This window comes from Zingiber officinale, chromosome 4A, assembly GCF_018446385.1.
Source record: "Zingiber officinale cultivar Zhangliang chromosome 4A, Zo_v1.1, whole genome shotgun sequence".
NCBI classification, from domain to species: domain Eukaryota; kingdom Viridiplantae; phylum Streptophyta; class Magnoliopsida; order Zingiberales; family Zingiberaceae; genus Zingiber; species Zingiber officinale.
Window position 1 is genome coordinate 124,837,073 of NC_055992.1, and position 70,609 is coordinate 124,907,681.

The 70,609-nt window shown below is 39.0% G+C and overlaps 1 protein-coding gene, 1 long non-coding RNA gene and 1 pseudogene across 3 annotated transcripts; all 3 read right to left on the reverse strand.

Moving 5' to 3' along the window:
• Positions 1-15,554: 15,554 nt before the first annotated feature.
• On the reverse strand, positions 15,555-17,932 carry LOC121972751 (annotated as a pseudogene).
• Positions 17,933-22,012: 4,080 nt separating this feature from the next.
• LOC121970974 lies at positions 22,013-27,110 on the reverse strand. Its single transcript, XR_006109040.1, has 3 exons — positions 26,817-27,110; positions 22,876-23,015; positions 22,013-22,298 (listed from the first exon to the last, which is right to left on the reverse strand). It is a non-coding gene; the product is annotated as an uncharacterized LOC121970974 (long non-coding RNA).
• A 992-nt stretch (positions 27,111-28,102) lies between these two features.
• LOC121970975 lies at positions 28,103-29,767 on the reverse strand. Of its 2 annotated transcripts, none has more exons than XM_042522009.1 (4): positions 29,628-29,767; positions 29,073-29,280; positions 28,915-28,978; positions 28,103-28,790 (listed from the first exon to the last, which is right to left on the reverse strand). In XM_042522009.1, the coding sequence occupies exons 2-4, from the start codon at positions 29,240-29,242 to the stop codon at positions 28,506-28,508; spliced, it is 519 nt and encodes a 172-aa protein (XP_042377943.1). In that variant the 5' UTR covers positions 29,243-29,280; positions 29,628-29,767; the 3' UTR covers positions 28,103-28,505. The 2 variants fall into 2 exon arrangements, with proteins under 2 accessions (XP_042377943.1, XP_042377942.1); XM_042522008.1 differs by lacking the exon at positions 29,628-29,767 and adding an exon at positions 29,354-29,586.
• Positions 29,768-70,609: the final 40,842 nt, after the last annotated feature.

A 70,609-nucleotide genomic window follows, 5' to 3' on the forward strand; every position in this document is an offset into this window, starting at 1 on the left:
AGAAGCTGTTAATTTTGATTAGTCAGATGTTAATGATGATTAAATATTAACATTATTATTTCCGACGGTAAGTAATGTTTCCATATTGTTTTATATTTATATTATCAGGTTTTTCGACCTTATTATGATGTGTTGTAATGTTATTTTGCAGATATCATTATGGCAGAGCAGCAGCCTGTGGCACCCCGTGGCTACAAGGTCCTTACCATTGTCGGGGACTGGTAAGTATTTTGTACTATTATGAAGCTATTTTATTATAATGAATTTGTGGTAAGTAAATTTAATATATTTGACATTCTATAATATAGTTATCATTTAAACTAAATGTTTAACTTATAATTACAGAAAAGGTATACATGGGTGGACGTGTAAGAAGAACAATTTAAAGCCACATGGAATGCTTACTGTGTCAAACTCTATAGAGATCATATGTATTACATGAGAAAGAATGACACTAGGCCTACGTATGTTTCAGAGGCGATATGGAGTGCATGGACGACCACCTGGGCTGCAGAAAGGTGGCAAGCTAATGCCGAAAAGGCAAAAGCAAATAGAAATATAGAGCCAGGTGGCCTGAGCATCGGAACCGCTCGGCATACGTCAGGATCCAGATCTATTGTTGAGCATACCATGAATCTGGTGAGTATAATTTAAAATTTTGTATTTATTACCAACCTTGTATTGTTGAGCATACTATTTTTTTCACGAATTTTTTGAATGTAGGAACGTGAGCTTGCTCGACAACCTACATGTATGGAGATTTTTCTCAAGACCCACAAGAAGAAGGATGGGTCATTTGTTGATTCTCGATCTCAAACTCTACATGTAAAATTATTAACTTTAATACATTTATTCATTTCTATCTTGATTAGTATTTAGTAAAACATATCAAATTGGATATTATATTGTTTTTATCCAGCAACAAATGACAGAAAGGGTGGCTCAGGCATCTTAACCATCAGCAGAGGGTGGAGAGTCACAGTCTTTATCCACCGACGATCTAAAAGAGATTTATTATGATGTTGTCGGTGGAAGGACAAAAAACTCCACCCTCTACGGCCTTGGCTCTCAGGCCAAAGTAGCATTTGATCGTTTGAGGAATCCAGTAGGTCGTGCTAGTTCCTCTTCTTCTGATGAGATGCAGTCTTTAAGACATGAAAATCAAGAACTACGATCTCAACTGAAATCAATGGATCAGAGGATGGCTGATATGGATCAGTGGAGAGCTGATGAGGAGAAGAAGAGAGCTGAACGTGAAAAGAGTAATGAAGATCTCATGGCCCAAATGCGGGCAATCGTGGCTTCTTTCAACCAGGCATCACAGGGTTCTGAGTCACAGGATATTCAAGATCCATCAGACAGTGATCATTAGCTTTTTTGAGGTTTGTTCAACTACACTTTAGTTTTTTATTTATTATATAGAACTTGAGCCTGTTTTGATATTATAACATGTTTATTTGTAAAGGTTTTATTACTATATGTTTCAGGAGTCACGTTCAGTCCTATTTACAAATTGGCTTTTCACTACATCATTTGCTCATTTTTGTTCAGGTATCATTTTATATAAAATTTGTTATACATATATATGCAAACTGTTTATTTATTCATCATTTTGTATTTGCCTTTCTACCGGATTTTCTTTATGATTTCGGGTTCTTGTATTATTTGGAGTACATTCTAGTTCGGTTTGTATTATGTAAAATTGACTTTAGATATTGATGTGTGCAATATATATTCTGTAGATTTGGTTAGCTATGGATTGTATGAAATATGTTTTTGTTTGTGGATTTTATTAGTGTAGATTATATTGTCATATGATATATATATATATATGTGTGTGTGTGTGTGTGTGCATTATATTTAATGTAGATTATATTGTTGTACCATCGATTGTGATGGTTTGTTTATGTATTTGGAAAATATATATGGGAACAACATGTAAACGAAATGAACCTGTGAATTTTTTTTTGATTTCCCGGCGAAATACCGACGGGATGGGATTCCGTCGGAATTTATCGAACCCATAGATTTTGATAGATTACCGACGGAACCGGTAGTTCTGTCGGTAATTACCGACGGAAAGGGTAGTTCCGTCGGTAAATATCGACGGAACCGGTTGTTCCTTCGATGTATTTCCAATTTTCCGACGGAACATTAAGTTCCGTCGGAGAATTTTCATATATTTGTTACGGGCTATACCGATGGAAAATAAATTCCGTCGGTATATATTACTTACGGAATTACATTTTCAATCGATAATCCTGGGCCGTCGGATATTTTACCGACGAAAATTATTCCGTCGAAAGTCTGTCAATATGGGCATGAACCGACGGAATACCGATGGATATTTCCGTCAGTAAAACTATTTTTTTTTGTAGTGAGTTGTTAAGTTCGTAGTTTGGCTAGCGTATCATAGATTATTAGATTATGTAATTTGGATTTGATCTAAAAATATGCGATCCCAATATGAGTTAATAATAAGTATGGGGAATTTCATTTTTATATGGATATATCGATAATAAGCTTCAGAAGTAATTAATTTAAAGAACAAATATAAAAGCAAGAAACATTGTGGAATATGAAACACAGTAGAAGCCTCCAATATTATCTCTAATCTATACAACAATTCTTGTCCATGACTAGTTCTGTAAGAAGTCTTTGGCATCTGGTATCCCGCATTGTGTGAGAGAGGAAAATTAATGCAGCTAGCAGCATTTGTTGTCCAACACTGAGAGGAAAAAAATGTGCAGTATGGCAAGCAACCAAGGGTAAAACTCATCATCACAATATGGTATCAGTCATTGTTTAAGTCTCTTTCCGTATGGTATCAGTCGTTGTTTAAGTCTCTTTCCATATAGTAAAATTTACTTATTGTTCCTTCCATGAACCAAAATGCGCATTAGTTAGCATGGGCATTGAGACATTAACATAAGCTGCTAGTCTAGTTGGTGCATTGATACCAGAATTAACTCTCCTTTTGTGGATTCAGCAAACTAGCTCCACGTTTGGAGCAATCCTAGCAAGGATTTGTAGGTATCTATCTGCATTTTAGAAAACTGGTGCACCTATGCAGTTGGGGTTGTTTGTTGTGGTATCTGGAAATATTTCCGGAATGCGATTAGAAGTAGAATGTTGAAAGCGGGACCGGAGCTTGTGAATAAATAATCTTAATTTGGTTAATTATCATGGTTCTCATTTGGAAGAGATGTCCCTGGGGCCATGGTGTCGAGATTGTCACCCAGGCATTCACGGTTTGAAGCGTATTTGTAGAAATATTTTCTCCAAATGGGGGCGTAATTAAAGGATGCTGGGTTTTGGGCTGGCCACGTGTGCTTCTCAATTTATTTTTGTGGCTGGTGGAAAACTTCCGTGGGGCTGAACCGATTACCTCCAGGGATAGCGAATGAGGCTAATTGAATTATTATTCATTTGGAAGAGGAGATGGTTTCAATAGATTCTTACGATTTAATTTTGTTCATGTCGTGCAACAGCTTCCCAACAACATGAATGAAAATAATAATTATAAGCAAAACAGCAAATTAAATAGGGTCAGACCACCCATTTCTTGATTACTAAGTCAATACCATATCCATTACTAAGTCAATATCATATCATATCACATCATATCATATCATAATCCCTTACAGTACTCAGCAAAGCCGAGGTAAATGTCTTCCTTATGTACTAGTCAGTATTCCAAAGACTAGTAGTCGACTGTGATTTATCTCCTCCGTGTTGGCCATGGGACGGATTGACGGGGGCGCTGGGAGCGAGTGTATTCGCCTTTTGCCATCATAATCCTTTACAATAGTTATTTAGGGATATAATTTCTCATTACTTCGGAGGTAGCGGTGGAACCCTTGGAATGGGTGGAATTGGAAGTACTGGAATAACGATGGCTTTACAGCATATTTTGAACTTTAGTCTGCAACACAAATTGGGCTTCGGCAGCTTCGACGGTGGAATTGGAATTATGAATTACAGCATATTTTCAATTTTAATCTGCAACACAGATTGAGTTTCGGCAGCTTCGACAACTTCGGCAGCTTCAGACCTTCCTGGGTGGGCGGCGCCTTGAGATCACCGTGGCTAGAATCGGAGGGCGGCGCCTTGAGATCACCGTGGTCGATGCCCTTGAGATCACCGGAGGGCGGCGCCTTGAGATCACCGTGGTTGATTCCCTTGAGATCACCGGAAGGCGGCACCTTGAGATCACCATGGCCAATTCCCTTGAGATCACTGTGGCCGGAATCGGAGGGCGGCGCCACAGCCATAGAGAAGACCATCAGAAGCACGAGAACGAAAGAAGTTTTCATCAGAAGGAAAGTGGTCTTCATAGTTGAAGCGTTGTGGCAAAAGCGAGCGAGATTGGAAATTTATAATGGAGGGGAAACCGTAGACATTAGGCACGGGCTGGAAAAAAATATCGTATCTAGTACTAAGTCAATATCATATCAAAATTAGGGCTGGAAAAAAATATCGAAATATCAAAATACCGAAAAATCATACCGAAAAATACCGTATATATCAAAATTTTCGGTATATTAAAAAATTCGGTACAGTATCATACTGTACCGAATTTGTCTGTAACAATAACGGTAACAATTTAAAATATTTCAGTATACCAAAATACCAAGTAACTATAGATTAAATGATTAATTTAGATTTCCCGAAAGCTTAAACCAAACCCTAAACGGTTAAATTCTTCCACAAACCACGTTCTCTCCTTGCGCAGCCGATGCACACGTCGTGACTCGCAATTCTCACCTTGCGCAGCCGACGCACACGTCGTGACTCGCGATTCTCTCCTTGCGCAACCGGCCCTCACGTCGCGATTCTTCTCCTTGACTCCTTGCGCAGCCGACGCTCACGTCACGCCGTGATTCTCTCCTTGGGCAGCCGACACTCATGCCGCGATTCTTCTGTATTTCGGTACGATTTTTCGGTATTTCGTTATTTGGATATTTTTTTCCAACCCTAACGATGTGCTGTCGATACGAAAACTTGAGTTTTCATATATTTTTTTTTATTTCTATTTACAGTTGGTGTTTATTGTTCTGAGAAATTTATTTTGTTGTATATATTTTTCTTGGTCTTTTAAAGTTTCTTGAAGGATTTATTTTGTATTGATGAATAATGATCACTGCCCTTCATTACAAGAGAATTATTTTTTATATATTATATGTAATATATATAAAACTTCGGTATGACGGTATTTTATCGATTCTATACCGATATTTCGGTATACCAAAATTTCGGTAAACTAAAATTTCGATATACCGAAATGTCGATACGGTATCGACATCATTTCTTAGAATACCAATTTTTTCGATACGTTATATGGTATTCAATTTTGGGTACGGTATACCGTACCGACCCAGGCCTAATCATAATCCCTTACAGTATTTATTTAAGGATACAATCTCTCATTACTTCGGAGGTAGCAGTGGAACCCCTGGAATGGGTGGAATTGGAAGTACTGGAATAACGATGGCTTTACAGCATATTTTAAACTTTAGTCTACAATACAGATTAGGCTTCGGCAGCTTCGACGGTGGAATTGGAATGACAGATTTACAGCATATTTTCAATTTTAATCTGCAACACAGATTGACTTTCGACAGCTTCGGCAACTTCAAACCTTCTTGGGTGGGCGGCGCCTTGAGATCACCGTGGCTGGAATCGGAGGGCGACGCCTTGACACCACCGTGGCCGATTTCCTTGAGATCACCGTGGCCGATTCCCTTGAGATCACCGAAGGCGGCACCTTGAGATCACCGTGGTCGATTCCCTTGAGACCATCATGGCCGGAATCGGAGGGCGGCGCCACAGCCATAGAGATGACTATCAGAAGCACGAGAACGAAAGAAGTTTTCATCAGAAGGAAAGTGGTCTTCATAGTTGAAGCGTTGTGGCAAAAGCGAGCGAGTGAGATTAGAAATTTATAATTGAGGGGAAATCGTAGACATTAGGCACGAGCATTAGTGAGGAGGGACAGGGCGGTTACGTTCGTGAGTGAAAAATTCTAAACTCGGCAGCTGACAAGTGACAGGGTGATTACGTCCGGGATTGAAAAATCCTAAAGTCGGCAGCTGTGCACATTGAGGCGGTTCGAGTGGAGCTAGCAATGATAAATCATACGTAGGGCTGGAAAAAATATCGAAATACCGAAAAATCGTACCGAAAAAATATCATATATATCAAAATTTTCGGTATACCAAAAAATTCGGTACGGTATCATACCATACCGAATTTGTCGTTAACGGTAACGGTAACGATTTAAAATATTTCGGTATACCGAAATACCGAGTAACTATAGATTAAATGATTAATTTAAATTCCCCTAAAGCCTACATCAAACGCTAAATGGCCCCAAACCACGTTCTCTCCTTGGGCAGCCAACGCACACGTCGCGACTCGTGATTCTCTCCTTGCGCAGCCGACGCTCACGTCACGTCGCCATTCTTCTCCTTCCACAGTCGACCACCGCACGTAGTCGCCGGAGAAGATGCACAACAACTTAGAAACTTCTTCTCCAACCCTAATATTTTTTCCCTTCATTGAATCTGAAGAAATCTGATCATCGAGCTCTATTCTGAGAGCTGTGCTTGCTCAAGTAAATCGCTCAAGTAAATTGCTCCACAACTATTTAAACTTCATGTTATTTGATTGTATATGATCCAGTGAATCCGTGCTGCCATACAATGTGCTCTCGACTCGAAAACTTGAGTTTTCATATTTTTTTTATTTCTATTCACAGTTGGTGTTTATTGTTCTGAGGAATTTATTTTGTTGTATATATCTTTCTTGGTCTCTTTGAATTTATTGAATGATTTATTTTGTATTGGTGAATAGTGATCACTGCCCTTCATTACAAGAGAATTATTTTTTATATATTATATGTAATATATATATAATTTCGGCATAACGGTATTTCACCGATATCGTACCGGCATTTCGGTATACCGAAATGCCGGTATGGTATCGGTATCATTTCTTAGAGTACCAATTTTTTTGGTACGGTATACGGTATTCGATTTTGGTTACGGTATATCATACCGACATAGGCCTAATCATGGGTGGTCTGATGTGGAGAATTTAAGTTTGTTAATGTGTGCATCTGAACTCTCAATTGGGCTCAATGTAGGAGTGATTCTTGTTGGGAGTGGGGATGTCGGTGTTAGGACCAAAAGTAGCTAGAGGGGGGGGTGAATAGCTTGTCGCGTGCTCGTTGCTCGGTGTTGCTTGTTTCTTCAAGAATACGCAGCGGAAAATACATAAACAAACACAAACACGCTAACACTAGGAGTTTACTTGGTATCCACCTCCAACGGAGATGACTAATCCAAGGATCCACACCACGCACGCACCCTCCACTATGAAAACACTCCTTTTCGGTAACTACCGAGGGCGGAGAAGCCCTACAAGACTCTCAGTACAAGAAGAAGAAAGGGTAGTAAAGAATAAGCAAAAGCTTACAAGAAATGCAGTAAAAACCCTAGCTTCTTCTTCTTCTCGTTGCAACTCGCCTCTTGACTTGGATGAACCTCCAAGAACCTTCAAGAACTGGCGGTGAGGAGCTTAGAGAGTGCTGGGGAGGAGCTGTGTTGAAACTGGAATGAATCGGTGAAGTTACGCGAAGGAATCACACCTATAAACGACGCCAACGGCCGAATCCCAATCGATTGGATTGCTCCCAATCGATCGGGAGGCTGGATCGATCCACGGATCGATCCGGGCGCTCCAACATGCGGATCGATCCACGGATCGATCCGGCGCTTATCGCGAGGCTGGTCAATCGATCCATCGATCGATTGGGACCTCTGATCGATCCACGGATCGATCCGGAGGGGTTCTCGCGAGGACTCACCGGATCGATCGGCGGATCGATCCAATCTTCTGGATCGATCCACGATCGATCCAGATCTGGATCGATCACGGATCGATCCAAACTCGGATCAATCCACGGATCAATCCAAACCTCTTGGATCAATCCACGGATCAATCCAAACCTTGGTTTTGCCCAAAACCAAGTCCAAAGCCCCCTAAACCAACATCTAGTCAACCATGACTTGTTGGTACATAAGACCTAGCATCCGGTCACCCTTGACCAGCTAGGACTCTCTCACCAAGTGTCTGGTCAATCCCTTTGACCCACTTGGACTTTTCTCTTCTTGCCAAGTATCCGGTCAGTCCCTCTGACCTACTTGGACTTTTCTTTCTCGTGCCAAGTATCCGGTCAATCCCTTTGACCTACTTGGACTCTCACCAGATGTCTGATCAACCTTGACCCATCTGGATTTCTCTTGCCTGGCTTCACTCACCAAGACTTTCCCAATTGCCTAGCTTCACTCACTAGGTCTTTCACCTGGCTTCACTCACCAGGATTTTTCTCCTGCCTAGCTTCACTCACTAGGACTTCCCAATTGCCTAGCTTCACTCACTAGGTCTTTCACCTGGCTTCACTCACCAGGATTTTTCTCCTGCCTAGCTTCACTCACTAGGACTTCCCAATTGCCTAGCTTCACTCACTAGGTCTTTCACCTGGCTTCACTCACCAGGATTTTCCTCCTGCCTAACATCCCAGTTAGGACTTCCCAGTCAAGTATCCGGTCATCCTTGACCTACTTGACTCTTCTTCAATCAACCTTGCATTGTCAAACATCGAAACCCAAACCAAGACTCAAGCTTGGTCAACTAGGTCAACCTTGACCTGAGGGATGTTGCACCAACAGTCGGTTCCCATTCACGGTGGTAGTGAGGGGCTTAGCAGATGGTAAGTGGAACACCGTGTAAAAGGAAGAGTGGAGGGACAGAAATAACTCAAGAAAGGGTAGTTAAGAGAGGAGAGGCTAGTAGTCGACCGTGATTTATCTCCTCCGTGTTGGCCATGGGACGGATTGGCGGGGGCGAGCGTATTCGCCTTTTGCCATCATAATCCTTTACAGTAGTTATTTAGGGATACAATCTCTCATCTCTCATTACTTCGGAGGTAGCGGTGGAACCCTTGGAATGGGTGGAATTAGAAGTACTGGAATAACGATGGCTTTACAGCATATATTGAACTTTAGTCTGCAACACAAATTGGGCTTCGGCAGCTGCGACGGTGGAATTGAAATTACGAATTTACAACATATTTTCAATTTTAATCTGCAACACAGATTGAGTTTCGGCAGCTTCGGCAACTTCAACAGCTTCAGACCTTCCTGGGTGGGCGGCGCCTTGAGATCACCGTGGCTAGAATCGGAGGGCGACGCCTTGAGATCACCGTGGACGATTTCCTTGAGATCACTGGAGGGCGGCGCCTTGAGATCACCGTGGTTGATTCCCTTGAGATCACCGGAAGGCGGTACCTTGAGATCACCATGGCCGATTCCCTTGAGATCACCGTGGCCGGAATCGGAGAGCGGCGCCACAGCCATAGAGACGACCATCAGAAGCACGAGAACGAAAGAAGTTTTCATCAGAAGGAAAGTGGTCTTCATAGTTGAGGCGTTGTGACAAAAGCGAGCGAGATTGGAAATTTATAATGGAGGGGAAATCGCAGACATTAGGCACGGGCTGGAAAAATATATCGTATCCAGTACTAAGTCAATATCATATCATAATTAGGGATGGAAAAAAATATCGAAAAATCAAAATACCGAAAAATCGTACCGAAAAAATACCGTTTATATCAAAATTTTCGGTATATTGAAAATTCGGTACTGTATCATACTGTACCGAATTTGTCGGTAACAATTTAAAATATTTTCAGTATACCAAAATACCGAGTAACTATAGATTAAATGATTAATTTAAATTTCCCGAAAGCCTAAACTAAACCCTAAACGGCTAAATTCTTTCACAAACCATGTTCTCTCCTTACGCAGCCGATGCACACGTCGCGACTCGCGATTCTCGCCTTGCGCAGCTGACGCACACGTCGTGACTCGCGATTCTCTCCTTGCGCAATCGGCTCTCACGTCGCGATTCTTCTCCTTGACTCTTTGCGCAGCTGACGCTCACGTCATGTCGTGATTCTCTCCTTGCGCAGCCGACACTCATGCCGCGATTCTTCGGTATTTCAGTACGATTTTTCAATATTTCGATATTTTTTTCCAGCCCTAACGATGTGCTCTCGATTCGAAAACTTGAGTTTTCATATTTTTTTTTGTATTTCTATTCACAGTTAATGTTTATTGTTCTGAGAATTTATTTTGTTATATATATCTTTCTTGGTCTCTTTAAGTTTCTTGAAGGATTTATTTTATATTGCTGAATAATGATCACTGCCCTTCATTACAAGATAATTATTTTTTATATATTATATGTAATATATATAAACTTCGGCATAACGGTATTTTACCAATTCTATACCGATATTTTGGTATACCAAAATTTCGGTATACCAAAATTTTGATATTCCGAAATGTCGGTACAGTATCGATATCATTTCTTAGAATATCAATTTTTTCGGTATGTTATACGGTATTCAATTTTGGGTACGGTATACCGTACCGACCCAGGTCTAATCATAATCCTTTACAGTATTTATTTAAGGATACAATCTCTCATCTCTCATTACTTCGGAGGTAGCAGTGGAACCCCTGAAATGGGTGGAATTGAAAGTACTGGAATAACGATGACTTTACAGCATATTTTGAACTTTAGTCTGCAACACAGATTGGGCTTCGGCAGCTTCGACGGTGGAATTGGAATGACGGATTTATAGCATATTTTCAATTTTAATCTGCAACACAGATTGACTTTCGGCAGCTTCGGCAACTTCAAACCTTCTTGGGTGGGCGACGCCTAGAGATCACCGTGGCTAAGATCGCCGTGGCTGGAATCGGAGGGCGGCGCCTTGACACCACCGTGGTCAATTTCCTTGAGACCACCGTGGCCGATTCCCTTGAGATCACCGAAGGCGGCACCTTGAGATCACCATGACCGATTCCCTTGAGATCATCATGGCCGGAATCGGAGGGCGGCGCCATAGCCATAGAGACGACCATCAGAAGCACGAGAACGAAAGAAGTTTTTATCAGAAGAAAAGTGGTCTTCATAGTTGAAGCATTGTGGCAAAAGCGAGCGAGTGAGATTGGAAATTTATAATTGAGGGGAAATTGTAGACATTAGGCACGAGCATTAGTGAGGAGGGACAGGGCGGTTACGTTTGTGAGTGAAAAATCCTAAACTCGGCAGCTGACAAGTGACAGGGTGATTACGTCCGGGATCGAAAAATCCTAAGCTCGGCAGTTGTGCACATGGAGGCGGTTCGAGTGGAGCTAGCAATTATAAATCATACGTAGGGCTGGAAAAAAATATCGATATTCCGAAAAATTGTACCGAAAAAATACCATATATATCAAATTTTCGGTATACCGAAAAATTCGGTACAGTATCATGCCATACCGAATTTGTCGTTAACGGTAACGGTAATGATTTAAAATATTTCAGTATACCGAAATACCGAGTAACTATAGATTAAATGATTAATTTAAATTCTCCTAAAGCCTAAACCAAACTCTAAATGGCCCCAAACCACGTTCTCTCCTTGCGCAGCCGACGCACACGTCGCGACTCGCGATTCTCTCCTTGCGCAGCCGACGCTCACGTCGCGATTCTTCTCCTTGGCTCCTTGCGTAGCCGACGCTCACGTCACGTCGTCATTCTTCTCCTTCCACAGTCGACCACCGCACGTAGTCGCCGGAGAAGATGCACAACAACTTAGAAACTTCTTCTCCAGCCCTAATATTTTTTCCCTTCATTGAATCTGAAGAAATCTGATCATCGAGCTCTATTCTGAGAGCTGTGCTTGCTCAAGTAAATTGCTCCACAACTATTTAAACTTCATGTTATTTGATTGTATATGATCCAGTGAATCCGTGCTGCCATACAATGTGCTCTCGACTTGAAAACTTGAGTTTTCATATTTTTTTTATTTCTATTCACAATTGGTGTTTATTGTTCTGGGGAATTTATTTTGTTGTATATATCTTTCTTGGTCTCTTTGAATTTATTGAAGGATTTATTTTGTATTGGTGAATAGTGATCACTGCCCTTCATTACAAGAGAATTATTTTTTATATATTATATGTAATATATATATAATTTCGGCATAACGGTATTTCACCGATATCGTACCGGCATTTCGGTATACCGAAATGTTGGTATGGTATCGGTATCATTTCTTAGAGTACCAATTTTTTTGGTACGGTATACGGTATTCGATTTTGGTTACGGTATATCATACCGACCCAGGCCTAATCATGGGTGGTCTGATGTGGAGAATTTAAGTTTGTTAATGTGTGCATCTGAACTCTCAATTGGGCTCAATGTAGGAGTGATTCTTGTTGCGAGTGGGGATGTTGGTTCCCATTCACGGTGGTAGTGAGGGGCTTAGCAGATGGTAAGTGGAACACCGTGTAAAAGGAAGAGTGGAGGGATAGAAATAACTCAAGAAAGGGTAGTTAAGAGAGGAGAGCATATAGATGACGTTTCGGGGAAGAGGAAGGGCAGAGTGCTGCTGTGGACCGGAAGGGCAGTGTTGGTGTGGACCTAATAGTTGAGTGTGAATGTGATGGCGTGAGCAAGCGAATGATGACTAAGATGGTAAAACGGGATGTCCTTTTGGGTATGATGGTGACAAACATTATTATCTCAATAAAATCATAGTTATCCTAATCAAATTTAATTGGTTATCTCAAAAGAAACAAAATTAAATTTAAATTATATTTAAATTTAATTAATATTATATTAAAATTAAATTAAAATTTAAATAAAAATAAAAAAATTAAATTAAATTAAATTTAAATTTAAAATAAAATAAATTTAAAATTAAATTTAAATTCAATTAAAGTAATTTATTTTAAAATTAAATTAATTTATATAAAATTAAATTAATTTACACATAAATTAAAAATAAATTAAAATAAAATAAAAATTAAATTAAAATTAAATTAAAATTAAAATTAAATTAATCAAATTTAAAATTAAATTATTTTAAAAATCCATTTTAACTTAAAATTTATTTTAAAAGTTAACTTATAAATTATTTAAAAAATTATTATTTAAAAAAAAATTATCTTAACTTAAAAATTATTTTAACTAAAAATTTATTCTTTTATTATTTTAAAAATTAATTAAATTTAAAATTATTTCAAAAATTATTTTAACTAAAAATTTATTTAAAAATTATTTAAACTTCAAAATTATTTTAACTAAAACTTATTACAAATTAAAAATAATTTTACTAATTATTTTAAATTAAAAATTCCTTTAGAAATTATTGATATTTTGAAAACTTTAAAAATCATTTTAAAAATGGTTTAAACTTAAAAATTTATTTTAACTTAAAAATTGTTATTTTGAAAAATTATTTTAAATAAAAAAATTATTTTAACATTAAAATTATTTTTAAAAAAATAGTTTAACTTTGAATTTATTATTTTAATTTAAAAAATTATCTTAAAATTATTTTAACTCAAAAATTATTTTAAAATTATTTTTTTTGAAAAAAAATATTTTAAAATAACTTAAAATTTTATTTTCGAAATTAACTTAAAAATCTATTTAAAAAAATTATTTTTAGAATTAACTTAAAAATTTATTTAAAAAAATTATTTTAAATTTAAATTAAAAATATATTTTAAAAATTATTTTAAAATTAACCTAAAAATTTATTTTTAAAATAGCTTAAAAATTTATTTTAAAATTATAAAAAAATTTATATTAAAAATTATTTTAAAATTATTAAAAAATTTATTTTAAAATTTAATTTAATATTAACTTAAAAATTTATTTTAAAAATTATTTTAAAATTAATATAAAAATTTATATTAAAAATTATTTTAAAATTAACTTATAAATTTATATTTAAAATTATTTTAAAATTAACTTATAAATTTATTTTAAAAAATATTTTAAAATTAACTTAAATATTTATTTTTGAAATAACTTATTAAATTAACTTAAATTTAAAATTAATTTAACTAAAACTTAACATAAATTAAAAATTAAATTAAACTTCAAATTAAATTAAAATTCAAGTACGTTAAAATTAAAAATAAAATTAAACTTAAAATTAAACATTATGTTATACTTAAAATTAAACTAAATTAAAATCAAACAAAAAAAAACTATTTAAATAATTGCTTTAAAAAAACTTTAAAAATCATTTTAAAAATTATTTTAATAAATATTTTAAAAAACTTTTAAAATCATTTTAAAAACTTTTAAAATCATTTTAAAAATTCTTTTAAAAATTTTTAAAATTCTTTTAAAAACTAAAAAATCATTTTAAAATTTTTACAAATATTATTTTAAAAATTATTTCAAAAAAAAAATAAAAATAAATCATTTAAAAAATATCTTTAAAAACTTTATAAATATATTTTTATTTTTAAAAAATATTTTTTTAATATATATATATATATAAATGAACATTTAATCTCAATTTAACTTAATATACTTTAATTTCTACATTAATCAAAATCTTAATCATAATTTATAAAAATTAAAAATTGACTTAAATTGAACTTTAACTTTACTTAACTTTGTTTACAAAGTGTAATTTTGAGTCAATTCAAAAATTAACTTAAAAATCTTTTTTAAAAAATTATTTTAAAATTATCTTAAAAATTTATTTTAAAAATTATTTTAAACTTAACTAAAAAAATTATTTTAAAAGTAACTTAAAAAATTATTTTAAAATTAACTTTAAAAACTTATATTAAAAATTATTTTAAAATTAACTTAAAAATTTATATTAAAAATTATTTTAAAGTTAACTTAAAAAATTATTTTAAAATTAACTTTAAATTTTATTTTAAAATTATTTTAGAATTAACTTTAAAAATTATCTTAAATTTAAAATTAACTTTTTTTAAAAAATTCTTTCAAAAACAAAAAAATAAATCATTTAAAAAATCTTTAAAAACTTTAATGAATAATTTGTCTTAAGTTAAACCTAATTAAAACTTAAAATTAAAAATACTCCTAATTAGTCAATTAACTCATCAGTTAATATAAATCAAATAAATATTAAATTATTGAACTAAGTCATGTAAAGGTCAATGATTAATTATTATTGAATTAGTACCAAATTATTTCATTCAACTTAAATTAAAAGTAAATTTCATATACCTAAATCTAAAATTAATTATTTAATCAAACTTAAGTGAATAATCATAATAAGATATAAATAATTTTGATGAACATTAATGTAACGAACAATAAATTTCTTAGGCACGAAGGTCCCAAGGCACTAAAGGTTGAAATCTTTGTTGCTAACAAAGATAACTAGTAGGTGCTAAATTAAGGGAGAGTATTAAATCAGGGGGAACATCAAAATCAGGAGAAGTATCGAATTCAAGGAAATATCGAATTCCGGGGAGTATCAATTCAAATTCAATTCAACTTATTAACAAAATTATTTTTTCTTCTTTAAACTAAGCCAATTGTTTTGGATATTTAATAAACATATCCAAATCTGGATTTCTAATGAGGAATAAAACGAAATAACTACTTAAATATGCCTAGGCCATTGAAGTTGCCCATTTCTTGATTGCTCAAGGATCGAGGGCTAGAGCCAGACCAAATCTGGAAGGTGCACTTGCTGCCTTCGGATCAAACTCGGCGGAAACCGTTAAGAGAAATATTAGCCTCCAGTGGAGGTGCTGACACAGACAGCACTGCGGATTTTCTGCTGTCGTTAAATCAAGTCTTTATCGTAGTCAATGGATTGAGATTGTGCGAGCTTCCGATGGCAAATCCGTTCTCATATGTGTTGAACTTATGAACCATTTCATCAGTGATTACTTGGCCATAATCATTACTAGTGATAGTTTTTCATTATACAACGTAACAATATCAAAGTCAAAAGCTAAGAAGAAAATAAATTTGAAAAAATATAGGCAACATTTTTAGAATTTTAGAATTCTCTTAGATTCATTAAAATATAGGAAGTTTTCAGGGTCTCTCACTTGTCAGTTCTACTTCTACATGGTGCATTTAAAAGAGATTAGTTGGGAATAGAAATGATCTAGATTCGAAGAAAGTGCCAGCCGTTCACTATCTTGATACTGTAACTATAAAATGCTGGAAATGCAACAAATATTTCTACAAAAAAAATCACATTATATGCAATGATATTATATATTATCAATAATAGTAATTAGGGAGAGTACTTACAATATAAAAGCAACAGAAAAATCATGCTTGTTAAAGCCTATCCCTGCATTGTATTTAGTGAAAGAAGCAGATGCACTATCAAATCAAATCTCAGCTCCAAGACTAAGTTCCCTGTTGCCAATTGCTGCAGCAAACTCTAGAGGAAAAAATTGAAAGTAACTAACTACTGATGAAGGTACTGGACGTGCATCAAGCTGCAACAAGAGGGGACATGATCAGATTCTAACTTCGGGTGCCAAATGAGAGGGTGAGCTTGTGGGATGATCTACTAGAGGCGATTAAGTATGCAAATTTATTGACTGTTACTTGGGGAAAACTACATTAGGTTGAGAGGAAAAAATGGTATGGTCTCGCAAAATTTAAGGGAAAGTATAACTTTTTCAAAACTTGAAAAGTGAATTAAAAATTTAGAAACAGAGTAAATATTTTTCTCTAAGAAAGATATATGCATGGCCTAAGACTATTACTTGGCCATAATCATTACTAGTGATAGATTTTTCATTATACAAGGTAACAATATCAAAGTCAAAAGCTAAGAACAATATAAATTTGAAAAAGTATAGGCAACATTTTTAGAATTTTAGAATTCTCTTAGATTCATTTAAAAAATATATATATAGACAAATTGTGATATATACAGAAATCAGTAAATATGGGGGAGCTGAAACAACAAATTAGAATTGTTAAGAGGGTGACACCAAAGTCAAAGAAACCAAAATATATCAAAGCCATGTTTTTATACGATTTTAGATGTGCCAATGTAAAATCCAACTCCAAATGATTCCCCAACGTATATTTATGGGCATGTGGAAAATTAATTCCAATACCAAATCTCTTAAGAGCATCATTTAATAGGGGTCATAAAAGTTATAGATTAATTTTAGTAGTATTCTACAAAATCCAATACTTCCATCCAATACATGCGTCACTCATTTTGGTATTAGGAATATATACAGAGAATCTTATTATATTTTTGCAATTTATTGCTCTAAGAACTTATCTATTGACTTATATTTTTGCAATTTATTGCTCTAAAAATGATACGCCAAACAACAACTTAAATAAGGCTAGACCACTTATTGCTAGTAAATCTTTTATCCCTTACAGTAGTCATTTAGGATAAAAAGATATGATAAGCGAAACAACATAAATAGGGCTAAACCACCCATTTCTTAATTGATAGTAAATCTTTTATCCCTTACAGTAGTCATTTAGGATAAAAGGATATGATAAGCGAACCAATTTAAATAGGGCTAAACCACCCATTTCTTAATTGCTAGTAAATCTCTGATCCCTTGTAGTTATTTAGGATAAAAGGGATGTAGTCTTCGATCTCTCGTTACTTCGGAGGAGGAGGAGGTGGAATCCTTGGAATTGGTGGAACTGGAGCTATTGGAATCGGATTCGGAATCGGAATCGGAACGACAGATTTGCAGCATATTTTCAGCCCTATTTTGCAACACAAACCGGGCTTCGGCGGGTTCGGCTTCGCAACACCCTGGGCGGGCGGATTGAGATCAGCTTGGCCGGAAACAGAGAGTGGCTTCGGCTTCGGCTTCGCACCACCCTGGGAGGGCAGATTGAGATTAGCTTGGCCGGAATCAGAGGGTAGCTTCGGCTTCGCACCACCCTGGGTGGGCGGATTGAGATCACTAGAGGGCGGCTTCGGCTTCGCACCACCCTGGGTGGGCGGATTGAGATTACCATGGCCGGAATCGGAGGCACCCTGGGCGGAATCAGTCGGCGCCACAGCCATCGAGACTGTCAGAAGCATGAGAAAGAAAGTATTCTTCATCAGAAGAACGAGAAGGGAAGTGGTTTTCATTGAAACGTCGTGGCGAGGGAGAGCGAGCGAGATTGAAATTTATAGAGGAGAAGAAATCACAGCGCACATGGACATTAGGCACAGGCATTCATGAGGAGGGACATGAAGGTTATCGTTCGGCAGCTGAGGGACAGGACGGTTAGGTCTGGGACTGAAAAATCTTAAAGTCAACAGCTGTGATTCGACTGGAACCGGTGATGACAAATTCGTCTGATGTGGAGAATGGAAGTTTGTGAATATGAGAATCTGGACTCTCAATTGGGCACAAGGTAGGAGGCATTCTTGTTACGAATGGGGGTGCCGGTTCCCATTCACGGTGGTAGTGGGGGGCTTAGCAGATGGTAAGTGAAAAACCGTGCAGAAGAAAGAGTGGAGAGACAGAAATAATTAAAGAAAGGGTAGTTGAGGGAGGAGGACATATAGTTGATGTCTCGAGGAAGAGGAAGGACAGAGTGCTGGTGTGGATCTGATAGTTGAGTGTGATGGAGCGAGCGAAATGATGGCAGGGTGTCCTCGTGGGCACACATTATTATTCTCTGGATAAGAAACCAAATAATTCTTTTTGTCAAATATTATTATTATTTTTTAAATAAAATCATAGTTATCCTGATCAAATTTAATTGATTCTATCAAAAGAAATAAAATATTTTTAAAAAATCTAATAAATTATTAAAAATAATAATTTGGACAACTTTAAATAATTGTAAATAAAATAAAAATTTTAATTTTATTATTATTTTTCTAAGGTTAATTTATTTCTTAAACTATTATATTTTTTTATTACATTAAAAACTTATTACAAATTAGAAGCCAAGCACGTGTATATACACGTAGGGTTGCAAAGAAGCCATGTCGAACTAAGATTTAGGATGTTTTAAGTTTATTTGATAAGGTAACTGAGTCGAGTCGAGCTAAGTCAAGTCGAACCTAAAATGAACTAAGTTTTTGAAATGATTGTTCAAGTTTGACTTGGTTTATTTTTGATGAGTTTGAGCTTGGCTTGAGTTTGACTTGAGCTTCTTTCGTTTAGATGTTATCGAGCTTTTAATTCAATCTTGGCTTGAACTTGATTCTTTTAGATAATATGGAGCTCTCAATTAAAACTTGTTAATTTTTTGAAACTTTTACTTGTTTGATTAATCATTAATGAACTTGTAAATTTTAAACTTATTTATTTATTTTTTAAAAAATATTTTATTTAGCATATTAATAAGAGCTTTATTAAGGAACATAGTTCACCAATATTGTTCACGAACATTATTCGCAAATATTATTTATGAACCTTAACGAGTCGAACACATATGCATTCAAATTTGTTTGTTTAGTTTAACAAGCTGTTCAAACTTGTTTATTTAATCAATCTTGTGTATAATTGAACGAATATAAACAAGCTCTTATCAAGCCGAATACTAAATTTGTTCACGAACGTTCAATTCGTTTACAACCCTATATACACGTACAACTTTATAAATTTAAATATTAATTTTTATAAATGTCACTTAAACACACTCCACTCCGCCAAGGTTTGCCTCTGCCACAATATATACACAAATATACACCCTACCAAAATATATCAAATTATTTTCAAGTATTGCGATCGAGCTAAGTAGGTGCGTATATATAATGGATTCAATCAAGAAAACCCTGTGCTCATGATTTCTGAATGAACACCGGTCGTATTCTTCTACGTGCGTAATCGATCGGACGAAAGCATCGCGAGAGCCAAGAGGAAGTGTTGTAGATCGTGATATCTGGATCAACGTTTGTCGTATATATTCTTCTGCGTAAACGAAGCAAAGCACCACAATCTAGAAGCAGTGCATGTTACCTTACGATGCCTACCCTTAGCGACACATCATGAAGCTTGTTGACCGCGTGTTACGAGTGACCCGAGGATAATGTCAGCCCGATCTGACCAACAGACTATAAATAGAGCCTTGGTCTCAGTAGTTCAGTACAACACTTGAAAATGATCTTCTTTCTGTTCTATTTTGTAATCTAGTATTTAAACTGTTGTAAGAGGCTTCTCCGTCAAAAGGAGATTTGATTGTGAGCTTTCAACGTCTTAGACTAGCAATCTTCTAATTGTAAACCAAGTAAAAAGATTTGCCTCTTCTTTCTTTTTTGTTAATTAGTTTATTATTATTCAAGTGTTTCTTAATCCAGTTTGAAAAATCGAGAAAGGTTTGATTTTTATTTTCAGGGCAATTCACCCCCTGCCCCTCCTACCGACCTCAAGGGGACTAACACCCTCGACCCAGAAAGATGAAATCCAGGAGACAAGAAGAAGACCCAGATTGACTCGAAGGCGTTGAACACAATCCAGTGTACACTTATAAAAGAAGAACTCAACCGAGTCAACTCACACAAGAACACAAAGGAGCTATAGGACAAGTTCATCGAACTACACGAAGGAACCAACGATGCTAAGGTAACTAAACGAGACATGCTTCTAAATTCTTTATTTAATATTAAAATGCAGGACGCAGAAATCGTAAGCCAACTACATGTAAGGATCAAGGATATCCTCAATGGTCTGCACATGATCAGACATCAACTGGAGAATCGTGACATTATCAGGTATGCTCTGAACTCATTTCCTCGAACTACACTGTGGGCATCAATTATAAATGCCTATAAGGTTTTAAGGAACCTGTCAAAGTTGAAATTAGATGAGTTGTTTTGTGAATTAGAGCTACATGAACAAACTAACTCCGCAAAGGTCGAGAAAGGAATTGCGTTTTTTACAAGTACCTCGAATGGAGCTAAACCCGAGCCGAAAACTGAGTCCGACTCAGAATCCGATGAAGAAAAGCAGCTAGTGAACATAGTAAGGAAAATATTCACTAGACACAATAGAAACTTCTCCAAGCACGACATGAAGAAGATGTCCAAGTCCACGTCCAACAACTCAAAGGCAAACATCATGTGCTACGGCTACAACAAAAAAAGTCACTTCAAACACGAATGCCCTAATGAACATAAGACAAGGAAGACAATGCAAAAGAAGACACTCAAAGTGACTTGGGACGAGTCTTCCTCGGATGGATCGGAAGGAGACGAACCAAAGCGAGCAAGTTACCTCGCACTGATGGCAACCGGAGGCAAATCATATCAAGAAGACAGGTCTGAATACGAGTCGAGCTATGGATCCGCATCCAATTTAGTAATTTAGGAGGATGCTCCAAATTAGTTAACACTTCCAAAAATAATAGTCTACCCAGTTGGGTAATTAGGACTAGTTAAATTAGGGACAAAAGTTAACTTGACAAACAGTACTGGAAAAGTTTTGGATGATAGTAGATTAGGGAAGTTTTATCTATGCATGTCTAGGAAGATATGACTTCAACCTGTTACATTTGACTTAGTGGAACTAATTGAAGCTACTCCTTACTAATCCTAGTTGGTTAGACCAAAATTTTGTATTAAGTTCAGTCGACAGGACTATTTAGAAAATTTTGAAGGCATGGTTACTCTAATGATCATTACAATAAATTTGACTTTCCGCAGCGCACAATTATGCTATCCGCAGCGCGTATCACACGCTGCACAACTACAAGTTGTTGGAAGTTATAAGACATCGACAGCACGCGCCACGCGTTGCGATTAAGAGGATTCGTAGCACGCGGCATGCGCTGCGGTTAATAGCATTCGTGGCACACAAGCGCGCGATGCGGTTAATAGCATTCGCAGTGCACAGGCGCGCGCTGCGATTAATAGCATTCGCAGCACATGCCTACGTGTTATAGTTAAGAGCATTCACAACGCGCACTACATACTACGGTTAAGAGTCTTTAGGCAACCAATGGGCCACCACAGTTGTCTTTCATAACTATAATTCTATTAAATCATTTTTAATTATTCACAATGTTTGTTTCTTAATTCAAGATCATCATGTAGATAAAACAAGAGAGTAAGGCAATGAGACATTTAGACAAATAACACTTTCAATAATGCCACGTACTATTTTATTGAGTAAGCGTGGATATAGGAACTTAATCAACTCCTCAATCAATTTAGTAAACTTACAAAAAAAAAAAATCTTGCAATTAAGAACAAAACAAGAAGATCATCACACATAGCAAAAACTCAGCTAGTAGAACTGGGAGCTTAAATGATATAATTTCCATCTGCACGAGAATGGCGACTCTAGGAGAAGAGGATAGTGATCAATGCTCTCTCCTATCTTTAACATCATCAAGGGATGCACTGAAGATTATAATAAATAGGGATGTTGGAGTCAATAAAGAGGGTTTTGCCTTCCATGAATGAACTTTCACACTCCTCTTTTGCGTCTCTGATCACAAGGAATTCGACATGAGCTGAAAAGTAATAAAAAACAATATTAGGTTCAACTGTCGGAACATAAATTATAAATTAGCATATGTTTATTTTCTTTCTCTATAACGTAAATGGGTTTTAAAATTTATTTCCTTAGCGAACTCATATATAGATTCCAACAAAATCAATTTTATAGTTCAGTGCCAAAGAAAATTAGGTTCAAGTAAAACAAGCAATTGACTTTGGTTCTAATTTAGCAAATTAGGTTAATTTATTTGATTCATCCTCCCTACTTTGGAATAAATTTTCCATTTATTCAATAGGAGCAAATATGGATATAAAACCAATGATGATCGAATTTACATACTATTATAAGCAGAGATTGCAACGTTGACTCATTGAGAAATACTTGATGAAAATTGGAATTAGACATCCTAAAGTAACCAAGGCATTGATATTTTCTGGTACCAAATAGAGATGGAATCAAGTATAATATCAACAATCTATGATACTAATAGACAAGGTTGTGTTTCTGTAGTTTGTTTCAGTAGAGAATACCCTGCAACAAACAAACAAACAAAAAATTCTATAACCTTGTCCACAAGAAGAAGAATAAATATTGTAAGCATCTTGGAGTATGCATCAAAAACAGTGGACGTATCTGTACTTGCTGTTAGGATGGAGTCTGAAGAAGCTTCAAGCCAAACAACAGGATTCCTTGAGCCTTTAAGTTCTGCAGAAGTCAAGCATAAGTTCTACATTTATATCTTAGATCAGCATGAAGACATCCAAGTATTGCATACATGATATTTATTATTGCTCATCATTTCAAATAGAAGATAAGATGGTTTGTTGATTGTTAACAATGTCCAGAAAGAGAATATAAAGACATTAAAAAGTATATCTAAATAGCAAGAAAAAAAAACAAATCACTATTTATAAGAAAGGTACTAGTTAGCAAGCAAAAAAGAAATAACCCCTCATTATAGAAAAGGAACACCAATGGTTCTGGCATCTATTTGCAAGGATAACTAAAAATAATTAGATTTATTACATTCAGAGTCAGATTGTTATTTTAAATGCTCAATAAGATACTAAGGAATTTCCAATAGAATCATTGTTAATTGAAGCATTAGAAGCTGCTAATTGAAGCAACTCTGCTATGTACAAAATAACCAACCTCAATACTTAAATCATTCAAAACAAGATCTACTTGTCCACAGAAAAAAAAAATATTAGCAAGCTTCAGTAAATCAAAAGCTATAAAGGAATCACCGAGATCATCTTGCATTATTCTATATGGAGCATAATATTAACACAAGCAACAATCTAACACTATAAGTCCTATCTTGACTATGAACTTGAAGAAAAACATTCAAACCATTCCTTTTCATTACATAATCCAATAACTTTAGTGCAACACTCTTCTTTTTCATTAAGAAACGCTTCCACTCACTATTTTGTCTATTCGAGAAAAATACATGGATTCTTAACTTGTTATCAATGTTGTCAACCATGAGAATTGACTCGGACTTGTACCTGCTCATGATCAGATACTTGTGTACCAAGTAAAAACGGTTGTGGATATGCAAACCGGAGGGAATTCATGTAGACTATGAAACATTTGGGCAAACTCAGGTTGGCTCAAGCACAGAGCATGAGTCAACTCATTTTCATTTCTTTCACCTACATCTAAGTAAGTTTATTCTCTTGTCTTCTCTTGACCTTTGCCACCTGAAAAACTAAATATCTGAAGCAACAACATACTATGCATTATAGAATTTCATGATGCAGAAGATGATCATCCCAAGCACAGATACCCCACTTTAGATTTAGAAATGAAAAGGAAAAGAGCAAAATAAATTCAAAGAAAATGACCAAGAAAGGAAAAAAAAAATACCTAGAGCTTTTGTAGATTGAGGTTGGCGAGTTGCTAAGACCCATCGAGGGATTGGACCCTAGGCGGATTGAACCCTTGGAGGAGGGGACAATGCGCAGCGAGAGCGCCGAGAAGAAGGATACCGTCAAGGAGAGGAAGCGAGAGGAAAGATACCGCTATCGAGTGCGCCGAGAGGAAAGAATGACGGGCTCGACCGCTAAGGAGAGGATACCAACGTCTCGACCATTGCGTCCTTCTCACTTCATCAGTGGACTCTTCCACAGCTTCTCGTCCCTCAGATGCACTGAACCCGTTAACTCGATTCCCATGTCATCCTTCTCGTTTGTTGCATTTTTCATTCAACTTGTTGTGTTCCTGAGCTCCTACACATTTAGACATAAGGATCAAAACATAACATGACCCAATTTGACTTGGTTGACCACATCAAAATCAACCCAATGTACTTATACTATCTTTTTATACCGTCTCTCATAACCTCCGCAATAATGAAGCGATTAAAGAATATTTGGTGTCAGAATATATCGGGTGATGGGGTATGTATGACAGACTCCCATTGAGTGAAGGAAGGTTCTGTGGTTTACATGTGACATAGTATCAGAATATTCCACTAACGAATAGCCGCTATTCTTTGGCAAATTGTTATGATTCTCTGACAATGTTGTCCCCTGACGAAAGTCCGTCCGGCTTAGATTCGGCCTTGAGAAGACTAGGAGTCGTGCCCATGAGAAATGAGGGGACTAAGCCCAAGGGGTTCAACTGGCGTATAGCCGGCCGAGAGTAAACTGAGAGCATGCCCATGAAAAATTAGGGGGGCTAAGCCCTGGGGTCCAATCGACGTAGGGCTGGCTGAAATAGACTAGGAGTCATGCCCATAAGAAATGAAGGATTGAGCCCGGGGTCCAACTAGCATAGAGTCAACCGGGAGTAAACTGAGAGTCATGCCCATAAGAAATGAGGGGACTGAACTCTGGGGCCCGATCGACGTAAAATCGATCGAGAATAAACTGGGAACCATGCTCTTGAAAAATAAGGGGACTGAGCCCTAGATCCGACCAGTGTAGAGTCGACAGGGAGTAGACTGGGAGTCATGCCCATGCAAAATGAAGGGGCTGAGCCTTGGGGGCTACCGACGTAGATCTGACCGGGAATAAACTGAGAATCATGCGTATAAAAAATTAAGAGAACCAAGTCCTGAGGAATAGCCTACTTGCACACACAGTTCTCGCACCTTCTTTTAACTTTTGACTATCACATCTCTACGTCACCTTCAATATTATCCCCACACTATCCCCAAGTCACCTAGTATTCCCGTATAAGTCACCTAGTATTCCCATATCAGTGACCATATTATTCCCCGTATCAGTCACCATGGCATTAAAGCAAAATATTAAGCAAAAGACAGACCAGCAGCCAACACGGTTAGGTGCAAAGACAAAGGAAATGCTTGGACTTCTTGGGAAAAATCCCAAGAACTCTTTACAAAACACTGCAAATTTTCAGATTTTAGAAGGCCCAAGAACTCTTCGGCCAACCCTTTATTTCGATAGAATGTTTATTCTTTTTGATCTTCTAGTGATATAGCAGATGGTAGAAATAGTACATGTAGAGTTGCAGTAATGGCGAATAGCAGAAACTATGCTGCAAAATTTTCAACTCCAATTGATTCGAAGTCCAACCATTGGGAGAGAGTACTGAGCCTAAGAAAGTCGTTGTCTTCCAAGAGCTCGGAATTGATGTGGCCCGTAAGGAAGAGGTTTGGATCGAAGGCAGAGTCTGCCTCCAGCACCAGCAACTCCGCCGCGGCGGCGGCTGACTGGTTGAGGTCGAAAACGGAGGAGGGGGATGGCGGCTGCTTGGCTGCGTCGGAAGGCGTCATGGAAGCGGAGGAAGCTGCGGCGGGTTGGTTCTTCAATTTTTCGGCTTCGAAGCAGCGAGCGGCGGCCTTGTAGGCGGCTGCGGCGGCCTCGGCGGTGTCGTAGGTGCCGAGCCAGAGCCTTGCGCGGCGGATGGGGTCGCGGATCTCCGCCGCCCATTTCCCCTACGGCCGTTGCCTCACCCCCCTAAACCTGGTGGCCGACGACGAGGTCGAGGAGCCGTGTGCTTTGTCCTTGGGCCTGCTCAGGGTTTTTGGGGCTCTGCGATTCCTCCCGCTCCTCTCTCGCGATGAAGCTGGCGAGACAACTGAGAGGGACGGCGAAGGCACCGTGAACTCGTGAATCGCCCTCTTCTTGCGCCAGGAGTAGCTCACGCCTTCGCCCTCGCTCGATTCGGTAGCATCGGCGTCATCGAACACGATGCGGATTGTTTTCGCGTGGAGTTTGGACTCGAGATGCGAACTCGAATCAAATCGATGGACTTGCTGCTTCTCGACTCTCTTCTTAGTGATCTTCTCTCGGTTCTTCCCGAGTGGGTAGTACTGAAGCACAGTCATCTGTCTCGATCCCAAAACTGAATTCAAGTAAAACAAAAGGGGAAAATGCAAGCAAAACTGTTGGGTTTTTTTCTTCTCGTAATCTCTTCGTCAAATCAGTGCTCCTCTGGAGAACAACAGAGATCTATCTGCTTAAATTCAAAATACTTCACTCCATAACCAACTCTGCAACAACGGAACAGGAAAGCGAGATGGATACGTACCTAGTATGTCGCATCGAATCCGTCTTCTTCGATCCCTCCGTCGTTGTTCGAATGCGAAGAGAATAAGCGAGGCGCTTCCGATTCAAGTTTGGAAAGTTTCCGTCGACTAACAAAAATAGATCGAGGGCACCAGACGACATATATATAAAAAAAATCCGAATCCAGACTTCGATCTGTGGCTCCGTAGATCGATGGCGATCGCCGCCGGCGTCCTCCTCGACCTCGCTTCGCTTGCTCGATCTGGTCGCCCGCTAAAACCCCAAAGCGAGGAGGAGGACGATGAAGTTTGGCGAATTAATAGTGAGCGGAAACGGAAAGTGATGAGGATCCGACGGGCGATGTTTGCCGAAGAATTCTCTCACGAATCTTGATGTTTGATCCTGTAATGAACTGCTCTGATGATACTGAGAAACACACAATTTCACTTTGCCCACCAACGTTTAACACTTCTCAATCGCTTCCCATAACTTGAAAATCATTTCATAATTGATGAAGATTTTAGGGGTTATTTGTAAAATATGAAAGGTAGCTAAAATGTAATGCAGTTTGACTTTTATGGAACATGTTGACTTTAAATTAATTATTCCTATATATTTTATTTTATTTTATTCATTCTTTTTCCTCAAATTAATTGGCCATGTTTAAATTGAAAAATGAATTCACATTTAAATAATACACTCTATATATATATATGGCCATATATATACCTAAACCTACCCAAAAAATTATGAATAATTTAATATTTATCACTAAATTTTAACTTAATAGTAGCCATCCGTATCGTCTTTCATTTGAGAAAACATCAGCCCGAATCTAATTGAGGTCAACGGATACAACGGTCAATGCCCCAAGATTCCACCGTGAATCTATTGTCCACCTGGTCCACCTATTTTTATATCTTTATGCGAGCGAAAAAAAAATGCAGCAACTTTGTAGTTCAATTATGCTATCAGTCATCTCATCTTGTTGAATTTTCAAGAACAAATTATCTAAATCCACATAAGAATTTTCTTAAATAAAAAAATATTTTGTGCCTTTAAATAGAACTTGGATGAGGGCCTTATTTTTTTGAGTGCGCCAGCAGATAACAACTCATTCATTCATTGCGCTCCACTCTCTGTCACCAATGCCTTTGAATTGGTCCACAGGTTCTGCTCGAGCAGATGTGAATTTGGGAGAGCACTTGCTTGCTTTTGTTCTTCAACAAATGGTGGCATCAGAGCAGCACGGGCAAATGCAAACAAAGAACATTGAACAGGAGTCAAGGAGGAGAACGCAAGGGCAAATAGCACAAAAGAAAGATAGATTATATGCTTCAAGCATATATATTTATACATGGTGAATATTTACACTCCTCAGGAGCAAAGCTAAGATTTTTTTACAACAATAATCCTTAAAACTGAATCAGAAAAGATAGATTTGGTTTTTTCTTCTCCTTCATCTTCTTCTCTTCGTATGCACATAAGAACTTAAATTACAAACAGAAAGATTGGTGCTAGAAAAAATGTGATGTTGCAGAGGAAAAGCTCAAGGCCATGCGAAGTACCTCAGAGCTCCATCCATGGCGACTTCAAAATTTCTTAGGATTCTGTGTTGATGCTATGTTAAGAAGCTAATTTTAGGGGGATTGATTGGTTGGTTGGTGTTATTTGGTAGAGTAGAGCTCCAAAAGGAGATCGGGAGTTTGGCTTAGGCCACGGCGGTGATGCTGCTGCAGCTCCTCCGGCGGCCACGGTCGAGGCAGTCAAAGCCCTCGACGCGGATGGCCGCTGGGACCAAGCCAAACTTGGCGATGGTGAAGCCGTAGTTGGGGGATATTGGCGAGTTAGATTGGATTAAAGGTGAGGAGGCGAAGGGTGCCGGTGGGCGGTCGCCGCAGAAACGGGAGTCATGAACGACGGGGTTCGACGCCCGGCTCGGCGGAGAGCCGGAGAAGAAGGGTGGCGACGAAGCTACTTGATTCTGGTCTCCGCCCTGCGACCAAATATCTAGATTTGATGAGCTAAAAAAACAAAGTCTGAGATCGCCGGAAAGAAATTTTCCGTTAGAATTTGTTCTAGAAATCGATCTGACAAAAGATAGGGAAAAAAAGGCTTACCGTCAATTGAAATATGTCAAGGAGATCTGCCCCAGCCTTCGAATCGGAGAAGTCTATCTGATAACTGAACAAGGAAGAAACGGCAGAGAGACGGACTTAGGCGAGGAAGAACGCACGAAGAAAAAGCTAGGGTTCAGAAGAAAGGGGAAAAAAGGTACCTCGAGTGCCACCAAAGAGGTCTCACAGGATCAGCGACAGCAGATAACGGGCTCAACCGCCGGGGTTTGGGGCAAAAGACCGGCGGTCTCCGCTCGGCGACAGCGAAGGTTGCCCTATTCTCTTCGCAGGCGGCGAAGGCGTGCGGCTGTTGCATCGCGCAGCGATTCATGCTTACTCCGATCCCTTCGAGATCCGCGATTGCAACGCCTGTAAACGCAGAGATCCACAGAATGAATTCACCGATCAAGTGGATAAGCTAAGAAAACAAGGATTCCTCAACCACATCTGGAACGAAACCAGGATAAGATCCAAAACCAGCCAAATTCCTGAGAAATGGCTCCGATCGAAGCTAGATATTCGAAATTCCGACACCGAAAATCCAAAACCCACTCCATTTGTCAGGAAAAAATAGCCAAAAATCCCTCGAAAGTCCGGAAAAAGCTCAATGTTTCTCATATGTAAGATCTCAGAACTCCGCGACAGGTTCAAAACCCTCCGATTTTAAGATCTAAAAGCCGGAAAACACGGTAGATCAAAATTTCACCATCAATTACCTTTTTCGCCTTCTCCCTACTCGCGACAAGAAACCGATAGAGGCGACGAAGGGGATAGATTGGAACAGATTTATAATACGACGGAAACGAAGAACAAATCGGAATAAATGAATTAAATAACAAGCTGGAAACAAAAAGAAGAACGAAGGAGCGCGGAGAGCGGATGACCGGGAACCGGCAACGACCCGTAATAATAGCCACATGAAATGTGAAATCTAATATTTTAATTTATCTAATTTATATTTTCAATATTACTATTAATATTCCTCGTCATCTGTAAATTGCACCTTTTATTTTATTTTTTATTTTTTTTTATTTCATTAGATTCGAATTTTAAAAAACAATAATAAAAAAGGCGACTTATTTATGAAATCGGTTATACGAGCTATCCTTTTTCAGGAAAAAGTAAAAGGATGCTCCATTACATTTGTTTATCTCAAAAATATCATATAACTGCTATAATATGTTTAAAATTTAGATTTTAATTAATAGAACTGATCCTGTTCGAACCAAGAGTCAACGAACGTTGGGGATGCGGCGCTCCCTGCTGGATCCTCGAGTGCTCCGGTGAACCTGCAGCAAAACCGAGCCGGGAGGGGTGTCCCGGCGACGGCCCTCCGACGCTCAAGTCAGGTAAGCTACGATGAACAAAGTGGCTTCCAAAATCTCAGAATACGTACCTCACCGGCGAAACTTGAGGTTCTTTATATAGAGCTATGAAGGGTCTGGGCACGCGTACCTAGGTGCATACGTGTCCTCTGTCCTTTCCTAGGTATGCGGCTGTCAGAAAGTTTACCTGTCCTTTCCTAGGTATGTGGCTATCAGAAAACTTACCTGACCCATATCGCTACAGTCAAAGCATGCCCTCGATGGGACAGCAGAATCCCCTGTCACAAGATTTGGAGCATGACACACACGTGAAACCTACCGGTTGTCAGAGGAGAAATCTTCGGGTCTTTTTCCTTGCTCCAAACTTGTCGTCCGAGCGGACAACTCCCTCAACATCCGACCGGACATATGGTTTACATGCTTTGTGGAGACTAATAAGCAGGCGCTTTATGATTTGGCCGGTCAAAAGGTCAGCTCTGTTCAATTGAGCGTCGGAACCCCGATTTGACGGTGTCTTCCAACCATAAGTGCGAGCCGTAGGACCCATCCGAGTATTCGATTCCATCGGTACCGGTCCGGTCGGGCCGTCTGATCGTCCGTCGGTCGGACCACTCGCCTCGGATGGGGTGACTTTCTTGGCGTTGACTTTGCAGGGGGGCCCGCTCTTACTACCGGATCACTTGCCTCCCCTTCAAGTCTAGTCGAAGGAGGCGAATAGTCCGACTGACTGGACTGTGAGTCTAGCCGAACGGCTCATCAATGCTAATACTCTCCACTCGGTCAGTCGTAGAAATATCCTTGAATGAATCAACGATGGCCTTCACCGGATCTCCTCGCGTTCTGCGCCAATCTTCGCCATCAAGGCCGATCATACCTTCATTAAATGCTCCGAATGATTGACTGCCACGTGGAGCAAGGCCACCAGAGTACGGAGGCGGTTGCATGATATTGTGATGTGATCGAAGCAATTTGAAATAAACGGCTAGATGTGTGCTTTGATTCCCGTGACCTGGATCCGACGGTGGAGGCCGCCCGGCCCTCACCCTATAAATTCTTCGTTTCCTTTTCACCTTCACACGCCTCCATTACCTCTACTGCTGCTCTCTGCGCTTTGGAGCTCCGGCGATCTTGTTGCTGCCCTCTGACGCTCTCCGGCGCCTCTCCTCGATCCATCTCCCTTCAGTAAGGTTTTAGAGCTTTCCTCCTTCCTTTTCGGTATCGAATTCATCTTTCTTCCCCCAGCTCCAGTCTTTGAAATTCCATTTATTCGTCTTTGGAACTTCCTTTTGTGATTTCTCCTATCCGGATCATGGCCAGTTCCTCTCATCCCGAAGAACAATCCCTAGGCCCATGGTATACTACCATGCGGTCCCGTTTCGAACAACGGGATTTTGATATTTTGGCTGACAATTTCGAAATACCCGAGGATATCGAAGTTCGTCTAGCTGGTCCCGCCGCTCGGCCACACAGCGGTTTCTGTGTCTTCCGCGACCAATTTACCGCCGGTCTGCGGTTTCCCGTGCATCCCTTTATAGCAGATGTCTGTAATTATTTTGGCGTGCCGCTCGGAAGTTTAGTACCAAATACCTTCCGTCTCCTCTGTGGCGTTGTCGTTTTGTTTAAGATTCACAACATTACCCTCCGCCCGGAGGTCTTTTTTTATTTCTATTATCCTAAACAAGCCGAGCCGGGCACCTTTATGTTCCAAGCTCGGCCCGGTCTGGTCTTCTTCAATAAACTACCCACTTCCAATAAACATTGGAAGGACTATTATTTCTACATCTGCATGCCCAGTCAGCCAAACTTTCCGACCCAGTGGCAGGTCAGTCTACCTCCTCCTCCCGAGTTGAAGAAATTTAAGACCCGACCGGATTATCTACTAGCCGGTCTGCGGCTTGACATCAACAAACTTCTTCACGAGGGAGTGATGTACATTTTTGGGCTGAGTCCTATACGGACCCCACTTCCGGAAGAATTTTGCTTGGGCACTTACTTTAATTGCTAACCGATTTCTTCTTCTTTTCATGCAGCTGAAATCGTCATGGACTCGGTGATGGCCGGCGTTCTAAGCCAAGGAAATGGAGGCGCTGGGCATTCAGTCGGTCGGTTCTCACGAAGGAGAGAGCGGCACCCAGGCTGAATCGGCCGCTCAGGCCTCTCAACAGGAACCAACGGCCCCCGAGGAAGGGCCCGTTCGAGAGGAGGAACAGCCACTGCAAAAGAGGCGCCGGGTGGAGACTCCACTGCGCTCGGCTACCTCCGCGGTCCAACCCTCCGACCGGGCCGCCGTGACTGCTAAAGGCAAGGCGCCTGTGCCCGAGACCATTTCGTCCGACCGGACGCCGTCTGATTGGGACGAGCTGACTGCTCCGGTTGAGGCCACTCCGGTCGACACTCTCCCCCTGCTCACCGTTCAGCCCAACGCTCGACCATCCATTCGCGGTTTTCTGCGCCAACTTCTGATCCCGGTCGGGCGATCCCTAGTCACGGCCGCACAATACGGGTTACTCTTCATCTTCCAACACCATTACTTTGAAAGGGCCCCTCGCCGAGATGTGGGCCGACGCTCGGGCGCGAGTAGCAATGATCCCTCTCCAGAACTTAGCCAACAGCCATATGCAAGCGGCTACGGGGATAAGTTTGTTGCTTTTTGAAGTTTTGTCTGAATATTTCCGCCCGGCTTTTAACAAATGCGTCTTGCTTCAGAGATGGGTGGAAGAGATAGCAGTTTCCAACCGCCTGGCTATGGCGGACGAGGAGATAAGGCAACTGAGGGCGGCAAGCAGTCCGAGCGGCTCCCAAGGCCCTTCCTACTCCGAGCTGCAAAAAGAGTTGAAGAAAGCTCAAACTCTGCTGGCTGCTGAGCAGAAGAAAACAGCTGACCAGGCCCACGCCCTAGCCGAGTCCGAGCGACAAGTCAAGTCGCTTGACACGAAGATAACTCTGGCCACCACTCGGAAGAACACAGCCATCTCCGATCTGGAGAAGAAAAACGTGGAGGCCCGGGGCCTGGAGTTGAAGATAAAGGAGCTGACAGAGCAGCTCGACCGGGAGAAGGCAGGCCGCTCGACCGATGCGGAGAAGATTGAAAGTCTGAATGAGGCCCTCACAAGCTCCCAGGCGACCTTCAAAGAATACCAGGATGCTGAGCCGAGCCGAGTCGCCGCTCTCCGACAAAGCCACATCCGATCGCCTGAGTTCTCAGAGAAAATTTGCGAGCGGATGTACTCGGCTTTCGACTTGGCCATTACGGCTACTATGACCTATCTGAAGTCGAAGGGCCTTCTTCCGGAGTCCACCAATATTCCGGCCGGCGATCAAGTGGAGCTCTTGAGCAACATTCCGAGGGACCTCTACGACTACATCGAGTAATTCTTGTAATTTCGCCGCTCGGCTGAACATGAATCTTTTTGTACTTAGGCCACTCGGCCTAAGGTTTTTAATTTTAATGAAATGTTTTCCTTTCGTGTACTCTATCTTATTGCACTGTCCACTTGCTAATACCTGTGCTGTCCGCTCGTCCGCTATCACCCCTTTGGCATTCGAGGTGCATTCTTGCAAGTGTTTTCCCCAGCCCTTCCGTACGGCAAAATATCATTCTGTGTTGCTAGCAAGACTCGCTCGTTATAGGCCGACCAGAACCTTTTATACCTCGAGTCTGAGCGGAACTTAGCGTCGGTCTAACAATATCGGCTGCGGGTAATTGCCGTGTCGACGATATTCCTCTCGGATTATTTTTAGACGCCGACGCGTCTCTTGATGTTTAACATCGGAGCTCGTCGGCACGGATATTTATAGCCGGTCGGCGAGGCTTTCGATCTTTGACGACGGAGCTCGTCGGCCTTCCGCTCGGAGGGTTTATAGACGCCGGCTCGTCTCTTGATCTTTAACGACGGAGCTCGTCGGCGCGGATATTTATAGCCGGTCGGCACGGCTATAAATATCCGCGCCGACGAGCTTAAGCCGTCGGCGCGGCTCTCGATCTTTAACGACGGGGCTCATCGGCGCGGATATTTATAGCCGGTCGGCGCGGCTCTCGATCTTTAACGACGGGGCTCGTCGGTCTTCCGCTCGGAGGGTTTATAGACGCCGGCTCGTCTCTTGATCTTTAACGACGGAGCTCGTCGGCGCGGATATTTATAGCCGGTCGGCGCGGCTCTCGATCTTTAACGACGGAGCTCGTCGGCGCGGATATTTATAGCCGGTCGGCGCGGCTCTCGATCTTTAACGACGGAGCTCGTCGGCCTTCCGCTCGGATGGTTTATAGACGCCGGCTCGTCTCTTGATCTTTAACGACGGAGCTCGTCGGCGCGGATATTTATAGCCGGTCGGCGCGGCTCTCGATCTTTAACGACGGAGCTCGTCGGCGCGGATATTTATAGCCGGTCGGCGCGGCTCTACGGTTTAACGTCTGGGCTAGACGGCTTTAAGGCTAACTCCTTGCCAGGTCGAGCGACCTTGGCCTTCCTTTCAGCAGAGAATACTCAATGTGCTTTCCTCTTTCTACTTCCTGCATCGCAAGTACATAGGCGACCAAAAAGTATATAAATTTGTATTTAGCGCACCTTTCGCCCGACTTGGAGAACATACGCTTAGCCGAACGGCTCAGGATCTGCTTCGTCGAGCACTTTGGCTCGGATAATTTCCCTCCGTCCAGACGGTACGGGGCCTTCGATACTCGCGCGCTCGGTTCGACCCTTTTACCTCCGGCCGAGCGGCGCGGGGCCTTCATTTCTTGATAACGATGCCTTATATTCGTTCTTTTGACTTTTCATTTCTGCATTTCAAGTATTCAGTCGAAAGACGTACACAGGATGATTTACATAGGCACACCTTTCACCCCGCCCGGTAAGGCTGGAGGTGGTTTGCGCTCCACGGCCTATCTAGCTGCCGACCGTCCTCATCTTCCAAATAATACGCGCCCGAGCGGAGCTTTTCGATGATTTTGAAGGGACCCGCCCATGCCGACGTCGCCTACCGGCTTGACTTTCTTCTAGAGAAGGTCGCCGACCTGGAATGATCGGGGAATGACGCGCCGGTTGTAGTTTTTCTTCATTCGTTGACGGTACGCCATCAGCCGAACGGATGCTTTGGCACGCTCTTCGTCAACCATATCCAGCTCCATATTCCTCCGCTCGGCGTTGACTTCATCATAACACTGGACCCGGACGGACTCTACGCCGACTTCAACTGGAATGACCGCTTCACCGCCGTACACCAGATGAAAAGGTGTAACGCCCGTTCCTTCCTTAGGAGTCGTCCGGATGGCCCATAAAACACCCGGCACTTCATCCGGCCAACTTCCTCCCACGTGGTCGAGCCGAGCGCGCAGAATACGGAGAATTTCCCGATTGGCTACTTCGGCTTGGCCGTTGCTTTGGGGATAAGCCACGGACGTGAAGTGTTGCTCGATGCCGTAGCTTTTGCACCAATCTTCCAGCACCTTCCCTGTGAATTGCCGCCCATTGTCGGAAACCAATCGGCGAGGGATACCGAACCTACAGATGATGTGTTGCCATATGAATTTTTTGACTATCTGTTCGGTGATCCTGGATAGTGGCTCGGCTTCTACCCATTTGGAGAAATAATCGACCGCTACCAGCAAAAATTTCCTCTGCCCGGTCGCCATTGGAAATGGACCCACAATATCCATTCCCCATTGATCGAACGGACATGAAACGGTTGATGCTTTCATCTCCTCTGCCGGTCGGTGAGAGAAGTTGTGATACTTCTGGCATGAAAGGCACGTAGATACTGTCCGAGCGGCGTCCATTTGTAAGGTCGGCCAAAAGTATCCAGCTAGCAAAATCTTCTTGGCTAGTGATCGTCCGCCCGGATGTCCTCCGCACGATCCTTGATGTACCTCCTGGAGGATGTAAGCCGAATCTTCCGAGCTCACACATTTCAACAATGGGCGAGAGAAAGCCTTCTTGTAGAGCTGATCGCCGATAAGTGTGAACCGACCGGCCCTCCTCCTGAGCAGCTGGGCTTCATCCCGATCGGCCGGTGTGACTCCCGAGCGAAGGAACTCTATGATGGGTGTCCTCCAGTCGCTGGGAAACGTAAGGCTTTCCATCCGGTCGACGTGCGCTACCAGCAGTACTTTTTCAATAGGTTGTTGAATGGTGACCAGCACTATAGAACTTGCTAGCTTGGCCAAGTCATCCGCTGCCTGGTTCTCCGTTTGGGGAATTTTTTGAATAAGGACCTCTCGGAAAGTGGCTTTGAGTTTTTCAAAGGCTTCAGCATAGAGCTTAAGCCGAGCGCTGTTAATTTCAAAGTGAGCGGCCAACTGTGAATCCGAATAGAGAGTCACCCGATCGGCACCCACATGCCGGGCTGCCTGCAATCCGGCTATGAGGGCCTCATATTCTGCTTCGTTGTTGGTAGCTTTGTAATCCAGCCGGACGGATAGGTGCATCTTCTCTTCTTGAGGTGAGAGCAGCAATATTCCAATCCCACATCCGAGCCGAGTGGAAGACCCATCCACATATATTCTCCACATAGCTTCCGGCTCTAGCCTTTGCACTTCGGTCACAAAATCAGCCAAGGATTGGGCTTTGATCGCCGAGCGGGGCTGATACTGGATGTCAAATTCACTTAATTCTGTCGTCCACTTGATGAGCCGTCCGGACGCTTCTGGATTTAACAGTACTCTTCCGAGTGGACTGTTCGTCTGGACAATGATGGTGTGAGCCAAGAAATACGGTCGAAGGCGCCGAGCGGCTAGAACCAAAGCAAAGGCCAACTTCTCGAGCCCGGTGTACCGAAATTCAACATCTTTTAAAATGTGACTTAGAAAATACACCGGCTGCTCTTCGCCGCTTGCCCTCACAAGTGCTGAGCCTACAGCATACTCAGTTGACGACAAATAAATATAAAGTGACTCACCCCCGATCGGCTTGGCTAACACTGGCAGAGAATTAAGATATGTCTTTAATTCTCCGAACGCTCGATCGCATTCTTCATCCCACTGGAACTTAGTAGCCTTGCGCAGAATCTTGAAGAATGGAAGGCTCCGGTCGGCGGTTTTGGAGATGAATCTGGACAAAGCAGTTATCCGACCGGTCAACCTTTGCACTTCTCTTGTATTTCTTGGGGGCGGCATGTCTTGCAGAGCCTTCACCTTGCTGGGATTTGCTTCGATTCCCCGCTCGGTCACTATGTACCCCAAGAAACGCCCTCCTTTGGCTCCGAACAGGCACTTCTGGGGATTTAGCTTGATTCCATATTTGCGTTCGGAAGGTTTCTTCCATATCCTTGAAAAGATCGGCCGCTCGGGCGGATTTAATAAGAATGTCGTCCACATAGACTTCCAGATTCCGCCCGATTTGCTCCCTGAACACTTTGTTCATCAAGCGTTGATAGGTGGCCCCAGCATTCTTTAATCCGAACGGCATCACATTGTAGCAATACGTGTCGTCGGCAGTCACAAAGCTAACCTTTTCTTGATCTTCGCGGGCGAGCGGCACCTGATGATAGCCTTGGTATGCGTCGAGCATGCAAATCAATTCACAACCGGCTGTAGAGTCCACCAGCTGATCTATCCGGGGCAAGGGATAAAAATCCTTGGGGCATGCTTTGTTTAAGTCCCGAAAGTCGATGCAGACTCTCCACTTGCCGCCCGGCTTGGAGACCAATACCACGTTGGCCAGCCAGCTCGGGAACTGCACCTCGCGTATGTGGCCGGCCTCCAGAAGTTTTTCTACTTCCGCCCGGATGATGGTATTCTGCTTGGCGCTGAAGTCCCTTTTTCTCTGCTTCACTGGCCGAGCATCCGGTCAGACATGCAACTCATGCTGGGCTAGGCTTGGCGAAATTCCGGGCAACTCATGTGTCGACCAGACGAAAACATCATGATTTCGTTGGAGGCATTGGATCAGCTCCTCCTTCTGCTCCTCCTCCAGATCAGAAGCGATAAAAGTCGTGGCCTCCGATCAGGTCGGATGGATCTGAACTTCCTCCTTTTCATCGTAAATTAAAGCAGGAGGTTTCTCGGTTATGGCGTGTACCTCAATTCGGGGCGCCTTCCGAGCGGAAGAAGCCTCTGCTCGGACCATCTCTATATAGCACCGCCGAGCTGCTAGCTGATCTCCACGTACTTCTCCTACTTTGTCCTCCACGGGGGAACTTTATCTTCTGGTGGAAAGTTGAGACAACTGCTCGGAATTCGCCGAGCGCCGGTCGTCCCAAAATGACGTTGTAGGATGAGGGAGAGTCGACCACCACGAAGTTTATTGTCCTGGTCCTCCTGAGCGGCTCCTCTCCCAGCGAGGTAGCCAGCCGGATCTGTCCGACCGGCTGAACTTCGTTGCCCGTAAACCTGTAGAGGGGGGTCGTCATGGGCTGCAGCTCGGCTTGATCAATTTGCAGCTGATCGAACGCCTTCTTGAATATGATGTTGACTGAGCTCCCTGTGTCAACAAATATGCGGTGAATAGTATAATTTGCTATTACCGCTTTAATGAGCAGAGCGTCGTCGTGGGGCACTTCTACTCCTTCTAAGTCTCCGGGCCCGAAAGTGATTTCCGGTCAACTTGCCTTGGCTGCATCCTATTGCGTGGATCTCCAGTCGCCTAGCATACGGCTCGGTTGGAGTCTCCTCCGGTCGGCCCTCCGGCAATAACGTTGATCTCGCCCCGAGTGACATTGCTTCGATTTTCCTCCTCCCGAGCGGAGTGCCCGACTCGCCCGCGTGAGGCTGGGGCGCGGTCGTCACTCCTTACTTGATGATGGTGTTGCCGCTCGGGTGACCTTCTGGTCTCCTCTCGTCGTTCGGTACTCGGCCGCCTATATCATAGTTCAGGGGAAGGCGATCAACGGTGATAACTCCTGGGAGTTGGTTGGGCGACTGCAGGGACTCCGCGGCAGTCTCAGGTGTTGTGGGTGGCGGATTGATGGAAGACACAGAACATAGGAGTCTATACCTTTCCCTTGGGCCTTGGTCGTTCGGCCGCCACGTGTTGAACGGCGTGTGACCTTACTTCCTGATGTGGTCATGCCACATCGGCTCAGGGCCCTCTTGGAAGCTGATGGCTGGTTGGCGCCCGCTCGGTGGGAGTTTCCTTTTCGGCGGCTTGTGCTTCTTCCACGTTTATGTATTCGTTGGCCCGATGTAGCATATGATCATAATCTCGGGGCGGCTTTCGGATGAGCGACCGGAAGAAGTCCCCATCCACAAGGCCCTGAGTGAATGCATTCATCATCGTCTCCGATGTGGCCGTTGGGATATCCATCGCCACTTGGTTGAATCGCTGGATGTAGGCTCGAAGCGATTCTCTTGACTCTTGCTTGATGGCAAACAAGCTGACACTTGTCTTCTGATAACGCCGACTGCTAGCGAAGTGGTGGAGGAAGGCCGTTCGGAAGTCCTTGAAGCTAGTGATGGACCCGTCCGGCAACCTCCGAAACCACCGTTGAGCCGATCCCGAGAGAGTTGTAAGGAAGACGCGACATTTTACTCCATCTGTATATTGATGGAGTGTAGCTGTGTTATCAAACTTACCCAGATGATCATCCGGGTCCGTTGTTCCGTTGTACTCGCCGATCGTCGGAGGCACGTAGTGCTTGGGCAGAGGGTCTTGTAGAATAGCCTCCGAAAATTGGTGATTGATCCGCTCGGGGGAGGAGTCCGCTCGGGGAGCTTTCCCCTTCCTGTCATCCCGCCTTGGCATTTCATCTGAAGAAGATCCTCTATCTCTTCGGGCTGGTATGGCTTCAGGGGTGCGAAATAAGGCCCGGTGGAATGCGACGGTGGCCTGAGGTGCTTCCGCCCGGCCACCTAACGCAGATGTTGCTTGTTGCTCCGGCCGCTCGGCCGCGACTTTCTGTTTTTGCTTCACAAGTTTGGCGGCCCTCATCTCGACCAGAGCGTCGAGTTCTTCTGTTGAAAGCGTCACCGTGTGTTGTCGTCCAGCCTCGTCCATTGTTCCTGTTCGAATGCAGGTGCGTTCCCACAGGCGACGCCAAATTGATCCTGTTCGAACCAAGAGTCAACGAACGCTGGGGATGCGGCGCTCCCTGCTGGATCCTCGAGTGCTCCGGTGAACCTGCAGCAAAACCGAGCGGGGAGGGGTGTCCCGGCGACGGTCCTCCGACGCTCAAGTCAGGTAAGCTACGATGAACAAAGTGGCTTCCAAAATCTCAGAATACGTACCTCACCGGCGAAACCTGAGGTTCTTTATATAGAGCTATGAAGGGTCTGGGCACGCGTACCTAGGTGCATACGTGTCCTCTGTCCTTTCCTAGGTATGCGGCTGTCAGAAAGCTTACCTGTCCTTTCCTAGGTATGTGGCTGTCAGAAAACTTACTTTACCCATATCGCTACAGTCAAAGCATGCCCTCGATGGGACAGCAGAATCCCCTGTCACAAGATTTGGAGAATGACACACACGTGAAACCTACCGGTTGTCAGAGGAGAAATCCTCGGGTCTTTTTCCTTGCTCCAAACTTGTCGTCCGAGCGGACAGCTCCCTCAACATCCGACCGGACATACGCAGTGCTTTGTGGAGACTAATAAACAGGGGCGCTTTATGACTGTGGCCGGTCAAAAGGTCAGCTCGGTCCGTGACCTTTTTAACTGAGCGTCGGAACCCCGATTTGACAGGGTGTCTTCCAACCATAAGTGCGAGCCGGCCGGACCCATCCGGGTATTCGCCGGCCGGCAGTCCGGTCGGGCCGGCCGTCTACGGTCGTCCGTCCGGTCGGACCACACTCGCCTCGGATGGGCGGCTGCTCCGGTGACTTTCACTTGGCGTTGACTTTGCAAGAAGGGGGGGCCCGCTCTTACTACCGGATCAAGAACCAATAATTATTATACATTATAATTAAAATCATAAATTTTAAATTTTAAATTTTAAAATTTAAATATTATTATATCAAAATAATCTTAATTATAAAAAAATAAATTCCAATAAAATTATTTTAAAATAATTATAAAAATTACTATATCTGTCAGTATTATATTACATGTTATACTTACAGCAATTAAAGAATAGTTTATATCCAATCCTAACTGTTACGTTGAAAATAAAGAATGACATTCTAGAATTGTTATAATAACATTGAAATAAGAGATCTATTAGAGATAAAATATCAGTATTCCATTTGATATATATATATATATATATATATATATATATATATATATATATATATATATATATAATTGGGACTTTTTTTGTTTTTTCTATTTAATAATTACAATTTTGTAAAGTACAGAAAATTAATTTAAAAATTACTCAATCAACTATCCAATTTTAATTTTTCCCAAACGATTGCTACCAGGTAGCAATTAATTCAAAATGTGTACAATGCCGTAGCTATTGATTAATTTTTTTAAAATATAATTTATTTATTTTTATAAATTATGGCTCTTCATAGACTAAGTCAATTTAATTTTTTAGGACATGTATATAATCAAAAGAATTAGATCGACACATAGAATATGATTTTACAAGTTCATCAACTAATTTTGATCGAAATCGGTTGATGAATTTAGAGAGTTTGGAATGACATGAAACTAAGTTCTATATGTTCATTTAGTTACCCTGATTATATGCATGTCCTTAAACATTAATTTGACTCAATATATTGAGATCGATGATTTTTAAATACGAATTATAATTTTTAGATACATTCGTGTTTAAAAAATTACTGTTCACAATATAGTGTGTTCAATTAATATTTAAGGGTATGAATATAATTTGAAGAACAAAACAAACACATAAAACATAGTTTTATGTCATTTCGAGTTTTGTAGGTTCATCAATCAATTTTCGTCAAAATTGATTGATGGATCTAGAGATATTAGAATGATACGAAATCAAGTTCTACAGTACGTCTAGTTCATTTAATTATATTCATATTTTAAAAAATTAATTTAATTTACTATATTAAGAAAAATAATTTTTTGAATATATATTATTTTTTGAATCGATTGTTTTATTGTACTAATGAATTAGGAATCGTAATGGAGATAAAAAAAAATAAAATTCGATATGGTTTAATAATTTTAAAGTTAAGATGTATGTTTTAAATATTTTGAAAATTTTTCAAGTTATATGGTTCGGTAAAAAGATAAAATATTATATTTAAAATGCTTTTTTTATTTTTTTATATTAAAAAATGATAAATTAGAGAAAAATCTCCAATCACAATTTTAACTTTGCATGCAGTTCTTATGTCTAAAAAACTTTGTTTTCACTCTCTGCATGGAAAGTTTCATTTGCTTCAACTCCCTCATGTAAATTTCATTACTTAATTGTCCTTCAAATATTTTAAGTATAAAAAGTCTAAAAATAAGTATAATTCCTCTTAAATTCAGTACTTTAAACTAGAATCTAGTATATTTCTATCAAAATTCGGCACTTTAAATAAGAATCCAGTATATTTTTTTTTATCAAAATTGACCCCTCATATTTTTTAGGTATAAAAAATCTAAAAATAAGTATAATTGCTCTTAAATTCGACACTTTAAAGTAGATTCCAGTATATTTTCTATCAAATTGAACATGATTTTTTTCCTACTTAATATAATTCCTTCTAAATTTAGCACAATTCAAAGAAAATCTAGTATATTTTCTATCTAATTAAGTATCATTTAAAAAAAATCTAGTATATTTTTCATCTAATTAAAGTGGAAAAAGAGTCGTGCTCAATTTGATAGAAAATATACTGAATTATAGTTTAATGTGCTGAATTTAAGAAAAATTATACTAATTTTTGGACTTTTTATACCTGAAAATATCAGGGACAATTAGGTAAATTAGTGTCTATTATTTTGGATTAGGGAGTGGAAACAAAGATTTTGGTCAATGGAGACTGCATGTAAAATTGAATTTATGATTGGGGGTTGTATGCAAATTTATCCTAAAAAAATAGAAAAGGTAACGGGAATCACGTGAGTGGCCACGTCGCGTCAGTCACCTCAAGGAAGTTAAGGTGGCGTTTGGTTTAGAGGTTTGGGAATAAGAGAATGGATTCATTTTTAAATCTTGTGTTTGGTTGATGGGAATGAAATCAAGATTTTGAAATAAAATCCAAAAATTTGGGTATGGATGAAACTCACCCCCCTCCCTTGGGTTTTGATGGAATGGGAATAAGAATTAAGTTTGGACGAAAATACCATTAGTATATTTGTTCAATTGTTCTTTTATTTCACTCTCTCTCCTTGTTCTCTCTCATCATGCTTTCTCTCTCCTCATTCTATCATCACATTTTCTCTCTCAACATATTTTCTCTATATCTCCTCATTCTCTCTCATCACACATTGTCTACCATTTTCTCTCTCATTATTTTCTCTCTCTTCATTATCTTTTTTTTTCATCATACTTTCTCTCTCCTCAATCTCTCTTACCATACTCTCTCTCTCTCCATATTTTCTCTCATAACACTTTCTCTCTCTTCATTCTCTTTCACCACACTCTCTCTCCTCATTATCTCTCATCACAGATTCTCTACCATTTTCTCTCTGTATTCTCTCTCATCATACACTCTCTCATTATTTTCTCTCTCTTCATTCTCTTTTTATTTTTCATCATACTTTCTCTCTCATCATACTTGCTCTCTCCTCAATCTCTCTTACCATACTCTCTCTCCATATTTTATCTCATCATACTTTCTCTCTCTTCATTCTCTTCCATCACACTCTCTCTCCTTATTTTCTCTCATCACACTTTCCCTCTCTTCATTTTTTCCCATCATACTTTCTCTCTCATCACATTTTCTCATCATACTTTCTCTCCTCAATCTCTCATTTTTTTTCATCACACTTTCTCTCTCATCATACTTTTTCTTTTCTCAATCTCTCCTATCACACTCTCTCTCCTCATTTTCTCTCATCACACTTTCACGCTCTTCATTTTTTTTCCATCATACTTTCTCTTTCATCATTCTCTCTCATCATATGTTTCTCTCACATTCAACTTTCTCTTCCATCTAATTTTTTCTCTTATTTTCCTCTAAGGGTAAAAAAGAAAATTTAGGTTTATTCTGATTAAAAATATTCGACTAACCAAATATTATTTTTAAGAATGATATTCAAGCTCATACCCATTCCCATTCCACAATACTATGATATCCATTCTCATTCTGATTCCTAGGAGAGAACCAAACGCCACTTAAATCTACTTCATTTTTTTGTTAACTCATATATCCATGGTGTAAATAATTAGTATTCAATGGATAGAGTTGGGCTTATAGTTGTAAAACCTAATATAAAAATTTAGCACAAATATAAAGAGACTTGATCTTAGGATGTTAGAATGATTACAAAATAACTCTCCTTTCAAATGGAAATGAAATGTTAAGTTTGTTGGTACAGTGATACTCTCAAGTGGTCAAGTTTAATTTAACTAAATTATTTATTTTAATGTGTTTTATAAAGGCTCTTGTTTCTGCTTGAACTTATACGCTTGAACTTGTGTTGTTATAATTAGTATTGTTGTTTCTTTAAGTACCATAATTTTTGTAATGACCACCCTTCTCCCTACTATACTACTCTCTAAGGGTGACCGTTACTTAACTACTAACTCTACTTAACTGGTATGATCGAAATCACGAGAAGTCTCTACCGAAAAATTTCGGCAGAGTCTCCCCTGTACCGGTGACCTTAAAATGAGATACAAACATAATATACATCAGCCACAGGTGGTTGGAACATATATCAAACACACAAAAGAAATAACATCACCACGCAGTTTAATAAAATCAAATCATGCAAGTAATGAATAGCGGAAACAAAATAAAATACAGCTTCTTACTCCAACACTTTCTTATCAACCTATATACAGAATTAATCTAACAAATTTTTAAACTAAGTCCCAAGACTTCCATAGTCCTGGCATCACACACCATCCGCGCCACCTTGTCGCCTTCCTTTGCTAAATCTTTTCCTTTCCTTTATCTGCAGTAAGAGGAAATGCAAACTATAAGCGAATGCTTAGTAAGCGCTATTTAACTCACAAAATCTCGATATGCATGTGAATATACTGAAAACTAAAACTGAATGCTCAAAAGGAAAACTACTCATGCTCATCTACATGTAAAAGAAACAAACATACTGAAATGCTAAACATGTAAAGCTACTCATGCTCTTCTAATAGCAAAGAACAGTAAGCTAATCTAAATAATATGCTAGCATAAAAGAAAACTAAACTTACTGATTTTAAAACAAAGTGAAACTTAATTCATTTGTTCTAAACTTATTCTTTTATCTCACTTGTTTAAAACTTATCCTTTAATACTTTTATACTTATGTGAAACTTATTTTACTTGTTCAAAAACTTATACTTATAATACTTCAAAATAATAATCAACTTTCTTCTTGGGCCTGACAACTGTACTTGCTATGCGCGCATCCCTAACTAGACCCGAGATAGTTGGTCCCGAATCTAGTAGGGTTTACTAGGTTATCTAAACCTAGGGACAACTATGGGAGCCCAACCCAAGGACAACTGAGAGTCCAGTACAGTGCCACTGATAAAAATAAAATACTTGTTATCTTTTAATACTTCTAATATATAATGCCTCGGCATTTTCTTTAGCACCTTGTGTGCCAAAATCCCTAAAGTCTTGACTTTGGGATCTACTTAAGGCCTTGGCCTTTTTCTTTCTTTTCTTTATCTTTCTTATACTTGTTAATACTTCTAAAAGAATGCTTCTTTAAAAAGAAACTGAAATGTTTAAGCAGATTCTAACTTTGAAATGCTTAAACCAAAAATCTACCTACTATGCTAATAAAATTCTGCATATTAAGCTTAATAAAAATCTGTTCTAAGTTTGGAGTTCTGCATGCAATACTTATCAAAATCTGCAAGCAATACTTATGAAAGTCTGCATATCATACAAGCTTAAACTAAATCTAAAACTTGTGGGAATTAAAACCTTAAATCTTGCTACAACAGAGATAAAAGAAAGAGGGCAAAGAAATTCATTCTACTCTTAATCCTCTAGCTATTCCAATGCTGTACAGTATAATTCGAAAGCAAAGGAGGTAAAGAACACTTGCTACAAGTGGAAAATCTGCATTTGCTAAAAAAAACTGCAAATTGAAAGGGCTAGTCTAAGCTCCAAAGATAACTGTTCGGTGCTTGCAAAAATGGACAGAAAAATTGGGCTGGAATAAGCTCCAAAGGGCTGTTCCAACTCATTACGGCAAGGAAAAATCAAACTAAGGTGCTAGACAAAACTAAATCTGTAGAACGTAAAATTGCATACTTTAAGAACTAAAACTAAACTATCTGTTTATAACACATGCACCCAAACTAAGGCATAAAACTCATGACATGCCAATCCAAATTTGCATACATAAAAAAAACATAATGCACAGCAAACCCGAATGCATTTATACTAGCATAAACATGCACGAAAACTAAATTTGAAACTTTATGCACAAAACTAAACCTGAAACTGAATGCCACGGCAGAAAATCATAAAGAACAGGATGCTCAACGTGCTCAACCCCTACATGCTCCTTCTTTGAGACTCACGGCAACTAAACACAAGGACAGTGCAACAATTTGATCGAACACAAATGCCCAAATCTAAAAATCTGATGTACTTGATCATAGAGGCGAAAGAATTCAAACTACATGCTCAAGCTTATACAAATCATCCCCTTTCTCCCTTTGAAATACCTGGCAGCAAGCACACTGCTGCCTACCTCATGCTTAACAAACGAACAACAAACAAACAAACAAACCTTAATTCCCCTCTTTGAGGTGCACGGCAGCCACATCAATTCAACCAGAAATAACTAGGCTACATGCTCAAAGTTTATTTAAAACCTCTTCTCATCTCCCTGATGAATTCCATGGCGGAAACAAAAAGGAATTGCTACTGGAAACCCAAAATCTGAATTGTTTCTCATGCTCATTGCCTAGAACAGCAAAAATCCGAAGCAAGCAACCACAAGCTAAACAAACAAACAAACAAACAAACCCTATTTCCTTTCCTTGAAGCACACGACAGAAATCTCAAGACTAAAAATTTACAACATACATCGAATTCAAGAGAACAAGATCCGAAACCACTCCTACCGCAGGTGAGAAGCAACTTACCTTGCGTTCTTGAACTCACAGCCGAACAAGAAGCTTCTAGGGTTTCGGGTGAGCTCCAAAACTCGGCGATTCCTCTGTGTCTGCGTGTTCTCTTCGACGAGAGGGCTCATATCCGAGAAGAGCTTGTGGAGAAGTCCCTTTGGCCGACCGCCGGAGAAGCCCTAGCTTCCTCGGCTTCGTTTTCGCCCGAGAAGGAAAAATGCCGTCGCACGCGAGAAAGAGGAGAAAAGGAGAGAAAGGTTCGGGTTCGACAAATACCTAAGTTCTCTTTTCTTATAACTAGGGCTTTAATTATAACTTATATATATCTCGCTCCATATTTATTCACAAAATGCTTGCAAAACAGTTAGTTAGCTGCGTTTTACCGGGTTAAAGGTTGCTGGTTCGAGCCTCGGCTTGGATATTTTTGTCGAAATTATTTCGTTTAGTAAAAATACCAAACGACCTCCAAAAATTACATAAAAATACTCTAAAAATCTCTAGAATTTTTCTATAGCATTTTTTAAATATTTTTCAATTATTTTTGGGGCTTAAAATGAGGAAATTTGGATTGTTACAATTTTACTAATTAGTTTTAATTTGATAATGATTTAATTTTCTTTTAACAGGTGTTGTTTGATGAGGTGCTTAACTTAACGACCTAGGACATTTCCATTAATATTGAAAACTATTATATTCCAGGTACTATTATTCCTTTACTAGTGAAATAATTTGAATTATCTTTTTTTTTTTTGTAATTGTTGTGGTTTTGTACATATAATATGTTGCCTAAAAAACATCTTTCTGGATGTGAGAAAAGGAAAAAAAGAAAAAAAAACTAGAACAATTGACTGAATCACAAAGAGCTGCTATTAATAAATTCTTTATTAAAAGTTCTCATGAAAATGCATAAAATTCAACTATGATTGTGAATGATGTAGATGAGTGTAATGAGATTCACGATGTTAATGAAGAAAGGGAAAATTTGAGTGAGCATGAAAATGTTTTAAATAGGGTAGATAATGAGAATATTGACATTGATGAACAATTCTTGATAACAATGCACGAGATATTTTAGTTGAAAAAGGGCCTATAAGAGAAACGAATATTGTATATCCTTTGGACGATACTTCTAGGCATTTTTCTTGTGCTCATTATTCTAGACATTTAAGTAATGGAGAAATAAAAGATCGAAAGTGGTTGGTTTATAGTAAATATGTCGATAAAGTTTATTGCTTTTGTTGCAAGTTGTTTAAATATGAAAACAATAGAAGTTCATTAGCAAAAGATGGATTTAGAAATTGGAAACATCTTAGTGAACGACTTAAAGAGCATGAAAATACTATTGAACATATAGCTAACATGAACACTTGGAATGAATTAAAAATGTGATTAGATAAAAATCTAAAAATTGATAAAACCCTACAACGAGAAATTTCCAAAGAAAAAGAGTGTTGGAGACAAGTTATAACAAGAATAATAGCAACTGTAAAATATCTTTCTAAACATTGTTTGGCTTTTCGATGATCTAATGAAAAACTTTATCAAGACAATAATGGAAATTTTTTGGGGTTGATTGAAATGATTGCTGAATTTGATTATGTGATGCAAGATCATATTAGACGTATTCAAAGTAATGAAATTCGTTATCATTACCTAGGTCATAAAATTCAGAATGAGTTGATTTCTATTTTAGCTAATAATGTTAAAAGTGTTATCATTAATAAAATTAAAGAAGCAAAATATTTTTCAATAATTCTTGATTCTACCCCAGATATAAGTCATCAAGAACAAATGACTTTTATAGTACGATGTGTTATATGTCAGGTAATAAAGTGAAAATAGAGAAGTACTTTTTAGAGTTTTTAAAAGTAGATGATACATCTGGTTTAGGACTTTTTAATGAATTACAAAATGTGTTAAACTCACTTGATCTTAATATAAAAAATATTAGAGGTCAAGGTCATGATAATGGTTCCAATATGAAAGGAAAACACCAAGGAGTTCAAAAGAGGTTACTTGAAATAAAGCCAAGAGCGTTGTATATGTCATGTGTTTGTCATAGTCTTAATCTAACTCTTAGTGATATGACACATTCTTGTGTTAAAGCTATTTCTTTTTTTTGGAGTAGTGCAACGCATATATACATTATTTTCAAGTTCTCCTAAGAGATGGAAAATTTTACGTAATAATGTGAAGGGATTAACCGTTAAATCTTTGTCGAATACTCGTTGGGAAAGTCATATGAAAAGTGTTCAAGTTATTAGATTTCAAATTGTGGAAGTGAGGGCAGCTTTACTTGAATTAAATAATATTTGTGATGATGCAAAGTCAATAAGTGAAGCTGAAAGTTTAGCTAATTCAATCGAAAAATTTGAATTTCTACCTGGTATGGTCATTTGGTATGATATCTTATTTGCTATAAATATGGTGAGTAAGAAATTACAATCAAAATCTATGTGCATTGACTCTACCATGAAACAATTAGAAGGTGTAATATCATTTTTTGAAAAATATAGGAATGATGGTTATGCTGCAAGTTTGACTATTGCTAAGAGTCTTGCATTAGATATGAATATAGAGCCAATATTTACAACAAAGCGTCGTTTTTTTAGGAAAAGACAATTTAATGAAAGAGAAGATGATGAAGTTTCACTATCATTAGAAGAGTCTTTTAGAATTGATTATTTTATTGTTGTTATGGACATGACAATTGCTTCTTTAAAATGTAGATTTGAGCAAATGAAAACCTTTGAAAATATATTTGGTTTCTTATTTAATTTAAAAACATTAAGAATTTTGGATGATGATGAATTGAGAAAATATTGTGTCAATTTAAAATCTACTCTGACTCATGACAACTCATCAGATGTTGAGTTAGATGATTTATTTACTGAATTAAAAATATTACAAATGACTTTACCAAATATGATAATGTCTACAATTGATATTCTTGAATTTGTTCAAAGTGTAGATTGTTATCCAAATATAGCAATTGATTATAGAATTTTGTTGACTATGTCTATTACAGTAGCAACGGCTGAAAGGAGTCTTTCAAAATTAAAATTATTAAAAACATATATGAGATCATCAATGTCTCAAGAAAGATTAAATAGATTGACAATTTTATGTATTGAGAAAGATATCTTGGAAAATTTTGAAACTGATAATATTATAGAAGATTTTGCAAATAGAAATGTTAGAAGAAGTCATTGTAGATAAATTATATATTATTAGAAATTTATTTGGGATCTCATTTTATTATTTTGCCCAGGGCCTCGTGAGTCGAAGGACCGGGGCTGAACTTGTCGTGGAGTTCTGAGATCTAAAATATGAGAAACATTGAGCTTTTCCAGAATTTTGAAAGACTTTTGGCTATTTTTTCTGACAAATGGAGTGGGTTTTGGATTTTCAGTGTCAGAATTTCAAATATTAGCTTCGATCTGAGCCTTTCCTTAAGAATTTGGTTGTTTTTGGATCTTATCCTAGTTTTGTTCTAGATGTGGTTGAGGAATCCATATTTTCTTAGCTTATCTTTTTATGGAACCATATACCTAGAAAATGTTTCAAAATATTTAAGATATGTATTTTAACTTTAAAATGATTAATTACGTATCTAATTCTATTTTTATCTATGTTACTAGTCCTAATTCAGTACTACAAATATAGCAATCAATTCAAAATATTTTTATGATAATAAATAACATAAATTCAAAAAATCACTCCATTAATAGAGTGAGTCTAATTAATCTATGAAGATATGAATATAATTAAGAGAACTAGACAAACACATAGAACTTGGTTTCATATCATTCTAAGTTTTCTAGATTCATTAACCGATTTTGACCAAAATTGACTGATGAACCTACAAAGTTGATTGACATGAAACTATGTTTTATATGTTTGTCTAATTCTTTTAATTATATTCATACCCTGAAATATCAATTTAACACACTATATTTAAGAGCAGTATTTTTTTAAACACGAATATGTTCGAAAATTATAATTCGTATTTAAAAATCATCGCTCTCAATATATTGAGTCAAATTAATATTTGAGAATATATATATAATTAGGATAACTAAATGAACATATACAATTTGATTTCATGTCATTCAAAAAATCTCTAGGTCCATCATCCAGGTTTAGCCAAAATCGACAGATGAACCTAGAGAGCTTAAAATGATGTAAAATCATATTATATATGTTTCTCGAGTTCTTTTAATTATATACATGTTCTCAAAACTTAATTTGACCTAATATATTGAGAACTATAATTTTTTTTAAATGAATCGATAATTTTTTTAAAAAAAAAATTAATTGACGGTTATCGATGCACTCAATTAAAATTATTATTCATTGTACACATTTTGAATTGATTGCTATCTTGTTTGGGAATAATAACCCTGTTGGGATATGCTCGATCCAGTGTGTGCTAAAACACGTTTCGTAAACATGCGTAGTGAAAAATAAAATAATAATAATTTCTAAATTATTAGAACACACACACCACATGCATACAAGGATACAATATGCCAAATATGATCGCATAATTAAATTTTTATAGAAAGTAAATTTACGCTAGGTGTACCTTACGGATGACCTGTAACGAGAAGAGTATCAATCGTAAGCAACGTTGTCGAACCTCGCCTCTATCGTATTCACGCCGAGCTTCTCAAGACAACTTCATGAGTACAAGCCTCTCCTTCGAAAGTTACTAGCCACGAGCGAAGAAAAAGAATCAAGAGGAAGAAGAAGCTAACAAGGAAGATGTCTCTTCCTTGCTTGGTGGTCGCGACAACAAGGAGAAGGATTTCTCCTTGTGGGCGGCGACAAAGAGAGGGGAGAAGGAGAGGAGAATTTGAATTGAGTTTCCAAAACCTAATCAACAATTAATGAAAATTATGTTAATTTTCCTCTCAACCATATCATTATATATACCTCATTAATGAGTTGGATTAGAAAGCCCAAATCCAACTCATTATCCCTTAACCAAAAATTATCCCATTAACCCCTTAGTTTGTTTCACAACTAAACCAAGTTGGTTCATAACTAATTCATGGTTAAACCAACTATGGTCCAACTCTTTCAAAAGAGATGTGGCTCATCCGCGTTTTCATTATGACAAATATTTCCATATTTGTCTTATGTATCGTCCAACCAAACATTTATCTCTTAATCTAAGAATCCTATTCTTTAACTTATTTTACATCTTTTAGAGACTATTAGTGCGTGTGACGCAATAGGTTTCCGATTTATCTTAGTCATCCATAATTAACTAAATAATTATAGAATGATCATGAGTGACATCTAGTAGTACATCATGATTTCCAATTACCCAAAAAATCATAGTTGATTTCAAAATTAATTCTAAATCATTCAATAGCTACAGTGAGTCATGTCTCGTTTCTTTCACTCATCTTATACCCACTTGGTTCAGGACATGGTCTATGTATCAGTCCCTACTAGGCTAACTATGTCACACCTATCACAAGTAATACTTCATCGTTCTACGGATTCTAATTACTCGTCCATGTGTACAAGAGTCTCGTACTCTTAACATGTGATGCTTTGGCTAAAGACTTTGAGTAATAATCCAACGAGTGGTCATATGGTATACGTCTCCTCACAAGGAGCGGTGAATCCTCTTTGGCTTATCCGTGCTTCGGTTTCGCCATTCTGATTCCATATTTGCTCTTCGTCTGGTTCAACCAGACTTAATCTCTTTCGATCTGAGAATTCAATTCTCAAATTCGTTTTATGTTTCTTAGATAAACTCGTAGTGCATTTGGCCTTATAGATGTTGGTGCAACCTTAGGTCAAGGTTGACCTGGGTGACCCGACTCGAGTTGACCTGCCTCGAGGTATATTTTGATGTTTGACAAGAATAGAGAAGTTATATTTTGATGTTTGACATGAATAGGAACTTGGGGGATTGTGGGTGCAATCTTTGGTCAAGGTTGACCTGGTTGACCCGACTTGAGTTGACCTGATTCGAGAAAAGTCCAAGTATGGAGACTTGGCACGGAAAGGTCCAAGCAGGGAGCTTGGCACGGAAAAAGTCCAAGTATGGAGACTTGGCACGGAAAAGTCCAAGCAGGGAGCTTGGCACGGGAAAAGTCCAAGCAAGGAGCTGGGCACGGGAAAAATCCAAGTATGGAAGCTTGGCATGGTAGGTCAGAGAGGGCTCGGTAGCTCGTTCTCTAGACGGGATGGAGTCGGAGAGGGCTCGGTAGCTCGTTCTCCGGACTAGGTCAGAGAGGACTCGGTAGCTCGTTCTTTGGATCGGACGAAGTTGGAGAGGGCTCGGTAGCTCGTTCTCTGGACCAGACATGGAAGTCGGAGAGGGCTCGGTAGCTCATTCTCCGGACTAGGTCAGAGTGGGCTCGGTAGCTCGTTCTCTAGATCAGGAAGGCTTTAGGGTTTAAGGCTGGAAAATTGGATCGGTCTGCTGACCGATCCAGTGATACTATGGGTATCTGGATCGGTCTGCTGACCGATCCAGTGATACACTGATTCTCACTGTGGGTCATCTGATTGGTCTGGTGATCGATCAGTAACCAAACAGATTGGGAGAAGGAATAGGAGGGATCAGTCTGTGGACCGATCCACCTATGGCCTGATCGGTCCACAGACTGATCAGGGCTCTGCAACCAACTCTGTGAGAGTTGGGATCGGTCTGGGGACCGATCAGCCTAGGGCCTGATCGGTCCCCTGACCGATCAGATCCATCCTGGATCGATCAGGGTGGAGCCTGATCGGTCCAGGTCTAGCCATTGAGTCACAACGGCTAGATTTCTGTGTCTGTGTCTTCTTCTTCGCAGGTTCATATAAATCAAGAGGTGGAGGGCCTCTAGAGATGTGTGGACTTCTTCTTGCTCCTACGATCTGAGCTTTGTTGAGCTCTCCACTGCTGAAGCTTCGTGTGAGCTTCCCTCGGCTGGACTCCAACTGATCAGTTGCTGCTGTTGTTGGCATCCGTGAAGTGGTTGCTTCATCACCAGTCGACGAGAAGGCAAGCAAACCAGTGTTTTTTACATTCATATTGTTCTTGGCTTCTTGCTTTATCTTTGTACTCCGATCTTGCTGTTGCAAGAGAGATTGTGGCGAGGTTTCTCCACCCAGAAGGAGTTTTTATTAGCCGGTTTTCCTGCGGGGTCTCATCCACCGACGGATTGATAGGATTCGTCCACCTTACGGACACGCCGAGGAGTAGGAGTATCATCTCCGAACCTCGTTATATCGTCGCGTTTGAGATTTGATATTCTCCTGTTTTGTTTCTATCTTTTATTTCCGCTGTGCTAACTCAAATTGTAGGAAGAAACGAGAATTTGGGGTCGGCTATTCACACCCCCCCTCTCTAGCCGCGTCTGAAGGTCCTAACAAGTGGTATCAGAGCGAGGTCGCTCTTCGTCGGATTAACACCCGGGGGAGCACGAGCTAGAGAATGGATCAACTTGGAGAAGACGTCACGATTCCACCCTTCTACGATCGCGACGACTTCGCGTATTGGAAGGTAAGAATGAAGTATTTTCTTATGACTAACCTAGTAAATTGGAATTGTGTACAAGTAGGTTTTATTCCTCCGGTGGATAAAGAAGGAGAACCTCTCGAGAAGAAGAAGTGGACGAAGGAACAAATCCACCAATCCAGAATCAACGACGAGGTAACGAAAATCTTTGAATTTTCATTACCTAATGATATCTTGTGTAAGATAGGTGGATACAACAATGCCAAGGAGTTGTGGAACAACTTGGCTAAGTTCCATGAGGAGAGCTCCAATTCAAGTCATGAAGAGGAGTCAAGTGAGCTAAGTAGCTCACATCATGGAGGTATGGAATTAGAAGTTGAGGGCTACTCAACATCTAAGGAAGAAGAGGAGGAGAGTTCTTCTTCAAGACTGGAGCAAGAAGAAGAAGCCTCTATCTCCGGAAGGGATGAAGGAGAGAGCTTATATCCATCCTCAACCCTAGGTAACTCAAGCAACTTAATTTCAAGTAAATTACATATAATGTGCTTTGAGTGTAGGGAATATGGGCATTACAAAAGTAAATGTCCAAAGAGGATTAGGAAGACTCCACCGGCACCAAAAGTCAAGGAAGCCGGAGTCCCGATACGCAAGGGCAAGGAGCACGTGGTGTGCTTCCAATGCAAGCAAAGGGGACATTATAGGAGTCAATGTCCAAGGGGGAGGCAACCTCACAAGGACAAGAGACCAAGCACATCTATGGGGGGAGCTAAGGCAAACCCTAAGGTATCCTTTAAGGCACATTCTTGCAATTCTAATAAGACACATGCTAGTAGTTTTATTGCAATTGTCAATAATGATAAGCATGATAACCATAGAAACCGATACATGCGCTTAGGTGCCAAACATGTTAGCCTAGATAAAGACAATACTAGAAATGCCAACCCTAGAGTTAACTCATCTAAAGTTAAGGAAAACCTAGATAGGAATCCCAAAACAACTAGACATATGCCTAGGAATACCTCAAAGAAAAATGGAAAATTAAAGCATGAGGTATTAAAGAAGGAAAATCAAGTCTTGAGGTCAAGACTTGACACTTTAGAAAAGGCTCTTAAGAATTTGGAGAAGTCAACTCTAGGGTCTAAGGGTCAAAAATCAAACCCCAAGGACATGAGAGGTTCGGGCCTAAGTCTCAAGTGGTCAAGCCCGCTTATCATAATGTTCCATTCGATTATGGAACAAGACCTAGGGCTAAGAAGACCATCACCAAGGTCACAAGGGGAGTCACCCCTAGAGTTGATCTTGATGAGTCCCAATGACCAAGGCTTTAAAGCCTAGGAGGGTCATTAGGAGGGTTGCTAGGGAAGTCATCCCTAGTGAATATTTAGTGAACCCAATGAGCTCAAATAGGTATTGGGTTCCTAGGAGCGTGATTCCTTCACGCTAGATGGTTTAGGGTGTGCCAACCTTAATTGGATAGGTAGTTAACCTACTCATGGCAAAATGTGGCATTTTAAGAATTTTCAAGGTGTGATCAAGCCTTGAAAATGAAATTAAAAATTATTCCTAAAGTGATTAGGATGTGCCAACCACATTTGAGGAGTTTTCTAGGATCAATCTAATTGGCACATAGTGATCTAAAAATCTTTAGTATATGATTTTAGGTCTATTACACTTAGGAATATAGAATTTATGGTAAAATGATCAAAATTATCAAAAATGGCAACTAAGGCTAGAATTAGGTATTTTCTATACCTTTATATGTTATTTGCCATACATTGTTTGTCATATGCCATGTCATGACATCATATTTATTTTATTATCATTTGAAATGTCATGATAATACTTAGGTTAGTTATATGTCATGCCTTATTTAAGTTTCATACTTGATGACATGACATCATGACATTGGCACATGTTTCCACTTATGATATTATTTTATGCCATGTCATCATCTCTTGCATTTATGATCAATTAATTTGATTTAAGGATAGAAACACAATTTGATATGGAGATCAAACTGTTGTTTAGAAAATGCATGAGAACTTAGCTTAAGATGACCTAAACCTATATCTCACATCAAAATTGACTTGGATGTGTTTGATACACCTTAGATGTGTGTGAGATATTAGGATTATGAGTTAGGATCAAGGTGCATAGTTCTTGTACTTAGATGAGCCTAATTCGAATTTGAGGATCATAGGAAAAACTTGTGTACAAGTCATGTACATTTAGCCCTAAGATTGTGGTCCTAAATTGAATGGTTTAAGATTATTTCAAAATTGATTTGAAAAACCTTGATGAAGCTTTTCTAGTGATAGCATTCATCATTGAGCAAGTTGATACAAAGATGGGTTAACCTTGAGCTATTTCAAAGTCTTTCAAACTTTATATCAAGATTAAAAAATGGGAGTTATTTTCATAGAAAACTATTTTTCCATGATAATATATGTTATGAGGAATGTATCCTCAAAATTTTACAATTTTTGGAATTTTCTGTAATTTTTTAGGGATTTCTGAATTTCGAGAGAAAAATCAGAAATTCTTATCAGAGAATTGTGGACCGATCAGAGAAGATTTTGATCGGTCCAGGGAAGTCTAGATCGGTCACTGGACCGATCCAGGGCAGTGTGGATCGGTCTGGTGACCGATCTAGTGGAGTCCTGATCGGTTTGGTGATCGATCAGAGCGTGCTAAAATGCTGATTTTCGACTGTTGTCTGAAATTTCAGCTATGGAAGTTGGTGCTTTAGATTTCTAAAGGGTTGAAACTCTCCATGACATTGTTGGTGCAATGGTCAAGGAGGAGTTGAACTTTAGGGGGAGTTTTACCTAATGGTCAAGGGGGAGTTGACTTTTAGGGGGAATTTTTGCTCGTCAAGTTTTTTTTTTAATAAGTGATTATCACTAAGTTGATTGTTGATTTTAGTATCAAGGGGGAAATTAAGGGTTTCAATGAAAGGTATGAGACTTTCATTAGGAAGAAACTCTTGACCTTGATTCACTCCTTTTGATGTGTGTCAAAAAGGGGGAGAATGTCCAGAGAATGTTCAAGGAAGAACATTGGAGTTTGGGGAGAATGTTCAGAGAATGTTCAAGGAAGAACATTGGAGAACTATTGAAAAACCTAAGTTAGGTTATCGGGTTAACCTAACTTGATTATGGTTTTTATCAAACATCAAAAAGGGAGAGATTATTGGTGCAACCTTAGGTCAAGGTTGACCTGGGTGACCCGACTTGAGTTGACCTGACTCGAGGTATATTTTGATGTTTGACAAGAATAGAGAAGTTATATTTTGATGTTTGACATGAATAGGAACTTGGGGGATTGTGGGTGCAACCTTTGGTCAAGGTTGACCTGGTTGACCCGACTTGAGTTGACCTGATTCGGGAAAAGTCGAAGTATGGAGACTTGGCACGGAAAGGTCCAAGCAGGGAGCTTGGCACGGGAAAAGTCCAAGTATGGAGACTTGGCACGGAAAAGTCCAAGCAGGGAGTTTGGCACGGGAAAAGTCCAAGCAGGGAGCTGGGCACGGGAAAAGTCCAAGTATGGAAGCTTGGCATGGTAGGTCAGAGAGGGCTCGGTAGCTCGTTCTCTGGACTGGATGGAGTCGGAGAGGGCTCGGTAGCTCGTTCTCCGGACTAGGTCAGAGAGGGCTCGGTAGCTCGTTCTCTGGACCGGACGAAGTTGGAGAGGGCTCGGTAGCTCGTTTTCTGGACTAAGTCAGAGAGGGCTCGGTAGCTCGTTCTCTGGACCAGACGTGGAAGTCAGAGAGGGCTCGGTAGCTCGTTCTCTAGACTAGGTCAGAGAGGGCTCGGTAGCTCGTTCTCTAGATCAGGAAGGCTTTAGGGTTTAAGGCTAGGAAATTGGATAGGTCTGCTGACCGATCCAGTGATACTATGGGTATCTGGATCGGTCTGCTGACCGATCTAGTGATACACTGATTCTCACTGTGGGTCATCTGATCGGTCTGGTGACCGATCAGTAACCAAAAAAATTGGGAGAAGGAATAGGAGGGATTGGTCTGTGGACCGATCCACCTATGGCCTGATCGGTCCACAAACCGATCAGGGCTCTGCAACCAACTCTATGAGAGTTGGGATCGGTTTGGGGATCGATCAGCCAGGGCCTGATCGGTCCCCTGACCGATCAGATCCGTCCTGGATCGATCAGGGTGGAGCCTGATCGGTCCAGGTCTAGCCGTTGAGTCACAACAGCTAGATTTCTGTGTCTGTGTCTCTTCTTCGCAGGTTCATATAAATCAATAGGTGTAGGGCCTCTAGAGATGTGTGGACTTCTTCTTGCTCCTGCGATCTGAGCTTTGTTGAGCTCTCCACTGCTGAAGCTTCGTGTGAGCTTCCCTCGGCTGGACTCCAACTGATCAGTTGCTGCTGTGAAGTGGTTGCTTCATCACCAGTCGACGAGAAGGCAAGCAAACTAGTGTTTTTACATTCATATTGTTCTTGGCTTCTTGCTTTATCTTTGTACTCCGATCTTCCTGTTGCAAGAGAGATTGTGGCGAGGTTTCTCCACCCAGAAGGAGTTTTTATTAGTCGGTTTTCCGGGGTCTCATCCACCGACGGATTGATAGGATTCGTCCACCTTACGGACACGCCGAGGAGTAGGAGTATCATCTCCGAACCTCGTTATATCGTCGCGTTTGAGGTTTGATATTCTCCTGTTTCGTTTCTATCTTTTATTTTCGCTGCGCTAACTCAAATTGTAGGAAGAAACGAGAATTTGGGGTCGGCTATTCACACCCCCCCTCTCTAGCCGCGTCCGAAGGTCCTAACAATAGATTCCCGATTATGTTGGCCGTTTATAATTAACCATTAATTATGGAATGATCATGAGTGACACCTAGTGGTATATCATGATCCCCAATTAATCGAAAAATCATAGGTTGATCTCGGAACCACTTCCAAACCTTTTGGCAGCTACCGTAAGTCATGCCATGTTCCTTTCACTCATCTTACACTCACTTGATTTAGGACATGGTCTATGTGTCAGCCCCCCAAAATTATAATTAAATCAAAATTATCATTTACAAAATTATTAATTATTAAATTTTCAAATCAAAATCTTAATCTTAAATTTTAAATCCTAATTAAATTTCAAATTATTCATAATTAATTTTCAAATCTTAATTTTTAAATCATAATTAATTTTCAAATCTTAGTAATAATTAATTTTTCAAAGTCTTAATGATAATAGGAAAGATAATAATATTTTCAAAATCTTCAAAAATTTAAATGGTAACTCATATTTCAAATTCAAAGTCATTGGAAATTCAAACTTAGATTTTAAATATCAATTTCAATATTTTTTGATAAAATTGAAATAAAGTTAACTCCGTCTCACACTCACTTATAAGCTGAACATGCTTGATAATCTAGAATGGGTGAGATGGAAAATTAGGAAAATAAAAACTTCTATTCTTTTTTAAATACATGCTTGGACTTTAGGATCCTCAAAATTTCTAAGGCATTAATCAAGGGCGAGTGAAGGGAGTCAAGTTAAAGTTTTTTTTACGGAATTCAAAATTTTTTTAAATAAACATCAAATATTTCATCAAGTTCAAATATTTTTCTATCTAGAAAAATAAGTTTTTGAAAAGTTTTTTTTATTAAGTTTCAATGTACTTAACTAAGCTTTTCTTTAAAATCTTTTCAAAAGCTAAGTACTTGATAAAGTTTTTTTGAAATATTTTTCAAAGAAATCATTTTCTTAGCTCAATATTTTTAGAAGGAAATATTTTTAAAGGCTAAGTATTTTTAAGCTAAGTACTTAACTATGCTTTTATGAAAAATCCACTCAAGCTAAGTACTTAACTAAGTTTTTATGAAAATCCATTTTAATCCAAATACTTAATTGAACTTTTATCAACATCTTTTTATCAAATTGTTTTTGCTAAGTTTGTATAATTTTTTTTAAGGATTTATCAAAGTCTTTTAAAACTAAGTTTTTAATCAACTTCTTTTGAAAGCTAAGTACTTGACAAAATAATTATTTTCAAAGTATTTTCAAAACTAAAAATTTAGCTAAGTTTTCTTTGAAAAGACTCCAACAGTTTCAATACTTACGTTTATCCAAGTTTTTTTTTAAAAGCTAAGGGGGCGTTTGGTTTGCCCCATTTTCATTTTCATTTTCATTTTCTGAAAAATGCGCGTTTTTCGTTTTTCAGAAAATGATTTTTCCGCGTTTTTCATTTTCTTAGAAAATGCTCTCACATTTTCTTAAAAATGAACGTGGAAAATGCAAACCAAACGCGTTTTCCATTTTCTCATAAAATGAAAACAGAAAACAGCGTGGAAAACGCAAACCAAACACCCCTTAAGTATTTTCAAAGAATTCCTAATTTAGCTAAGTTTTCAAAAGCTAAATTTTGCTAAGTGCTACCCTTCAGAGGGAGCATAAAGTTGAATAGAATAAATCTTTTATCAAACTTCTCTCTACTTATTCTTTTTGATTTATGTCAAAGGGGGAGAGAAAAAGTTAAAGTTAAGAATTAAGAACTTAAACATAATGAAAGGGGGAGCATAAGGTTTTTCAAATTATTTCATTTATGTTCATATTAAACTTTCTGTATTTACTGTCATATTTTTTCACTTAACTTTGAATGGTGTTGCCATAATAAAAAATGAGGAGATTGTTGATGCAAGAAGCATCCGTCGATCGAACCTGTGTTTTGATTATGTCAAAGGGTTCAAAGTTAAGTTGTCTTGTTATCTGATATGTGTGAATAAACTTGCAGGAAACGTCCTAAGGTATCTTAGGCAAAAGTCCTAGTTGAGATTAGGCAAAGGGAAAAAAATCATAGGGAACGGTAACCCTAGGTCTTAGGGGGTGGTAACCCTAGGCAGAAAGTCTTGGCGGGTCGAAGCTTCGGGCAAAAATCCTAGGGGACGGTAACCCTAGGTGGAAAGTCTTGGTGTCGCGAACCAGGTGGAAGTCTGGACGGGTCGTGGAGCGGGCGTCTAGCATGAAGACCGAAAGACTTGAGCGCCGAGCAAAAGTCCAGTTGGTCTGGAGGATCAACTGGCAACAGGTATACTCTCCTAAGTGGAGTAGGTGAGGATGCGTTTCCTGGTGAGGGAACATTAAGTGTCGGTTCGACCTAGAGTTTCTATGAAACTCAAAGTCAAAATCAGACAGTCGGAGACTGTCGCATTTCTTATATTCTATATTATTTTATGCCTGGACTAACTTTGTTTTGCAGAAAATAAAATTGCTGGAGAAAGCAGGTCCGGGCGCTCGAAAGGGATCCGGACGCCCCCAGCTGGTCCGGGCATCCGGAGTTGGTTCGGGTGTCCCGAACCCAAAACCTATCGGGAAGCTGACGTGGCGCATGTGGAGTGGCTGAGCCATGTGGTCTAGGCGCTCGGAGGGGTTCCGGGCGCCCTGAATGGCCTATTTAAGGAGCCTCGACCAGAAGCTACTAGAACAACACAACGAACAACTTCAGCTTCTTCGAACTGCTCAAAAACACCTCCACGACGCTCGAAAGCTCCGACGATGATCCTTCTAAAGAAATTTCTCACAAGAGCTGTCAGTATTCTATTTATTTCGAAAGCTATTGTACTACAATTGTAATTCTTTGTACTATTCTAAATTGATTAGTATTTTCCCATCGAAAGCACTTTTACGTGCGGACCTTAGAGTAGGAGTCGCCACAAGCTCCGAACCAAGTAAACAATCTTGATGTCTTTGTTCTTTGTGTTTGTTTTTATTTCCATTTCGCTGCATATTTTGTGATTTCCAAAATGAACGAAAAGTGAAAGTCACGAGCGCTATTCACCCCCCTCTAGCGCATCTCGATCCAATAATAAGTTCAAAATTTGTTGTCTAGAGTACCATATTCCTATATTTTGTGTACCTTTTAGATACCTGAAAATTATTTTAACATTTTTTAGATGAGATTTCTTAGCATAAGTTTGATATCTAGCACACATACTAACTGCAAATAGTATATCAGATTAGCTTATAGTTAGGTATAGCAGACTACCTATGACACTTCTATAATACTTTGGATCTACCAGTGTTCCATTTGGATCACTATCTATATTTTCATTTATTGCCATGAGTGTTTTTAATTCTTTAGAATTATCCATTCTAAATTTTCTAAGTAATTCCTTTGTATATTTTTCTTGATAGACATAATTATCTTCATTACTTTGTTTAATTTATAAGCCTAAGAAGAAAGTTAACTTACCTGCTAGACTCATTTCAAATTTATGTTCCATTTGGTTTATAAAATCTTATAGAAAATTTGAGTTTGTAGATCCAAAAATTATATAATATACGTATACTTGGGCAATAAAAATATCGGATTTAATGGTTTTTACAAATAGGATTGGGTCATTTCGAGCTTGTTTGAATTATTTAGAAATTAGATAGGAAGTTAGCATTTCATACTATGCCCTAGGTGCTTATTTAAGACCATACAATGCTTTCTTTAGTTTAAACACATTGTCAGGATGATCTAGACTCTCAAACCTAGGTGGTTGACCTACATAGACCTCTTCTTTTATCATCTCATTTAAGAAGGCGGATTTAATATCTATTTGATAAAGTCTAAATCTTTTATGGGCTATATAACTTAGTAGCATTCTAATAGACCCAAGTCTGGCTACTAGAGCATAGGTTTCATCATAGTCAATTTCCTCTACTAGTTTAGCTTTATTTCTAATAATTTTTCCATTTTCACTTAGTTTATTTATAAACACCCATTTTATTTCTATTACCTACTTATTTTTAGGTAATGATACAAAATCCCATACCTTATTTCTATTGGTCCATTTGGCGACCAGCCAAAGGGGGTGAATAGTCTGCACAATAAAAACACAAATACTTATCTCGATCTTATAGCTCGATTATCATTAACACTTGCATAAGAGAAATAAGAAACCAAAAAGGAGAGGTACAACGAGATTTACTTGGTTACAATCGGGAAGGTTTTAATCCAAGGAAGATGAAAAGCCCACTAATGTCTCCTTCAGGTGGAGAAGCCTCTTACAGTAGTTAAAGCACTCAAAATATAAAGCTAAACTCAAATGGATCAATTACAAGTGTTCTACTTTGCTACTTGGTCCAGGACTATATTTATAGCCTTGGTCGGGGCGCTTGGAAGGGTTCAAGCGCCTCTACGGGGATAAAACTTTATCCCCTTCGTAAAGGAACGCGGACATCACGGTTGGCTAAGGTTTTGGGTTCGGGCACCCCATACCAAAAAGTCAACATCTTGTTGACTTTCGGTCCCGGTCTTCCGCTCCGGCTTCTCATCCCTCAGAAACATCGTACTCCTCCTTATTATCCGCCCGTGTATTCTTCCACAGCACCTAGTCCCTCAGACACACCGAGCCCATTGACTCTCTTCCGTGTCGTCCTTCTCGCTAGCTGCATTTTTCGCTCGACTTCCCATGCTCCTAAGTTCCTGCACACTTAAACATAGGGTGTTGGATCGAGATGCGCTAGAGGGGGGTGAATAGCGCTCGTGACTATTTCGTTCGATTATCGGAATCGTAAAAACTATCGGAGAAGTAACGCAGCGGAAAGTAAACAAACACACAGAAAGACAAGTTATTTACAAACTCGAAGGCCCTACTCGGCTTCTATCTCGGCTCCTACTCGAAGGCCCGCGGTCGCTGACCGCTTTCGGTGGGCAACAACTATAGTTTCATAAAGACTATTACAAACTAAGTACAATTTAAAGCAGTAATAAGAATATACCGACAACAAAAGACTAAATCTGAAGCTTCGGGCCGTCGGGGTGTTCTTGCAGCACTTAGGGATGGTCGAATTCGCAGCACGTTGCAGAAGATTGCTTGAGAAGGTGTTGTACTGGAAGAGGTGCTCGAACACTGCTTATAAAGGGTGCTGGAGGCGCCTCCAAGGCTGTCCGAGGCGCCTCCAAGCCCCGGGTCGCACGCGTCGATAAGCGCTGATCAAGTCGCGCATTATCCCTCTGAAGGCGCCTTCATGCGCCTTCAAGGCGCCTCCATGCTGCAGTCCAAGGCGCCTTCACTGCCCTTTAAGGCGCCTCCAACTCCAGCGCACAGCCAGCTCACCTTCGCACTCGAGGCGCCTCCAAGCTCCATGGAGGTGCCTCGGACACTGTTCATCCGAGGCTAATGTTGCTCTTTTGTCCCTGCATAATGTGTTAGTCTACAAACTACACACATATCCTACAAGACAAAGTTAGCACACATAATATCATGAATATGAATGAAAGTTCGACAGTCTCCGGACTGTCCGGGTCTGACTTCGGATTTCCGACCGGAAATCCTAGGTCGACCTGACGCCTACTGTTCCTTCTACGGGGAACTCGTCCTCACCTACTCCACTCAGGAGATTTACCTGTTGCTAGTGTGATCCTCCAGATTGACTGGACTTTTGCTTAGCACTCGACGCTTCCGGACTTTCTGCTAGACATCCGCTTCCCGGCTAGTCCAGTCTTTCACCTGGTTCGCGACACCAGGACTTTTCACCTAGGGTTACCACCCCCTAGGACTTTTGCCTGAAGCCATCGACCTGCCAAGACTTTCCGCATAGGGTTACCACCCCCTATGACCTAGGGTTACCGCCCCCTAGAGTTTTCCCTTTGCCTAACCGCAGCTAGGACTTTTCTGAAACACTCAACAAAGCTGTCAGATCACAAAATACCTTAACTTTGAATCCTTTGCCATTATCAAAACCTCGGGTTTGATCATCGGATGCTTCCCGCACCAACATAGGGGTTAAATACCAACATGACCTAACCTGACTTGGTTGATCACATCAAAACTACCTTGGGGGTGCTTACAATTTCTTTCAAATTGGGCTAGTTCTTTCTACATGGCTATAATCCAATCTGCGTTAAGTAGGGATTCTTCTACTATTTTGGGTATAATTTTAGAAATTAAAGATATCTGACTTAGGTTTCTGAAAGATGATCTAGTTTGAACTCTTAGGTTTGAGTCACCTATAATTTATTCAATTAGGTGGTCTGAGTTGACTTTTATTGTTCTAGATTCAGTTTATGTTTGTTTATTTTCTTGTGGTTGATTTTGTTCATATTTGTATTCGTCTATTTGATTTGAGTTTTTACTTGCTTCCCCTAGATCAGTTCTAGCTCTAACAAAATAAATTGGTTGGTATTGAGATTGAGTTGAGTTGGATTCTTTGGAGTTAGTAATTTTGTCGAATTTTACATTGGTTGTTTCCTCAATTCTTAGATTAATTTTATTGTAAACTCTATATCCTCTACTGTTTAGGGAATACTCTACAAAAATTTCATTTTCTACTTTTGAGATAAATTTTTGTAAGTATTCTCTTATGTTTAATATGTAAATTGAACACCCAAATACTCTAAAATATTTGATATTAGGTAACTTATTATAGTAAATTTCAAATGGATTTTATTAAGTTTCTTATTTATTATTGTTCTATTTTGTACATGGCAAGTTGTACTAACAACTTCTGCCCAGAAATATTTTGGTAGTTGGTATTCATTAAGCATTGTCCTAGTGACTTCTTGAAGGGTTCTATTTTTTTTTTTAACTATTCCATTTTGTTAAGGTGTATTAGGACACGCAAATTCTTGATGGTACTCATTTTCTAAGCAAAATTTAGTAAACCTATAATTTTTAAATCCCCCACTATTATCACTCCTAATTCTCTTGATTTCTAAGTCTTTTTCATTTTCAGTTTGTTTACAAAAATCACTAAATATTTTAAATATTTCATCTTTAATTTTTAAAAATTTTACCAAATTGAGTCTTGAGTAATCATCAATTATTACTAGACAGTATAAATTTCCAGTAATAGATTTAATCTCATGTGAGTCAAATAAATCCAAGTATAATAATTCAAGTGTTGAATTGATTTGAGTTTGATTAGTTAGTTTGTGGATTGATTTGATATGTTTTCCTTGTTGATAAGCATTACAAATTGTTAAGTCTAAGTTGGGTAGTTTTGGTAGTCCTCTGACTAAGCCATTAAATTTGGTGAGATTTCTAAAGTGAGTGTGGCGCAGTCTTCTATGTCATAGCCATGTTTTTGTGTCAAGTGACACTTAAGTGAGGAGTGGCTAGGTTAATTGTGTAAATATTCTTATTCCTAAATCATTTTAATTTTATTATAGTGTCTTTCATATGTTTAATTAAATATTTAGTGGATTTAAACCTAACATTATACTTTGAATTATACAATTCACTAACATTGAGTAAGTTAAATTTGAAATTTTTAATAATACTTTATGAATAATGAAATTATATTATGGGTAATTTTACATGCAGTCCCTATTGGCAAACAAATCTTTGCATGCAGTCCCCATCTATGAAAATCTTTATTTTCACTCCCCAGTCAAACATCTTTACCTAATTGCCCATGATATTTTTAGGTACAAAAAATCTAAAAATTAGTATAAATCCTCTTAAATTGAGTATATTAACTTAGAATCTAGTATATTTTCTATCAAATTGAGTACGATTCTTTTTTCACCTCAAAATATAGTCGATTTTAGTTTAATGTACTGAATTTAATAGGAATTATATTCATTGTTAGACTATTTGTACCGAAAAATATGATGGTTAATTTCGATAGAAAATATAGTCGATCCTAGTATAGAGTACTAGATTATAGTGTAAAGTGCTGAATTTAACATGAATTATACTTATTTTTAGACTTTTTATACCTAAAAAATAAGAGAGACAATTTTGATAGAAAATATACTCGATTTTTAATATAAAGTACTGACTTTAAGAAGAATTATACTCATTTTTAAACTTTTTGTACTCAATTTTGGAATTTTTGTACCTAAAAAATCTGAGGGGCAATTTAGGTATCAATATTTGCATGAGGAAGTTGAAACAAGTAATACTTTGCATGCAGGGAGTGGAAACAAAGTTTTTTGGATATGGAGATTGCATGCAAAGTTAACATTGTGATTGAGGATTTTTTTCTAATTTACATATTCTATAATTACCTTAAGTTTGTCATTATTTTCAAAGATAACTATCCCTAGTCTTTTGAATATCAATTTTGTGAATATTATTTGATCCCCGGTCATGTGTTATGACCAATCACTATGCAATATTATCCATTTAGATTCCTACAAAGAGTAGGATGAAAAACTTGAGCTCAAGTGTTAACTTAACTTTGTTTAAATTGTTTTATTTTGATTTTAATTTTGACTTAAGTTTAAATTTTACTTTAGGTTTAATCTTAAAGTTTAAGATTAATTTAATTTACTCTTGAATTAATTGAATTTAATTGAATTTGATTTGATTTAATTTTAATTTAATTTATTCTTGAATTGAATTTTAATTTAATTTAATATTTGTTCATCTCATCCAATGTCTATTCTCAATTAGAAAATTTTATAATTTTATAAGATGAATTGAGTTAAATTTTAGGATTTAATTTAACTTTTGTTAAATTTAAATTTAGTTTTGGATTCAACAAACAAATATTCTTTGGATAAATGTTTAAGTTGTGATGAGTTATCTGGATATTCATTACAACAAATATGACTTTTCACAGCACGTCATCTACGGTGCACAGTTAGGGCGTGCTGTTAATAATACTTTCCGTAGCATGCCTAATTGAGTGTGCTTCAGATAATATTATGTTTACACTAACGACGGCTTAAAATAAATGCTGTCAATACATTTTTCTATGACGTGTTAAGTATACTGTTAAAGTTTATTATTAACAATTTGTAGAGTGCGCTATTAATATAAATATACTTAGATAAATGATGACATGTAAAATTACATTCTGTCAATAAATATAATCTATAATATATAAAGCATATGATTTAAATAAAATATTAACAACGTGTAAAGTGTGCTGTTAATAGTCCTTTAAATTTAGAGACTTTTGTTATTTATTTTTCTAAAGTTAATTTTGTTCCTTAATTTTATTTACCCCTAAACCTAAATCTTTCGGTCACGCACGCCTCCACTGCTCCCTCTTCGTTCCCTCTATCTACCAAAACCTTCGTTCCCTCTACCCAATGGTCGAGACGTTGGTATCCTCTCCTTAGCGGTCGAGCCCGTCATTCTTTCCTCTCGGCGCACTCGCTAGCGGTATCTTTCCTCTCGCTTCCTCTCCTTGACGGTATCCTTCCTCTCGGCGCTCTCTCTGCGCATTGTCCCCTCTGCCAAGGGTTCAATCCGCCTAGGGTCCAATCCCTCAATGGGTCTTAGCAACTCGCCAACCTCAATCTACAAAAGCTCTAGGTATTTTTTTTGCTTTCTTGGTCATTTTCTTTGAATTTATTTTGCTCTTTTCCTTTTCATTTCTAAATCTAAAGTGGGATATCTGTGCTTGGGATGATCATCTTCTGCATTATGAAATTCTATAATGCATTGTATGTTGTTGCTTTATTTTCAATCAGATATTTAGATTTTCAGGTGGCAAAGGTCAAGAGAAGACAAGAGAATAAACTTACTTAGATGTAGGTGAAAGAAATGAAAATGAGTTGACTCACGCTTTGTGCTTGAGCCAACCTGAGTTTGCCCAAATGTTTCATAGTCTACATGAATTCCCTCCGGTTTGCATATCCACCACCGTTTTTACTTGGTACACAAGTATCTGATCATGAGCAGGTGCAAGTCCGAGTAAATTCTCATGGTTGACAACATTGATAACAAGTTAAGAATCCATGTATTTTTCTCGAATAGGCAAAATAGTGAGTGGAAGCTTTTCTTAATGAAAAAGAAGAGTGTTGCTCCAAAGTTATTGGATTATGTAATGAAAAGGAATGCTTTGAATGTTTTTCTTCAAGTTCATAGTCAAGATAGGACTTCTAGTGTTAGATTGTTGCTTGTGTTAATATTATGCTCCATATAGAATAATGTAAGATGATCTCGGTGATTGCTTTATAGCTTTTGATTACTGAAGCTTGCTAATATTTTTTTTTTTCTGTGGACAAGTAGATCTTGTTTTGAATGATTTAAGTATTGAGGTTGGTTATTTTGTACATAGCAGAGTTGCTTCAATTAGCAGCTTCTAATGCTTCAATTAACAATGATTCTTATTGGAAATTCCTTAGTATCTTATTGTGCATTTAAAATAACAATCTGACTCTGAATGTAATAAATCTAATTATTTTTAGTTATCCTTGCAAATAGATGCCAGAACCATTGGTGTTCCTTTTCTATAATGAGGGGTTATTTCTTTTTTGCTTGCTAAGTAGTACCTTTCTTATAAATAGTGATTTGTTTTTTTTTCTTGCTATTTAGATATACTTTTTAATGTCTTTATCTTCTCTTTCTGGACATTGTTAACAATCAACAAACCATCTTATCTTCTATTTGAAATGATGAGCAATAATAAATATCATGTATGCAATACTTGGATGTCTTCATGCTGATCTAAGATATAGATGTAGAACTTAAAGGCTCAAGGAATCCTGCTGTTTGGCTTGAAGCTTCTTCAGACTCCATCCTAACAGCAAGTACAGATACGTCCACTGTTTTTGATGCATACTCCAAGATGCTTACAATATTTATTCTTCTTCTTGTGGACAAGGTTATAGAATTTTTTGTTTGTTTGTTCGTTGCAGGGTAACTCCGTCCATGATGACCGGTCATGGCCGGTCCCAAGCCCGGATAAAGGAGGAGGGTTGCGTTAGGTTGTCAGCCAGCGTCAAACTATGACAAATATTTCATGAATGAATCCATTAAACTATTGTGCTAATGCTAGGTTGTTCTTCGGAAGGAACGCGTTGCAGGGTCCGACTGTAACGTCTCGGCAAGGACCGCTACATCTCCAGAACTCGGGTGTAGTGATAAATATGCAAGAGTTCGCGTTACAGGGTCCGACTGTAACGTCTCAGCAAGGACCGCTACATCTCCATGAGAACTTGGGTGTAGTGTTAA

Excerpts from the sequence above, each read along its gene's own strand:
- LOC121970975 (XM_042522008.1), bottom strand. The coding sequence starts at position 29,468 with ATGGAGTGGGTTTTGGATTTTCGGTGTCGGAATTTCGAATATCTAGCT. Across the intron at positions 28,979-29,072 it reads CCTCTTTGGTGGCACTCGAG|TTATCAGATAGACTTCTCCG; the intron begins GTACCTTTTTTC and ends TTCCTTGTTCAG. Across the intron at positions 28,791-28,914 it reads TTGACATATTTCAATTGACG|GGCGGAGACCAGAATCAAGT; the intron begins GTAAGCCTTTTT and ends ATTTGGTCGCAG.